This window comes from Pecten maximus, chromosome 3, assembly GCF_902652985.1.
Source record: "Pecten maximus chromosome 3, xPecMax1.1, whole genome shotgun sequence".
Classification (NCBI taxonomy): Eukaryota; Metazoa; Mollusca; class Bivalvia; order Pectinida; family Pectinidae; genus Pecten; species Pecten maximus.
Window position 1 is genome coordinate 17,992,662 of NC_047017.1, and position 50,831 is coordinate 18,043,492.

The following is a 50,831-nucleotide window of genomic DNA, read 5'->3' on the forward strand; positions in this document are numbered from 1 at the left end:
GGCAAAAATCGAATTTTGCCAAGACAAAATAATTTTTGCTTAGGCAGAAATATTTTTGCCTAGTTAAAAATCGAATTTTGCCTAGGCACAATTATCTTTGCCTAGGCTATATTTTATTTTTGCCTAGGCAAAATTCGATTTCTAAAAAAGATTTAATTATGACATCCTTTCCGCGCCATATGTACAGCATTTAGAATGATAATTTGTGTTGACTTTACTTTATTTTGCACGCTTGGAACACGTTTACATAATGTCTGAATATGTGTTCGATAACCATACATAACCATAGTCCATTGGGCAAAGCAATACCTTTCCTGTGGGAAGGGTTATAAAAGAAAGAAATCAAGACCAAAAACGGCCTGAGATCAACCTTATATTTAAGTCGCGTTACCATAACACGACGTTTTGGGATGATCATTGCGACAATGGGCGATGTTTTCATGACGGTATGTGTAGGTAAAATACATTTATATATAAAAATACAGTTGTAGTTATAGGGAACAATCAACCAAAGTTGAGCCAAGGATAAAATGTCTGGCAGCCACTGATTGGCCAGTATGTTATGAAGTAAGAAAATAGATATGTAGCCTGATAGGTAACTATCCATAAGAAATGTTGATATAAATTTCGTAAGTCCGATTGATTTTTTCTCTCCAAAAGTTCAGGTAATAATAATTAACAGGTAAACATTTAAGATTTTTGAGAATTTTTACTGCGATTTTTTGTTATTATATGTTATATGAGACCCTAAACTTTTGGTATAAACCATAATTGTCATATTGAATTCAAGAATTTGAATGAAATACTCCAAAACACTAAAGTCTATGGAAAAACAATTGGTTGGTTGGTCCCTATAAAAGTTCCAGGAAAGTCGAATTGAATTTAATATAAATGAATCTTTCAACTGTACCGGTGGTCATAACATAGCTCGACATGTGTTCTAGAGTTAAGTTAAAAGTTGGAATTATAACGATTATCATTATACTCAGATAGAGGTTGATTGATGAGGATTAATGTCCTTGTTCCGGTTAAAACGTCTAAAAAAAGATAATCTGAATTGTATAAAATAAATATGTATTGTAAAAGGGAATGGTAGTAGAGATAAACAGAAGAAAATTAGGAGAATTTAGAAAATAATTTGCTCTATTTTGGAGGTACAATACCAAATAGACTGATTGATCAAGACAACAGAGGTGGAGGACGCCAAACCGGAATCAAGTTAATAATCATTTAGTACAGTAAAGTTTTCAAAAAAATGTTATTGAATTATTCTATTTTTTTCTTTGTCATAGATATGATTAGATATCAAATCAATATGTAAAGGCTTGTAAGATTTGTCTCCCTTGGGAGCTGGTTACCGGGCACGGCTGCGCTGTATTAATTATACCTCCCTGCATTTTTAGTTCTCTGGCTTGATTTTAAAAAATGAATAAAATATATTCAAAAAATAGTTCTTAAAAAAAAAATTTTTAATTTTTTTTTTTAATTTAAAGTTGTTGTGCACCAAGTCACACGCATTGTTAAAACTTGTCAAATACACAAAATACTCTACGTGTTATAGTTGTGCTGGAAAAGATGCGCTCGCAAAATAAAGCCGCTTTACAGTATAGTTGACCAGAGACCTGCCTCTTGTTTTTTTCTGAAACCATGCAGATACATATACATTTATTTGTACATGCATATTTTTTTAACGGAGCAATAGGATGAAGGTGTCGTTTAAAAAAAAACCGATTTCAATTAAAATTTATATACGGGACCACAGGGACTTGGCATAAATTGTCAACTTATATTCGAGTCCGTGGGTTCGGAATACTTTCTATATGTGTCGGGTCCCTGTGCAGTGTACGCACTCTAGAGTAAATTAAGTTTTGAGACGACCCCAGAGAGAACATAAAGTTCGAGCTATGTATCTCCTTTGAATAATGCTATTGATATTAATGACTTAATGACTTATGTAGAAATCGGCCTGACCAGAACATTAATGAGAACTTTTACCTATAATGTATGCATAATGTCAAATCCTCTAAAGAAAATTCGGTTTTAAGACGATCCAAGGAAGAAATTAATAGGTGTAGCAGGTAGATATCGGCCCTACAAGAAGGTTAACGAGAACCGACTTGTCCAGCGAAAGGAAAATATACTGAAAATATTATGTGTCACATGAGTGAATCGGATGTGGTTTTATTTCCTGTTTTAGCAAGCTTTTTAACCTCCCCCTCGTGTTTAGATTTCTTTGTCATACCCCAAGGCAGGGAAAGATTCTATTTAAGGATTAAACTGTCTTTTTTTGGTGCCTATGGTCGATATAGATGTCAGAGCTTTGCAAACAAACGTCAAGCCCTGGCATCTATATCGACCATAGACACCAAAAAAGACAGTTTAATGCTTATATTTACATTATCGACATAATTTTTGTTATTTTTGAAAATTAAAATCGAGTTAGCATGAAAAAATACCAATATTCAGCGACTTCGTCAATGGGTTCGACAAATGGAACAGCCTATTTATTCAAAATTCATTTGTCACGTGCAGATTGGCAAACAAAAAGGTGCATTGAAATAATACGAAACAACAAACGTTTAAATGATAACTTTATCCAAATTTGGATGAGTTTGCTGAAGGTTCATCAAGATGTTATTTGTATCTCTATATCCATCTTAAACTGATCCCTATATTTCGATTAGCAAATAGAGAGATATCGTAATATTTTAAGAGAGTATAGATTATGCATTTATTGTAGCCAGAATTTGGTAGAAGAGTTCCAAATTGTCCAATTTATGTAATTTTACATAAAAAAAGGTTAATTAAAAACGATACTTTTGACATCGACCCTCGTCACGTTAACTGTAATGTTCACTTGATAAAGATGCTACAGGGGTATCAAATGTTTGTTTGAAAAAAAAAAAAAAAAAAAAGGATGCTACAGCGCCGACAAAGAGTAATTATGACGATTTGAAATAAGAAAAGCCTGTAATGGCATGTTCTTAATATTGCTTATATCATATGCTATTGCTATCTTCAAAGATTGTAATATTATAAAATATTTACTGTAAAACTAGTATATGACAAAACGCCTGAAAATGTGCTATACACACTAGAGGGGAGATCCAAATACATGTAGACTGTAACAGATTCTCAGGTCCCTGTGCTATACACACAAGGGGAAGCCCAAATACATGTAGACTGTAACTAATTCTCAAGTCCCTGTGATACACACTAGGGGAGATCCAAACACATGTAGACTGTAACAGATTCTCAGGTCCCTGTGCTATACACACTAGGGGAGGTCCAAATACATGTAGACTGTAACTAATTCTGAAGTCCCTGTGCTATACACACCAGGGGAGGTCCAAATACATGTAGACTGTAACAGATTCTCAAGTCCCTGTGATACACACTAGGGGAGGTCCAAATACATGTAGACTGTAACTAATTCTCAAGCCCTTTCGGTTTCCAGTATATATCGAAAGCATTTCATTCCATAGTAAAACATTAGACATAACTATCGTTCCATTGTTCTTTGGACGTGAACATCAAGAGATTTAGGTATGGTCCAGGGCGACAATTAGAACTACGATGTAGACCAACACTGGTATTTTCAATAAGATTTTAGGACGAGAAAGCCTTATTGGATTCCAGATTAGGTGGCTTAATGTGTAAACTAACATAACATTATCATGTATCGTTCTTGTCAGAAAAAAAAATCTATTCAGCAGTTGTAAGGAAGCCACCCAACACATTGACTTGATTGTAATGAGAGGTCAAAATAGTGGAGGGAGTGATCTACTTTGATGTACAATGTACAGTACTCTATATTTAACCAAATACTGTGTTTGAATTATAAGAAGATACAGATATCTAGATGGATCGAGACAGGCAGAACAGATTTGAATGATCACCAGACAAATGCTACAGGAAAGTGTGTATATTTTGTTAAAAAAAATTAAAGAAATAATTGAGTACAGTATGAAAATATACAGAGAAAATGAGATCCAACGTCCGGTGTAGGTACATGTAGTTCTATATGTCCGGTAGTCTCCCTAGGATGGATTCCTCATGGAATACATGAGTCCGGTACATAAAAAGTGTGTAAACAATAAGTAAAGATGACCAGACAACATCCGCAGGAAGATCTTCAACTGAAAATATGTTTTATTTCCGATTACATATAATCAATTACTTAATGATGATATTCATAACTTCCTAGTTAATTGAATTAATAATGAAATAAAATATGCAGATGATTAATTAAAATCAGAAGCAAGTCTTTTTTTTTATATATATTTTTTTATTTTTAAAGACATTTAAATGCATAAATACATAAGAACCACACACACAAACACACATCAATTCCAATATTTATGGTTTACAATTATTATCATAATCATAATATCATCTTCACCATCATCATCATGACCTAGATCTTTCATCATCATACTCGTTAATATCATCATCAATTAGACAAGAATGATAAGTACATATAAAATCATAAATATTCTTATACATGATTGTGTAAATATTCCGATAAACATACATATACCCTCTCACACACATACATATTCAGTTTCCTGGTAGCCTGATATATCCTGTCGAGGACTCAGTTTCTGTGTATCAACTCTTGCCACGTCAACTGAGCCATCGGCAAGTCTTCATGTCACAGAAACAACATGGAAATTCATCTAATAATGAGCTGACTTGCAGTGTACACATTTAATTTACAAAAACAGAACAGAGTATCATATTCTAGTTGTTCATTACATCTTATTACACCGTCAGAGAAGATCAGGATATAGAGAAAACTTTCCCCTCCATTTTAAATGATTTTCCTGATTCACTGTTCTCTGGAAGACGGGATACCAGTACCTAGAAAAGAGACATTTTATAAATTCTGTAACTTTTCAGTATGTTTTTGGATTTTAGATTGATCTATAAACTGATAGTTCATTATAAAAATGACCATATTCATATTGTCTCCATTCACTTATTTTAAGAATTATACATTTTTTGGGCAGGGGATATTTTAATGATCTTGATCCATTCAACTCCATCTTCATCAATTCTGTGTCTTGTGTCTATGTGAACATTTGATAAAAATTGAACAAAATTCTATCTAAAAATCACAAAAGTTATTAACCAGAAATTGACATTATCACTGTGATATCCTACCTTTGGTCTGTGTATCACTGTGATATCCTACCTTTGGTCTGTGTGTATCACTGTGATATCCTACCTTTGGTCTGTGTATCACTGTGATATCCTACCTTTGGTCTGTGTGTGTCACTGTGATATCCTACCTTTGGTCTGTGTGTGTCACTGTGATATCCTACCTTTGGTCTGTGTGTATCACTGTGATATCCTACCTTTAGTCTGTGTGTATCACTGTGATATCCTGTGTATCATTGTGATATCCTACCTTTGGTCTGTGTATCACTGTGATATCCTACCTTTAGTCTGTGTGTATCACTGTGATATCCTACCTTTGGTCTGTGTATCACTGTGATATCCTACCTTTGGTTTGTGTGTATCACTGTGATATCCTGTGTATCATTGTGATATCCTACCTTTGGTCTGTGTGTATCACTGTGATATCCTACCTTTGGTCTGTGTGTATCACTGTGATATCCTGTGTATCACTGTGATATCCTACCTCTGGTCTGTGTGTATCACTGTGATATCCTACCTTTGGTCTGTGTGTATCACTGTGATATCCTGTGTATCATTGTGATATCCTACCTTTGGTCTGTGTGTATCACTGTGATATCCTACCTCTGGTCTGTGTGTATCACTGTGATATCCTACCTTTGGTCTGTGTGTATCACTGTGATATCCTACCTTTGGTCTGTGTGTATCACTGTGATATCCTACCTTTAGTCTGTGTGTATCACTGTGATATCCTACCTTTGGTCTGTGTATATCACTGTGATATCCTACCTTTGGTTTGTGTGTATCACTGTGATATCCTACCTTTGGTTTGTTTGTATCACTGTGATATCCTACCTTTGGTTTGTTTGTATCACTGTGATATCCTACCTTTGGTCTGTGTGTATCACTGTGATATCCTACCTTTGGTTTGTGTGTATCCCCGCTCCAGTACCCAATACACATACTTTCTGTTGTATGACCCAAATCACCTCCACTGGAAGTTAAAACATTTCCTTTGATGACATACAATTTTGTGAAGAGAAATTATATTATCTTTCAATTTTGTTATTGTATTAAACCCAAATAAGTATATTCTTTAGAAGGTAGAGACAAGAGATAAACAATTAACATCAGAGAAATAACATATCATAGCTTAAGACAAGGTGAGCTTTCATTTCCATTGGATGGTTGGACATTTTTACCACCTTAGGTATAAATTAAACTTTTTTTTTAAATTTTTGCAATCATTAGTATGCTACAACTGTCTTGTTAATCTAGATGGTATTCAGGATTTTAATGTGGATCAATGTATGACTATCTGATGGATACGGTTGGGGTAGATGAATCATTGATGGATACGGTTGGGGCAGATGAATCATTGATGGATATGGTTGGGGTAGATGAATCATTGATGGATACGGTTGGGGTAGATGAATCATCGACGGATATGGTTGGGGTAGATGAATCATTGATGGATATGGTTGGGGTAGATGAATCATTGATGGATACGGTTGGGGTAGATGAATCATTGATAGATATGGTTGGTTGGGGTAGATGAATCATTGATGGATACGGTTGGGGTAGATGAATCATTGATAGAAACGGTTGGGGTAGATTTATCATTGATGGATATGGTTGGGGTAGATGAATCATTGATGGATACGGTTGGGGTAGATGAATCATTGATGGATACGGTTGGGGTAGATTTATCATTGATGGATATGGTTGGGGTAGATGAATCATTGATGGATACGGTTGGGGTAGATGAATCATTGATGGATACGGTCGGGGTAGATGAATCATTGATGGATACGGTTGGGGTAGATGAATCATTGATGGATATGGTTGGGGTAGATGAATCATTGATGGATACGGTTGGGGTAGATGAATCATTGATGGATACAGTTGGGGTAGATGAATCATTGATGGATACGGTTGGGGTAGATTTATCATTGATGGATATGGTTGGGGTAGATGAATCATTGATGGATAAGGTTGGGGTAGATGAATCATTGATGGATACAGTTGGGGTAGATGAATCATTGATGGATACGGTTGGGGTAGATTTATCATTGATGGCTATGGTTGGGGTAGATTTATCATTGATGGATATGGTTGGGGTAGATGAATCATTGATGGATACGGTTGGGGTAGATGAATCATTGATGGATACAGTTGGGGTAGATGAATCATTGATGGATACGGTTGGGGTAGATGAATTATTGATGGATATGGTTGGGGTAGATGAATCATTGATGGATATGGTTAGGGTAGATGAATCATTGATGGATACGGTTGGGGTTAATGAATCATTGATGGATACGGTTGGGGTAGATGAATCATTGATGGATACGGTTGGGGTAGATGAATCATTGATGGATACGGTTGGGGTAGATGAATCATTGATGGATATGGTTGGGGTACATGAATCATTGATGGATACGGTCGGGGTAGATGAATCATTGATGGATATGGTTGGGGTAGATGAATCATTGATGGATATGGTTGGGGTAGATGAATCATTGATGGATACGGTCGGGGTAGATGAATCATTGATGGATATGGTTGGGGTACATGAATCATTGATGGATATGGTTGGGGTACATGAATCATTGATGGATATGGTTGGGGTACATGAATCATGACAGAAGAAGGTGACTCATGGTTTGGGTAGGTTATATTACTTGTGGCTGGGTTAGGTGACTCATGGTTTGGGTATGTGACTCGTGGCTGGGTAAGGTGACTCATGGTTTGGGTATGTGACTCATGGCTGGGTAAGGTGACTCATGGTTTGGGTATGTGACTCATGGCTGGGTAAGGTGACTCATGGTTTGGGTATGTGACTCGTGGCTGGGTAAGGTGACTCATGGTTTGGGTATGTGACTCGTGGCTGGGTAAGGTGACTCATGGCTGGGTAAGGTGACTCATGGCTGGGTTAGGTGTCAGACTCGTGGTTTGGGTAGGTGACTCGTGGTTGGAGTAGATGACTGGAGGTTAGGGTAGGTGACTTGTGGCTTGGTTAGGTGACTCATGGTTTGGGTATGCGACTCGTGGCTGGGTAAGGTGACTCATGGCTGGGTTTGGGTATGTGACTCGTGGCTGGGTAAGGTGACTCATGGCTGGGTTTGGGTATGTGACTCGTGGCTGGGTAAGGTGACTAATGGCTGGGTTAGGTGTCAGACTCATGGTTTGGGTAGTTGACACGTGGTTGGAGTAGATGACTGGAGGTTGGGGTAGGTGATCATGACTTGTGGCTTGGTTAGGTGACTCATGGCTGGGTTAGGTGACTCATGGTTTAGGTATGTGAGTCATGGCTGGGTTAGGTGACTTGTGGCTGGGTTAGGTGTCAGACTCATCGTTTGGGTAGGTGAATCGTGGTTGGGGTAAATGACTGGAGGTTGGGGTAGGTAACTTCCCAGGTCTGATAATGTAATCAGCCCATAGTCATTTTTAAAGCTCTTCACTATGTCACCCAACCATTAAAATTATACCTACACATCATGGCCGATTCATCATCCTTGTCCAGTCTCAGAGCCAGCACCCCTCCTAGCTTCTGTGTGATTCCGGATAGATAGTCAGACTCTACAATACACAACAGAGAGTGCTACCGTACCACATTGTTTATATTTACATTGTACTTTCACATTCATTTGCATTCAGCATCAACATACATTGGCTGTGATCCATGAAGACAGTGCTGACTCCTAAACTATATATAGGTAACTGGCTATCTATGATAAAAGGAAAGTTAGCAGGGGCTCACATACAACCCATTCCCGCTTAAAAGTATTAAGTGTGACCTTTGACCTTTAACCTTCATCAATGTTTACAAAAATCTATTCAGGTGTAGAACTTGATTGTATGATATAATGGTGAATATGAACTAAATCTGTCCAAGGGTTCAAAAGATATCTTGTGCACAAGACAGACAGATGCAAGGATGCACACATACATATCCATCCTTTACTAAGTGGTAAGGTATAATTATGAAAGTATCCCAGAAGACATTGTTGAACTTTCCACTACCTGGTAGCTACAGTCTGTATCTTCTTTGAATTCAGTCAGTCCTGACTTCCAGGCTATAAAACTTCCTACCAGCAGAACCTAATGCTATTGCCTAAATTATCTATCATCATACCTATATACCTAGGAAATTATGAAATCATCACTGTGAGCATTTCCGACTCTCAAAACCTCTAGTCTACCTTATAACTGGTTCTGAGTGTTTTTCTGACTCTCAAATCCTCTAGTCTACCTTATAACTGGTTCTGAGTGTGTTTCTGACTCTCAAAACCTCTAGTCTACCTTATAACTGGTTCTGAGTGTGTTTTTGACTCTCAAAACCTCTAGTCTACCTTATAACTGGTTCTGAGTGTGTTTCTGACTCTCAAAACCTCTAGTCTACCTTATAACTGGTTCTGAGTGTGTTTCTGACTCTCAAAACCTCTAGTCTACCTTATAACTGGTTCTGAGTGTGTTTCTGACTCTCAAAACCTCTAGTCTACCTTATAACTGGTTCTGAGTGTGTTTCTGACTCTCAAAACCTCTAGTCTACCTTATAACTGGTTCTGAGTGTGTTTCTGACTCTCAAAACCTCTAGTCTACCTTATAACTGGTTCTGAGTGTGTTTCTGACTCTCAAAACCTCTAGCCTACCTTATAACTGGTTCTGAGTGTGTTTCTGACTCTCAAAACCTCTAGTCTACCTTATAACTGGTTCTGAGTGTGTTTCTGACTCTCAAAACCTCTAGTCTACCTTATAACTGGTTCTGAGTGTGTTTCTGACATACCTAAAAAGTGATCCCTGAAGGCCAAACTGACTCCCAGGCTTCCACTGTCTTGAGTCTGTACACACTCGGCACACTTCTGAGCAAACAGGGTCCGCATCAGGTGCTCTCCACTTCCTGTTATCAAGTGCACCATAAATATCATTGATTCCAGTATAGGAAATAAGTGTAGTGATAAATAGGCAAAATGATAATAAGCAGTATGATAATAAGTGGTATATGGTAAGTATTGTGATATTGATAATAAGTCGTAGGATAAAAGTGGTGTAAAAACTAGAGTCTAATGTAATAAAGTTGTCTTTCTAACAAATATTGGCTTATATCGATATATACTACTGTATGTGTTTAAAAATTATTCTTCTTGAAACCTCACTATTTAATTTATTTACAATTTATCTCGTTATTTGTAAGTGTTACCTGATGTTGTTATGGCTACTCCTGCCTTTTTGTCAGATTTCCAATTATGAGCCCAACATCCTGCACCATACATGGCTGCCTACAAAAATGCATGTACCTAAGGTAATAAAAACTTTTTTTTTAATTCACAATATGCAAATCAGCATGAATTATATCTAATAGTTAATTAGCTTATTTCACTACTGTTTACATTCACACCTTGCTTTCACACTATTTTACATGTGTAAAAGTTGAGGAAATTTATAAACTTTATTGAGTAGATTACATGGTGACTGTCTACTTACAAGTTACCACTCTGTTGTTCGATATACCGGCTGTTTATACTATTCGGAACTCCTTAGTCATTTGACAGCAGAAGTGTTCTGAGTACAGGTAATTTGGCGCGAATATTGCACGTGCGGATTGCCGCGGTTGTCTATATAAACCTGTACACCTGTGTAGTTCGTCGGTCAGATGGAAAGTCTCGATTGGACTGCCTGGCTCAGCTCTCCCTGACTCACGTAGTCAGAATGAAAGTCTTTATAAGACTGTTATGGTAACACTCACTGTCAGTAGTTTTGTGTACTATCATTTATAGTAGAGCCATGTAGCCGCTAGTTTACTAAACTACTGTCATGTTGTCATATAGTATATGTGTGGAGTGTGTGACAGAGTTGTATAATTTGTCCCTATGTCTGTATATTTTACACAGTGTTGTCTTAATAAAACTATCTGAACTTTATATATCTTGAGTTTGTGTTTATTTGCCAGACTTCACTTACAAATGATGACTCGGAATGTAAGACCGTGACGGACCCAAGATCAGCGAACCTGGGTATAAATATTTCAAAGGTGTCGGTTTGAGGTGAAAAGCCGCTCCTTTTACACATGTATTGTCTTTGATGAAATAAATGCATGATTTCTACAAATTTTCTGTTGATTAGTTACTACTATTTCATCTATACAATTTCATGTTCTACTTTCTTTCCTTTAACTGATGACAGTCATTGTCTTGTCGGCTAGTTATCAGAGGTCTATTGGTAGGAATACCTTCACACAATTAATGACATATGTGCACAACTAGGTTAATTGCCATATATAAAAAGACCAAGATAAAGGCATGAATAAGCCTTCAACAATGTCTACTCAGTAATTCAGTGACTCTATCAACGGTAGACAAGAAACTGTGTCTGATATTATAAGACACTGCAGACAGGTGTTACACTTACAGGGCCAAGTCTACCGGAATGTTTCAGGGAGATGCCTCCACTTGACACAGCAGCAGACACATTTCCATCGGAATCCATGGCAACAGCTCCTACAGTATCCTGGACACCTTGAATGATACAAGGAAGAGGCTCATCCTCCTCGTTCCTAGCCTGTGAATTAAAGTTAGTTTACTAATCACCAAATTTCATAAATGTGCTCATTTATACTTGAGTAAGTGTAAATATACAGCAGTCAACCTCACAGATCAAATCAAAGATCAAATAATTTTGATAATCAAGGAAATAATTGCTATTCACAGAGCAACCCAAGTATAAACACAGTCAATTGTAAAAAGCAATATGGGTAAATGTGTCCTTTCTATAGAAACTGAATATTAGCCAAAAACTTGACTATTATGAATGGAAATATTTATACCATATATATTTATCCTTTAATAAATCCCCTCCCAGGTGTAAAATTTTAGCATTAAAGTTTGGGGAGGGCTTATTTGTTTGTATTCCATTATAACAGACTCAAAAGTGTCTGTAAACTGTTACTGACCTTAGGTGAATTTCCTGTCTGCCATTTTGTTCTTTTTTTCTTCATTCTTTCCTCATGTTGATCTAGTTTCCTTTTGTGGGATTCATAAGTTTTCAATGAGGAATCTGTTTAAACAACAATAACATGTCAGACAACTCATGTATATAATAGGAAAGTAATGAAAAATATCTTCCCCGTGCCGGTTTCGAACAAGCAACCTTTTGCTCTCAAGGCAAACATCCTACCACTAGGCTAAAGAGAAATTCCTGATAGTCTGAGCTAATAAGGTGACCTTATACTCTCTACTTTCAGGTGTGTTTAGATGTAATTTGTATTTACTCTCTAATATGTTATGTATGATGAAGTACAATCTTAAAATTAAGTTGTACACCTAAACATCTTAATACATCAAGATATACACATCTTCCACAAATCCAAGGCCTCGGCTCTGGACTTCCATAACAGCACCCTTGAAATATAAACTACATGTAGCACTAACTGATCTAACAGTACCTGTTTTCAGTAGCTTCTTGTCCACCAGCTCCACTCCATTATCCTGAGCCCATATACTTGCTCCCTCACCAACTAACACACTGTTAAGTAACAAATACAACAATCTGGTTGGATTACATCATAAATAACTCTTAGAACTTTGAGTACTTATATATATATAATGCATATTTTTTTATACTAAAAATGTTTTTAATGTCCTGTTGATTTTCAAACATTATCACTTTATTATAGAAATACATGTACATTGTGTAATATTGGCCATCAAATTAAAATTACTGTATACAATTTTATTGTATCCTCTTAGGGAGATCAAGAGTGTATATGTGTGTGCCCGCATAATTATGAGCATCAGCAACTGTATAAATAATTATTACCACAATTAATTCCTAACTCTAACTTCCAGCAATGATGCTTGAGCTGCCTATAATAACTATTACTCACCTGAAGCAGTCCCAATACCAAATTTGATCCCTATATATTATACCTTTTTCTAAGTATTTTTCCTCTAAAACAACACCAAGTTCAATTGTATCTGCTCACACCTGGCTCTACAGCCCAGATGAGTTTTGTCCCTTTTTGGAAAATAGTAAGAGACCTACTTCAATACTATGATACTCATATTGAAAACCCTTGGCTAGCGAAATTGGTAAGGGACTGATAGCAATATTTACAGTGTAAAATGATCAGATGTAATACCATTACATCACCTGGAGTAGTACTGACCAACCAAATCAAACTACATGTACTAAGTGTCTGTGGTAATACATATGCATGAAGCATAGAAAAAAGGTGTCCAATTCGTTATAATTTTAAATACCTTAATTACACTCATTTCTTTAATACACAAAAAGTTATCTTATTTCACCTTGGGGGTAACCTTCCTAGAGACAGACATCCTTTCTTTTGTTCATCAAGTAAAGATCTGGCCACTAGAATGGGATTTTTCACACCTGAAATAATTAACGCATCATTAAGGTATCACACAGGTATCTACTGAATCGGTGTCATTTTGGACAGTGGCCGAAAAAAGCTTGTAAGCTTTGAAATAAAAAGAAAGTTGTGAGTAGTAGGTTAAATCTAATCTATTCACTTATGCACATCATTTGATATGGTTTACATTTCAATCAAAATGTGTAAGACATGAAATATCTGGGCAGTATGTGCCATCTTTATATATCTCATTTATTACCTGTAACACAACCGACCCCTCCATACACCAGAGACCTGCCCTCCATTATACTGGCATCACATTCCACATCCCCATCTAAAGTTAGGCTGGACCCAGTGCCTGCGTTAGTTAGAGGACAATTCTGAAAATAGTGGGACCAACATATATCATTTACAGCTAATTGACTTAGCTAGATATATAGATTACAACATGTTGAAGATATTTCAAATTAATTTGATGACAAAAAATTATAACTGTTAAGGAAAAATACAAATTATAAGCATCATGGGAACACTAAAATTGATGATTCAGTATCTTGCTTAATCTCGGATCCTATACTATAAAGTTTGACAAGCCTCTCATGAATAATATTAAATCACATATGAACCATTGATATCATTGTTTTAGTCAATAAGCAACAAATGAAAACTCACATTATAGTGCAATCATTTTTTTTTTATAGTTTTCCTCATTTTCAAGATTTCAGAATAGTTTTCTACCAATGTTTTAGCAATTTTTAACAAGTTTTTATATAGAGAGATATGATTTGCTGCATTTAATATGTTAAGAAACATTAGTGCATTTGTATAAAAGTATCATAGTTAGTTTAATTTAGTTTTTCACAGTGATCTCATGGTTTCATATTCATTGTGTACAATCCCAACCCTTAATGGATTGCTGAAGTGTAATTAGCACCAGGAACTGCAAGTTGAAGCGCTTGAAAACAAGTTCATGCATATAAGAAAATGTTTCCAAATCGTTTCCTGAATGATTTTGTTCCACTTTTCATATAGAACATGGACACCATTGATTTTTTAGATTATTTCACGACTAACCAATGACAAAATACTGCATGGCCATATTTCAAAACTTCAGTATATTGTTTCCCCAGTCAAAGCAAATTCTGACATTTCAGTTTAGAAATGTGTATAATTTGTGTTATAGCAATGCACATTCATAAATTGATGTTGGGCATACTGACTTTTTAACAAAAAATTCATATGTTGTATTCATTTTTACATTTACTATATTGTACATATGAAAAATATTTGTCCACAAACCTCAAGGGAAATAACTGCAGCTGTAACTGCCTCCAAGGATGAGGCTCCAGTTGCTAATAATCCATGTGCCTTCATGTACAGGTGAAATAAGATATACAGAATTATATCAAACATAAATAAATAAAAGCTGTTCTGTGTAGTATGTATGCATATACATATACTTCAGGACCAAGTAAACTTAAAGATAACTTTGATCATGATTTTAATCCAATATTTTTTCAAAAAATAAATCATCAGTAAAAATGTTTATATCTTAATCTAGTAATAATTTCACCCTAAAAATGCTAACTAATTCCACCAGAAAATAACGAAGCTTATTTTTTTTTTTTAAGAAATTAGTTTTTCAAAAAGTCTATAAATTAATGCACAAAGTTATGGACTGCTATTCACTCGAACCTTGGAACCTTGGTCAATTATTGGAGGAAGAAGAAAAAGAAAGAAAAAATGAAAATAGATAGCAATGATCATGAATTACCAGTGAACATGCTTCAGCACAGGCTTTCTTGTACTCAGATTCCCGGTCCTTTGAATGGTATCCAGCGCCTGATGATTACATTACATCAATGATAAAAACTGCTTGATTTCCAAAGAGGGACAAATGTAAGCCCCTATTCCTACTACAATGTATATGTATGATATAATAGATGTGTACGTTTAGTGCCTATAATATTTTAGCCGATTTTTTATACACCCCTACTATGATGCATATAATCAGAGACATATCTCGAGCTCTGATATAATGGACAATTGCATATTTTTCAAACCTAGAGTGTGAATTTAAAAATGTGAATAAAGAGTAAAGCGTAAATTAACTGTTTTGTGACAAAGGCATCACGTCATAAAATGATGCGTTAATTATAAGTTTTCATTAGACACTTCGTCACTTTCTTTGATTTTTTATACAATGCATATAAAATTATGTATGTATATATATATCTCTATCATCTATATGTACATGTGTATGGGGCACCGTTTTACTATTTATTCCCATTTGGTAATATCACCTATTCGAATAGGTGATATCACCAATTCATTTTTCAAATAAGTGATATCACCCATTCGAATAGGTGATATCACTTAATGAAACGAATAGGTGATATCACTTATTCGAATAGGTGATATCACTCATTCGAATAGGTGATATCACCAATTGGAATAGGTGATATCACTTAAAAATATTCTTAAGTGATATCACCTATTCGAATAGGTGATATCACTTATAAAATTCTTAAGTGATATCACCTATTCGAATAGGTGATATCACCTATTCGAATGAGTGATATCACTATGGGGCGCCTTTTACTATTTATTCCCATTTGGTGATATCACCTATTCGAATAGGTGATATCACCTATTCAATCAGTGATATCACCTATTCGAATAGGTGATATCACCCATTCGAATAGGTGATATCACTTAATGAAACGAATAGGTGATATCACTTATTCGAATAGGTGATATCACTCATTCGAATAGGTGATATCACCAATTGGAATAGGTGATATCACTTAAAAATATTCTTAAGTGATATCACCTATTCGAATAGGTGATATCACTTATAAAATTCTTAAGTGATATCACCTATACGAATAGGAGATATCACTTATGAAATTTTATAAGTGATATCACCTATTCCAATTGGTGATATCACCTATTCGAATGAATGATATCACCTATTCTAATAGGTGATATCACCAATTCATTTTTCAAATAAGTGATATCACCTATTCGAATTGGTGATATCACCTATTCGTTTCATTAAGTGATATCACCTATTCGAATTGGTGATATCACCTATTCGTTTCAATAAATGATATCACCAATTCGAATGAGTGATATCACCTATTCGAATGGGTGATATCACTTAATGAAACGAATAGGTGATATCACTTATTCGAATAGGTGATATCACTCATTCGAATAGGTGATATAACCTATTCAAATAGGTGATATCACTTAAAAAAGTTCTTAAGTGATATCACCTTTTCGAATAGGTGATATCACTCATTTGAATAGGTGATATCACCAAATGGGAATAAATAGTAAAACGGTGCCCCATATACATGTGGGTGATCAGGAACAATTCGTTTATTTTTTGCCATGTTAACTTATCATTCAACATCTTAATTCATTTATCGTTTATGAAAGAAGCATAATAATGTCATTGTATCATGCTCACCTGCGTGAACAGCTATGAAAGTCCCAGTCATGTTTTCAGCATTTATAAATAAATACACGTGTGTTGTAAAAGGTCACTACATTGAACCGGAAGGGAATTCCCCATCATGAATGACGTCAATGACAGTGCATTGTGGGAAACTTACGTGGCATTTACTTCGTTTGTCAAAACAGCACGTTTACATCAACGTCAAATTAACACTGCTGGAAGTAAGTATATCATTGTGAATTATTACTTTTCATTACTTACGAAGTGTTCTTATATATCGACATAACTTGGAAGCATATATTGTGTAGTAGTCGTCCGATAACGCCGAGAATCCACACCGGCTCTACGACATATGATCAGTTGTCAAACTCTGAAACTGGTAAAACAAGAGTGAATCGGTGATTTATTGCTGCATTAATTGTTCACGTGTGATTGATTGTCATCTATATACAAATACCACAATGAGAGCTGATACGTATATAAAGTAAGTAACAGTATATATTTACTACAAGCAAACAACGAGTGTGACGAAGGAAAAAAAAAGGGGGGGGGGGGGGGGGGGGTGTCACTGATAACTCAACCACAATATACACTGTAGATAGGGGCATGTCTTATGTTATTGTTAATTATTTTTTAATTATTTGTTGTAACAGCGCTCAAAGTGGATATTTTTACCAGGTGACCTATTTGGCTAGAAAATTAAGGGATTATAAGCCCTATATCAGAGACATATATACAGAGAGATTAGTAACATCGCTATTTCCCCGTACACATAGTGGCTCCCTTTATTCGTGACCACTCAAGCATATCCCTTATCGAGAGCGTCCTGTCTCCTATCAAACACATGGGAGCGCAGGTAAATCGGGCTATGCGCATGTGTGTATCGTAGTATTGGAACTTATTCGACATGTTCTGGTTAATCCGCCATTATGTCAGACCAAAACATCGTCATTTTAAATACACACAGAAAGCACATCGTTTTATTTTGGCCACTACAAAAGTTACCACATTAACCAAAAACTATCAAACTTATGGGATATAGTCTTATTGATCATGCATATTGTTGTCATTTATCCGTATTTTCGAAAATCCATTGGGTCCTATTCGACATGTCCAAGTTTGTAATTAAGCCGCCATTACGTCCGACCAAAACATCGTCAATTTTAAACGCACACAAAAAGCACATCGTTTTATTTTGGCCACTACAAAAGTTACCACATTAACCAAAAACTATCAAACTTATGGGATGTAGTCTTATTGATCATGCATATTGTTGTCATTTATCCGTATTTTCGAAAATCCATTGGGTCCTATTCGACATGTCCAAGTTTGTAATTAAGCCGCCATTACGTCAGACCAAAACATCGTCAATTTTAAACGCACACAAAAAAAGCACATCGTTTTATTTAGGCCACTACAAAAGTTACCACATTAACCAAAAACTATCATACTTATGGGATATAGTCTTATTGATCATGCACATTGTTGCCATTTATCCGTATTTTCTAAAATCCATTGGGTCCTATTCGACATGTCCAAGTTTTGTAATTAAGCAGCCATTACGTCCGACCAAAACATCGTCAATTTTAAATGCACACAAAAAGCACATTGTTTTATCTAGGCCACTACAAAAGTTACCACATTAACCAAAAACTATCATACTTATGGAATGTGGTCTTGATTATCATGCACATTGTTGTCATTTATCCGTATTCTCGAAAACCCCATAGGGACTTTTCGAAAATTGAAGATTCCCGCCGATCTTTCCTGCGTTGTGCTTGACTTTCATACTCAAAATACAAACACTTGGACAGCAAATTGTGATATATTTCATATTGATGACACTTCTGCACTTTGATATTAATAAAATTAAAGCACATAATTGGATCTTGGTGATGATTTCAAATAGAAATTATCGATAATTATGTGTCTGGTTTTCAAGTTTTCTCCAATATGGCGTCTAGTGAAGACTGAACCGAGCGACCGCAAAGGATTGTGGGAAGGTCAGGGGCCACTATGTAAACACAAGGGCAAATAGAGAGCTGCCAATCTCTCTGTATATATGTCTCTGCCTATATGTATATCTGCTTGGTAAAAACTTCATCAGGACAGATTTGGCTACCTGTCAATCTAAGTGTCGCACTCCATAAGTCACAACATTAAGATAAACTTGAGAAACAAGTACGAATCACACACATATATGTATATCTTTAAAAAGTGCATCCAATGTATATATTAGAATACAACTGAATCATCATACAGAATAAGCAAATCCACTCTTCCCCATATAGATGTCCGGAACATCAAAGGACAGAATTATATATTTTGGAAAGTCCTACAGATGGACAGAATATACTTTATGTTTTAAGATTAAGCACTATATGCCTATTCTACATAAACAATTCCAGTGCATGAAGTTTAAACATCAGTTTTGAAGACTTAAAAGAATATAAACTATATGGTACTTAATGAAATTTGAAATGTTTGTTTAATATAACTTTCAATTTCTTATCCAGCGCCAAAATGGCGACATATCAAGAGTTCATACAGCAGAATGAAGACAGGGATGGAGTGCGCTTCAGCTGGAATGTTTATATGCATATAGATATCTATCATCTATGTACATGTGCTGTTGGTGATCAGGAACAATTCGTTTATTTTTTGCCATGTTAACTTATCATTCAACATCTTAATTCATTTATCGTTTATGAAAGAAGCATAATAATGTCATTGTATCATTCTCACCTGCGTGAACAGCTATGAAAGTCCCAGTCATGTTTTCAGCATAAACATACACACGTGTGTTGTAAAAGGTCACTACATTGAACCGGAAGGGAATTCCCCATCATGAATGACGTCAGTGACAGTGCATTGTGGGAAACTTACGTGGCATTTACTTCGTTTGTCAAAACAGCACGTTTACATCAACGTCAAATTAACACTGCTGGAAGTAAGTATATCATTGTGTATTATTACTTTTCATTACTTACGAAGTGTTCTTATATATCGACATAACTTAGAAGTATATATGGTGTAGTAGTCGTCCGATAACGCCGAGAATCCACACCGGCTCTACGACATATGATCAGTTGTCAAACTGTGAAACTGGTAAAACAAGAGTGAATCGGTGATTTATTACTGCATTAATTGTTCACCTGTGATTGATTGTCATCTATATACAAATACCGCAATGAGAGCTGATACGTATATAAAGTAAGTAGCTGTATATATTTACTACAAGCAAACAACGAGTGTGACGAAGGGAAAAAAAAGGGGGGGGGGGGGGGGGGGGGGAGGTCACTGATAACTCAACTACAATATAGATTGGGCATGTCTTATGTTAGTCCGAATTTTCTGACGATCTTACTATGTATCAGCTTTTGCCGATATTAACATCAGAACCCTTCGGATTAGTCTTATGTAGGCCTATATAATGTTATTGTTAATTATTTGTAGTAACAGGGTTCAAAGTGGATATTTTTACCAGGTGGCCTATATTTTGGCTACAAAATTAAGGGATTATATGCTCTATATATAATTATAAATCTGCTTGGAAAAAAACTTTATCAGGACAGATTTGGCTACCTGTCGATCTTAGTCTAAGACTCCATAAGTCACAACATTAAGATAAACTTGAGAAACAAGTACGGATCACACAAATATATGTATACCTTTAAAAAGTGCATCCAATATATATATTGCAATACATTGGATCATCGTACAGAATAAGCAAATTAAATCCACTCTTCCCCTATAGCTAGTAGAACCAGTATTCATACCCTGCCTATACACTGCTCTCTGGCAGGGTACGGTCATCTGTCAGAAATTTTCCGTCTATCGTCCAGAGCTTTGTTATCGCAGCTATTCCCCTAGATGTCCGGAACATCAAATGGGCGGAATTATATATTTTGGAAAAGCCTTGGATGAACAGAATATACTTTTTATTTTGAAATTAACCATGAGGCGGCTGGCCTATTCTACATAAACAATTTCAGTGCATGATGTTTAAACATCAGTTTTGAAGACTTAAAAAAGAATATAAACCCATGTATGATACTTATTGAAATTTGAAATGTTCAATTATAATACTTTCAATTTCTTATCCAGCGCCAAAATGGCGACATATCAAGAGTTCATACAGCAGAATGAAGACAGGGATGGAGTGCGCTTCAGCTGGAATGTTTGGCCATCTAGCAGGCTGGAGGCCACAAGAATGGTAGCTCCCTTGGGATGTCTCTATACACCCATCAAGGAGCGAGCAGAGCTCCCTCCTGTTTTGTACGACCCAGTACTCTGTACCAGACCCACATGCCGGGCAGTTCTCAATCCTTTCTGGTAAGCAAGTAGAGATTTTAATTACTTGTACCATTAAAAGTCAATGCTTATATTAATATCAAATAGTAAGCTCGAAGAGTATATATACTTTTCTTTAGATAAGATTCCAAGTTAGTCACTAAGATGATATATGTATAAGTTACATATAAATGGATGTTTTACTCTTGATGAGGAAATATCTACTACAAATAAAACACCAAGTTAGTTATTGCTTAAATTATTGCAGTTCCATATATGTTTTGATTTATAATATTTTAATTTTTCTTTTTGACAGTCAAGTGGATTACAGAGCTAAAATATGGGCTTGTAACTTTTGTTACCAGAGGAACCCTGTAAGTATCCAAAGTTCTCAAAGGGAGAATCTCTGTTTTGACCAAATTTGTTTGCTGTCTGAAATAATGAATTCTAGGCTACTTCCAATGATTATTTTCTACATTAGCCTACATTGAATTATTAATTTTAAACTCTACATGTATAATGTAACAGGGCTTTAATTACTGTAATATAATACCAATATAAACCAAGGTGATGTATGTGGTATTGTGCTTAATTAAAAGTAACATACATTTGTAATACTGTAGATATATAATTACATTTACTAGACATTGGACAGTAAACCTACATGAAATTTATGTTTTTGTTGTTAGGCTGCATAAGTGTTGCTTCAGTAAGAGATCATAATGAAAATTCAATTAGATACAAAAATTGATTTCAATTAATCTTAATTCTGATTATTATTGATATGAATGGTCTTGTTATTGGTGATACAAAAGATAATTCCTTTAATCTTGTTAAAGTGATTAATTCCTTTTGTTTGTGTAGTTTCCACCCCAGTATGCTGCTATCTCTGAACAACATCAGCCAGCTGAGATTATACCTCAGTTTTCATCGATAGAATACACTATCACAGTAAGTAATACTATTGTTTTCCTCTGTGTTAGAATACACTATCACAGTAAGTAATACTATTGTTTTCCTCTGTGTTAGAATACACTATCACAGTAAGTAATACTATTGTTTTCCTCTGTGTTAGAATACACTATCACAGTAAGTAATACTATTGTTTTCCTCTGTGTTAGAATACACTATCACAGTAAGTAATACTATTGTTTTCCTCTGTGTTAGAATACACTATCACAGTAAGTAATACTATTGTTTTCCTCTGTGTTAGAATACACTATCACAGTAAGTAAAACTATTGTTTTCCTCTGTGTTAGAATATACTATCACAGTAAGTAAAACTATTGTTTTCCTCTGTGTTAGAATACACTATCACAGTAAGTAAAACTATTGTTTTCCTCTGTGTTAGAATACACTATCACAGTAAGTAATACTATTGTTTTCCTCTGTGTTAGAATACACTATCACAGTAAGTAATACTATTGTTTTCCTCTGTGATAGAATACACTATCAGAGTAAGTAATACTATTGTTTTCCTCTGTGTTAGAATACACTATCACAGTAAGTAAAACTATTGTTTTCCTCTGTGTTAGAATACACTATCACAGTAAGTAATACTATTGTTTTCCTTTGTAATGAATTAGAAAATACTCAAATTTAAACCATCAAAACATTACTACAATATTAAGAAATTGACCCAGTTCTTTTGCTCTTGGAGTGTCTACATTTGCATGAGCATATGTTATTATTTAAAGAGTGCCAATAATGTTTTCATCGGTATACTATTGTAGTAGCCCACACCTTTGTAAGATGGGTATATCCGGATACATAAATTCTGTACAAATTGTATTACAGAGGGCGACATGCCACCCACCAGTCTATCTGATTGTACTAGACACATGCATGGACGAAGAAGACCTTCAGGCAGTCAAGGTATGATGTGTTTAGTTTGCATAGTCTGGCTACAATACACAAGATATTCCAGCATCAATTATACATTTTATATATTTTATGTATTTTTGAGTGCATTGTGTGGATTGTGTGGTTATTAACCTTTTCCCGTAGTTGTTTGATTTCTTGAATACATGAATACATGTAGTATGTTTTATGTGAATTTTGATTATGCAGTAAAGATTTTTTTTGGATTGACAAGAAATTTGCAAGTACTTTAAGTCTTCAAGTAATATATACAATTTATTTTAAGGAATAAGTAATGTAAACATAACCTGTTGTGAGTGATTATCTTGTTGGATGGCCGTCCTTAAATGATGTTAACTGTGTAAATGGGACATAAGAAAATACCAAACCAGGTAGCATAGGGTGATGATTCTATTCATGATCTACTGACAGCCATTTCTTATTTTACTAGGAATCCCTTCAAATGTCTCTGAGTTTGCTGCCCCCTAATGCACTGATTGGTCTAATCACGTTTGGGAAAATGGTCCAGGTTCATGAGTTAGGCTGTGAAGGATGTTCTAAAAGCTACGTGTTCAGAGGAACAAAAGACCTTTCTGCAAAACAGATACAGGTAAAATCATAATTTTTGCATCCTGTAGATATTGTTTACATTTTGTATATTCACCATGTCTATGCTAAGTGAGGTGATTTATTAAATAAGATATCAGAGATAAACAGTAAAGTATTAAAGTTTGTTTTAATGAATTTATGTAAGAATCTTAATTAAGCATTGATTGAGTTTGTATGATGAATCAGGTGAGTGAAGAAATATTTCAATACAGTAGATTTGGTAAAAAAAATGGTATTGTGCATATATATATCTGATGAAAACAGGGAAAGTGATATAAAAGTAATATGTCATGGAATATACACTGTATTATGATATTGTAAAGAGTTTAATTAGTAGAATTGTTGTTTATCCACAGGAAATGCTGGGTATAGGTAAAGGACATGCACCACAGCAGCCAAAGGGTCCACAAAATCCACAGCAGCAGCAGCAACAACTGCCTTCAAATAGGTAATAGTGGCACCCCACTGGGTATCCTTACAAAGCTAGATTGTTCTTTTAAACTGCATTCTGACAAGGAAGTTTGAATTTCTTTAATAAACTGGAATGGATAAAGTTGAAAGTTTTATAGCTAGCGCTGGAGTTTCATTTGTAAAATCCCTGTATGGAGGCCGATGTCCCCATACAATGTAATTCTAGATAATTATGTTAACTAATCAGTTATTAGGAATATTTTCTACGTTACTAGATTTCTACAACCAGTACACAAATGTGACATGAGTTTGACAGACCTGCTTGGAGAATTACAGAGGGACCCTTGGCCAGTAGCTCAAGGGAAACGTCCTCTCCGATCAACAGGAGTCGCCCTGTCCATAGCTGTTGGCTTACTGGAGGTTGGTAAACCAATGTTTTCTATTGTCTCATTTTCAGTTTCAGTTGTCTCATCTTCATTTTCAAAATCTTAACCGTTGGAATTATTAGGATACTTTCCAAAATTTTCTAAGATGTGTATTGGGAAAATCTGTTTATTTCATTCACCAGATACATTAATGTAATTTTTATGATGATAAATCAATAAGATATTTTAGGTTATTTTAGACATGTATTGTTTGACATGTGTTGTCCTGTGTGTTACAGTGTACATTCCCAAACACGGGAGCAAGAATCATGCTGTTTTTAGGGGGTCCCTGTACCCAGGGGCCAGGAATGGTGGTTGGGGATGAGCTCAAGTTCCCCATTAGGTCTCACCACGTTATTGAGAAGGACAACTGCAAGTACATGAAGAAGGCAATGAAGGTAGGAAATGCTGCATGTAAAGAATGATCTCTTAGTAGTAAATAGTGATTTTCACTAAGAAATAATCAATTTGAATAAGGAATTTCATATCATACTTCATTTGGAAATTTCTTCCGATTTTGAGTAAATATATGGTACTTAAATTTCACATTGTATTTAACTGGTGTATAGAAATAAATGTCTGACAATTATGTATCTGTTTTTTAGCACTACGAAGCACTGGCCAACAGGGCGGCTAACAATGGCCATGTGATAGATATATTCTCCTGCGCCTTGGACCAGACAGGGTTGTACGAAATCAAGTTCTGTCCCCGATATACATGGTAAGGATCTAAATTGTCCTGTGAGACCAATCTCTGACATAACCTCTAGTGTTGCCATAGGTAATGCTTCATAAAACATTGTCCTGCGAGACCAATCTCTGTCATAACCTCTAGTGATGTCATAGGTAATGCTTCATAAAACAATCAGAAAATGAAAAATACTCTATGTAGTTATTAATTATGGTAATCTTCATTAGTCACCTAAATTCATGCTTCATAGTACTACATGAAGTAGTTAAAAATTTCATACCAAGAACTTTTATGGAAGGGAAATGTTTTCTTTAAAATCACTGAGATTAAGGTCATTATCTTACTTCCTATTTATAATTGGAATTTGAAAATGTATGCCAATTTCTTTCAAGTAAGACCATAATAATTTAAATCCAGCGTTGTGATTGATTGAGATCCTTACCTTTTCTAGTGGTCATATGGTGATGGGAGATTCTTTCAACACGTCCCTCTTCAAACAAACCTTCCAACGAGTGTTTTCTAAAGATGGCCAAGGAGAGTTCAAAATGGCATTTGGTGCAACAGTGGAGGTTAAGGTAAGGAACTTGATTAGTTGTCCATGTAAGCAATAATATACAAGAAAGAAGGAGAACAAAAAGAACAGATATTTTGAATGATTTATTAAAAAATTGAAATTAAATGCAATTTTCTTTACTCATCAAAGTTACAGAAAAGTTGTTTACTTTGTTCTCTGCAGACTTCAAGGGAGCTCAAGGTGTCGGGTGCAATTGGTCCATGTGTATCTTTGGGTGTGAAAGGTCCAGCAGTGTCGGATACTGAGCTGGGTCTGGGTGGTACATGTCAGTGGAAGTTGTGTGGACTTTACCCCAGCTCCACTCTGGCCTTCTTCTTTGAGGTCGTCAACCAGGTAATTTTGAATGTACATTTATAGATCAGAATCATGATCTGAAATTGAAATAAGTTAACTATCAGAATAAATATATTGAAATACTACTGCTATATGAAATTCTATAGGAAATGTAAAAAATAATCATCAATGTATCTTGCTATTAATCTTTCAATACTGTATTACCAAACATGATGCTATTTAAAAGTATGAAAGACATTATAAAAAGGAATTTCCTTGATATGTGTATTTGATATAATTATAAGTGTTTCGGTTGTTTTACAGCACAATGCCCCTATACCACAGGGCGGACGAGGCTACATACAGTTTATCACACAGTACCAACACTCAAGTGGTCAGCGCAGGGTCAGAGTGACCACTCTGGCTAGGAAGTAAGTACAGTCTCGACCTGGTATAATAAGAATGTTGATTGTCGTAACTTTGTCACCTTTTTATGATCCCAGATAAATGAAAACTAAACATATTGAATATGGCTTTGATGTAGTGGTAATACAAAATGGCTGAGAGTATCTGATTTTAACACTACTTTAACCCTGAACTTACTCGTCCACAGTTGGGCCGACGCCAGTACAAACATCCAGCACATATCTGCCGGGTTTGACCAGGAGGCTGCAGCAGTCCTGATGGCCAGGATAGCCGTGTTCCGGGCGGAAACTGATGATGGTCCAGATGTTTTAAGATGGCTGGACAGAATGCTTATTAGGCTGGTAAGGAACCCATAGTAGAAGGGTCACCATATGAGAGTACATATTTCATTGGAAAAACTTGACTGATTGTAGAAGTAAAAGACTATTCTTTGTTAGTTCTGATATTGACCTATTTTAGGCATTCCATGCAAGCGGTCGATATACAGCAAGGTATTTGAAGGCTAGGGACAGTATTATCATGATTATCATGACTTACCAAAGTCTTTTAACAGAAAGTGCAAATGTATCACGTTCTCATGTTCAGCAAATTATGTTAATATTGGTGTCTTCTTGTCACTTTCACTACTTTACTCATGTTTCTATCTTTTTTTTTTTTCAGTGTCAGAAGTTTGGTGATTACCACAAAGACGATCCCAATTCCTTCCGGTTCTCCGAAAACTTTTCTCTGTACCCCCAATTTATGTTCCATTTACGAAGATCACAATTTTTACAAGTATTCAACAACAGTCCAGATGAAACATCCTATTATAGGTAAGTTGTATATAAATTGATCATTGATTACAGTACACATGTTGCCTTTCTTGTTCAGTATAATTTTAATTATTGAGAAGATTTAAAATCTGGTTACCATATTTATTCTGGCAGTAACTCCATGTTTGCTAAATAACCATACCAAGAAAAAATCCAACATATACTATTCTCAGGGGTTTACAACAGGGTAGTTACAATTGTAAGAATTTTTAAACATTTCCTGAATGGTTTTACTCTGTAATATACTCTGAAACTTTGAGACATTAATCTTTAATTTGTTTTCAGACACATGTTGAATACAGAAGACTTGACGCAATCTCTGATCATGATACAGCCTATCCTATATGCTTACTCCTTCAATGGAACTCCTGAGGTTTGTACTTGACTACATTTCATAAATATAATCATCATATACAACAGAACTGTAATAATTTGGACAGTGATCATGATATTTGCCAGATTAACTGTATTGGAGCTGTATAGTCTCTAAAAAAAAGAGAATTATTGTTCTGAATGAGTCATCATTCCATAGTTTTTTTACTAAAATTGAAAGTGTAGATTTCAGACTATATCAATACACTCATGTTTCTTGTACATGTAAATTATCTAGATTGTGGTATTATAATATTGATTAATTTTATGATTTTGAACTTGACAAATATACAATTTTTGAGTGTTAAGTGTTTTTTATGTTTGTAGCATATGTGTTAAATTATACACTTTCAGCCAGTACTACTAGACACAAGTAGTATACAGACCGACAGAATACTACTGATGGACACATTCTTCCACATAGTTATATATCATGGAGAGGTGAGTACTATATTGACAAGCCAAGGAAACAAAACCAATGTTGTACAATAAATAAAATAGTATTCCCTATGTTATAATGTTTTTATTAAGCTAAAACACAAGGAATGGGTGTTTGAGGTTGGGTGTCACCTGAAAGGTGGACAACAGGGGACAAGAACTAAATTTTGGTGTGGGGATATCAAAAAGAATGTCAAGAAAAAACAACATAAAATCTAAGTAATTCATTATATGCATGAATTGTCATGAAGTACATGTACATTTCAAATAATATTTGATATAAAACTGATTTGCCCTATGTTTCATATTAAATTATATATTTGTCTAACCTAACCTGTCTAACCTCTCTATGATAGACAATAGCACTATGGCGGGAACAGAAGTACCAGGATCAACCCGAGTATGAAAACTTCAAACAACTACTACAAGCTCCCGTAGACGATGCTCAGGAAATCCTGCAGACGCGGTTCCCAATGCCTCGATATATCGACACTAAACACGAAGGCTCTCAGGTATTACACCAGAAATGGTTGCAGTGAGATGATTGTGCAACAAATATTTTAATATAAATAATTTTATTGTCAATAAGAATGATTTTGAAAATGTGTTTTTCAATTTGATAATATATGAATTGTTAAGCATAATTTTTTACCTTTAGAAATGCTAATGAAATTTTAAAAAAAAAAAGAAGAAAAAAAAGAGAAAAACATGAAGCAATATTGTAACACAAAATTAAAAGGTAGTACTAGTATTAAGTTTTTAAAGGTATTAAATCAATGTTAACTTCTGTTTTGCAGTCTCGTTTCCTGCTGTCTCGAGTGAATCCATCTCAAACACACAATAATGCCTTTGGATGGGGACAGGTAAGAGGCGATTCATTTGAGTTCTGGAACAATATTTCTTGTCTAACAATGATAATAATTTGGCTATTACACAACTTACTCACTTTTTTTTTATCACTGAACCAGATATTGTTTGGCATATACTACAATGGCCTTGATTTATTTCCTTGGTAATTTTCCTATGTGTCATTCTATTAACACACTCTAGATCTTAATATGATATGGCTTTCACAAATTTATTTCTCACAGTCAGTACACTGTAATAGCATGTTTGAGATTTTTGCATTTATTTGATTTTGAAATTTTAAAAATATTCAGAGTTTTACTTACACGAATCATGAATGTGTGCACTGTTCTCAAATAACCTAGTGTAGAAACAGCCTGATATGAATGCTTAAGCTATTATGTAATGACAAAAAGTTTAAATTGACAAAAAAATTGTGTTACTGTACATGTAATGAAAATGCTATGTTTATAAACCCTGTACACTGGATAACTGATCACTTACCATTTTAAAGGTGGCCACATCGGTTTGTATTCTATTTTTGACGCCGAGTCCATTTGTCATTGTGATAGGGTGATGGTGCATGACTGTAACTATTATAAGACTTTTATATTAGACTCTTGTTATTGTGCGGTAAACTCTCGGTGAGATTTTCTATGTAGGGGTCAAGTTCATGTGTCAGAGTTCAGGGGTCAGAGGGCCTGTGTAGCGGTTGAAGTTTAACCAATTCTAGAATTAAGCTGTTCTGTGACAGATAATGCATGATCATTGATTTGAATTGTACTTGTCTTTTTTGGTAAAATTAATGCACTTCAAAAGTCTTCCTTTCTATGGAATATTTGTCTTTCATTTTAGAAATATTTTCTTTGATGTTGTCTGTCTCTAATACAAGTATTTTTCAAAATTTTCGGTATTCTGCATTTTAACACTGTATAATTACCTATATACTATTAATTACATCACTTACATTTTACAAATTTTAAAGCTATCATAATTATGCTGTTATTTGGAAATACATTTTGTATGATTATCTTTAACACAAACAGCATTTGAAAACTGTGTTTTCTGTTTTCAATTGCTGTTCATTCTAAAAATTGTCATATCTTTTCAAATAATATTTATGCAAAACTGATGAATCTCATGTTGGTTAATTTTCTGTATTAAACGAATTGAGAAAAATTCATGATTTTGCTAGTGTAAAATTTCCCACCAGAGTTTGTAAGATGTAAGTGTAGTGTAGGTAGACTTGTATGTATAGGCACTAACCAAGCTTCCTTATCACACAGATCATTAGCACTGGTGGGCCTACCTCCGAGGTTTGTGTTAGGGTTATCTACGGTGGTGGCCATGGTTTTATATGGTTAATGCATGTTGGTCTTTCTGTAGAAATATCCAAAACATTATTTTTGCAAACAGGATTGAACTGTCAAGGTGACATTCACACAATTTCCTGTGAAATTCAGTCTGTATAGTTCACAAGATTGTGACCACAATTTCTCAGTTTTGTCTTGACTGGTTGATTACGGTTACTTGGTATGTGGGACAGGGTCTTGGGTGTCTGGACAAAAAAAATATCAGGAAAACAGAAATTGGATGGTAGAAGCTGGCATTACTCCAACAATGTTAGAGGTTTTACACGGCGAGATACTTTTGACAGGCGTCGTATACGGCAAAATCATATCCGATAGAAAAAGAGCCGACTAGCGGCCTCTTATGTTATAGGAGTAAAGCTGGCATGTACTTTATCACAACTGTATATTAGATGGTGCATGGAATATTTTGAAAATATTTTTGCATGTTTGTATGGTTATGAGTCTTTGCTTGAATTTATGTGATTACCATAGAACTATACAACCACACAAAGTCGTGTTTTAGTTGTCAGGTGAATTATGAAGGATCAGCCAATTCCTAGTCAATAACTGGAGTTTTTCTCTGTAATGTATTTTATAGCTATAAAGCACCATGTCTAACTGGATGGAATATAATCTATATCATAATCTTCATACACTTATTAAATATTGTATAGTCATACTAAAGTCATGAAATACATTAAATATTGTATAGTCATACTAAAATCATGTAATGCATTGACAGTATACTCCAATTCCTACATTTCTATTAATTTGTATGATGCTTAATTATAATATATACCTGGCGGTTAATTCTTGGTCTTTTGGATTCTTGTGATGCACCATAAAAAGTGTATGTAGCATTTAATGATTACTGAACTGTTGTTTCATCTATCACTTTTTTTTCTACAGGATGGAAGTGGAGCAGCCGTTCTGACAGACGATGTCAGTTTACAAGTATTCATGGAACATCTCAAGAAACTAGCAGTTTCGAGCTCCTCCTGATCAGGGGTAGCCACAAACTAGGACAAAAGACTTTGTTTTAAATTAACCAGTGTGTGAAAAAAACCCACAAACCATTGTATGAACACAAGGAATTTGTGCCTACCAGAACACATTCTCTTTACTTGAGGAACAAGCTCATCAGGGTATCGGGGAAATATTGAAACCACGAGTGTCAGTAGAACCAAGTGTGATGAGGAACAAGCTCATCAGGGCATTGGGGAAATATTGAAACCACGAGTGTCAGTAGAACCAAGTGTGATGAGGAACAAGCTCATCAGGGCATCGGGGAAATATTGAAACCACAAGTGTCAGTAGAACCAAGTGTGATGAGGAACAAGCTCATCAGGGCATCGGGGAAATATTGAAACCACAAGTGTCGGTAAAACCAAGTGTGATACTTTGTGTTGGTACTGACAGTATCTTTTTATCCTGTTTTCGCAATCACCAAAGTTTACCTGTAATTGTCATGCATGCAATTTATTCCATATAAGTACTCTGTATAAGTGATAGTTATTAGTGTAAGGTCTTCAGGTATGCCGGTGGTATTATCACTGAATATTCGGTAGCCCTGGCCCGGTGTGTTAGCGGTCTGTGATTGGACAAGTCATTATATATTACCCATCCGAAATGGGGTAAACTAATTAACAAAAGTTCATATTCCTCATTTGAAGTAACATACATGTTCATTTAAATGAACTCCATGGAATTTATAAAAATAATGTGGTGATGCTGTTATTCATGTGTAATTTGTTGTAGATGTTAATGATCCCAGCAGGTCCTTGCTATAGGCCAGTGATGTCTGTTTCAAGCAAAAATTCACAAACGGGATCCAGTTCTCTGGTGAATTTAAAGTATATATTAAATTGTTTCTTACAAAAGAAATTTACAGTGTAATAGCTGGTCAGTGGTTGTATATGTTGTATAAATGAAGTGTGACTGTTGTATACAACGTGAGTGAGGTATGTTTGAGAAGCCTAGTTTAGCAATGTGCTCAGCATTACTTTTAAACCAAAATATTAGGTTTACGATGTTGAATCAAATTTGATTGTTCAGCTATCCATGCCTGAAGATAATTGATTACAGCTTCAAATTTAGTAAACAAATTATCATTGGTGCAGATTTGTATTTTAAAGGAAATCTCAAGTGTTGAAAGTATTTAACATGTTTCTGAATGATTTTAATGAATTTTGAATTTCAAATTCTATGTATATCTAGTGTAAATGAGAAAAATCTGTAGACACTTAAAATAGTTAAAAATGATTTTGAATTTAAATTTAGAAATTAAAAGAAAAAATATCAAATTCAATTTTATTTGATAATTAATTAAGGTGCCAGATGTGTTTTCATTTTATAGTGATTCTCATGATCATCTGTAATGTGAAAACCGATTGATAAATTTATCTTGGCAGAACATGAAAATATCAAAATGTATAAATGTTGCTTTAACTTTTTTTTTTCAATGGTGCAAATTCTGAATAGACAATGTGATTGAACCCCAAATACGAAAAGGCGAAATAATTGTATGTTAATCAGTAAATACTGATATTGCAGTTATAACAGCTAGCTGTGGGGTGACACACAACATACTCAATATTAACGAAGGATGCATATTGTGCTTGTTTTATTTTTTGTTGACTAATTTTAGCATTTGTTTTCATGTTTTGTTGACAAAATATTATCATAAATATCTAGTATTTTTACTATAAATTATGACTGTCAACTGTGGATGTATTTATTACTTGAAAAGAAATGAATGAATGAAATTTTCAAAAAATGAAATATTTTGTATTTGTCTTTTCTATCTGGTAATTAATGTTAGTATATATTAGTATGAGATGTTTTGTCCAACACCATTCATGATGACCCAGGCAAGAGGTGCATCAGGTTGATTAACATCAGCTTACCATCCAACATGTTAAGTTCAATTCCTACCTAGGCCCAGTTATTCAACAGGTGATTAGGCTAATCACAGTTTAACAACAATTTTAAATTCCTGATGAAATAATTTCTGGAAAAACTAACTTGACAACATTTTATTAAACTATAATGCTCGCCCAAATTTTTCTACCTACCGATTTGAAGACACATATTTTTAAGTAAAGGAGAAATGAGATTCCACTAATCAAGTGTTTAGATCTAATCACCTTTTGAACAACTGGGCCCTAGAGTGGTTGAAGTTTCACAGGAAGCTTAGATCAGAGATTGTCCAAGACACTTTACCACACTTATTGCTCTGTATAGCATCAACAGGCCTCCTGCAGTTTGTTCAATGAGTTAGTCACAATCTACTACAAATTAAACCATTTCACCTTGAAATGACCCTGGCTGTTCATGGCACAATACACCCAGCAAACAAACTGACATCATCACAGAAATTTAATCAAAATAAACAGTATTACTGTACATACGAGACCGATGTAAAAGGTATTGAGTCAAGTTCCAGGTTAATAGAAAGATATATTATACGGGTACTGAAAGGTAGGTCATTGTTGATCTGTAGGTATTGTCCCTCACCTTTGTTTTTAACTCGCCTGGTCCTAAGGACTGGTGATCTTCAGCCATGGCATAACGTCTGTCGTCTGTCAAATTTACACTACTAGTCATGAACTAGTGAATGTATGCAATCTTCGAAAAAGTCAGAAATTCCTGTCTGGAACTTGAATCGATGAATCTCCACTCCACATTAAAGTACTGTGCCCTTGTGCAGAGTGATTAGAATATTTCACTAGCCCAGCTTCCAATAGGTATCAACAATGACAACAACAGAATGAAATACAATGTATTTATTTATCTATAAATGCAAGTACAATGTCCTACATTGATATAAAGTGAATATAGCAATTGTATTATTTTACAAACATTGGAATTTTCCTGCTGAGAAATTCAGATTATACAGAAGTAAAGAACATTAAATGGCTGTCAACATAAGTTGCATGGACACTTAACAAAATGTCTAAATTTCATTGTAAACTTATTAGCACCTTTAAATACACAACATTTCAATGTCCTCTATCTCTTCATTGTTACACAACACTTCACCCTTCCCTTGTAAAGCAGCTACTACAATATTTGATGATCGCATTTTGTTCAGCCAAAGTCTACTCAAGATTTCTTCATAAAAACTGAAATCAATCAAATCAATTAAATTTCAAAGTATTTGGAACAGTATTTGATAAAAATAATTCTTGAATTTCTTTTAAACTTCCAATATTATAGGTAGAAGTAAATACTATCAACATTATACATAAAACTCTAGCTTGCAGATCTCCCTCAAAGGACAGCATATCAAAATTCTGATTGGTTTTATATACACTAGTTTTCTATCACCAATTACTGAAACCCACAAACAAAACTGTTTTCTATCCCACAATAAGCCCATGGGGACAAACACAGAACCTCTTGGGATCTCTGCAGAACAATGAAATTACTGTAACATTTGTTGGTAATTCTGATGAACAGCAATATATATGGACAGACTTATTACTGGGCACGGACTGACCGCTGGATAAATATGGTAACCGAAAATCAGGAAATTGTAGAGAAGTGAAATAGTTTGGACCACATTCTCACAATGTGTAGCCCTAAGGCATCAAAATTGTGCACTGCAGCGATACATCAGGGTAGGAGAGACAGAAAGGAATTGAAGACTAGGGGAGAAAGAAACGGATCAGTGAGATCTGAAAAGTGAGAAAAGCTTGAAACAAGATCACCTCTGAAAATCAAAAACTAAACGCATCTACAGATCCATTAATCACAGAAAAAGACAATAAACATTTACATTCTTGAATGTCAAAGAAGTCATTTAGACATCAGTAAATGCATTTAAAAATTTCAAATGAATTTCTCTTCTGGATATTTTTTTCAGGTCAATATTAACAGGATATTGATTTATTTATCATAATTGGACGATATATCTTTGAACTGATAATACATACATATATATATATACTTACAGAAAATACCGGTAAAAGGGTGAGACATTAGTCGGGTATGATTGTATGAGCCATAACTTATTATGTTGGTGCTGTAGTACCATGGTAGATTATGTATATACAGTTTATTTTGTATATCAAACATCTACCTTTCTGTTCTAATTCATAAGGTAGCTAGTCACAATAAACATCTCATTATGTCTGACATATTCAATAGCTGGCATATGTTGTTCATGATCAATTTTTGGAACTCAAAAACTAGTGTTGTATTAAACAAAAGTCACCAACAGTACAGTGTCTACATTCATGTACCTGTACAAGGTCATCCAAAGTATATATTAAATCTATACAAAATGTTCATCCATGTACAGTGGAACCTCGTTATCTAAACGTCTGTTGGAAGTCATGAAAAAACTTCAAAATATCTCGAGTATTCCAGGTAACGGAGAATATTTTACATCGATATTTTACTGTCAGAACTTAATTTTCACTTTGAGTTCAGCACACACGGTCTTTAAGTTGTCAGAGCTTGAGATAACAGAATTTGCCTTTATATACATGATGTACAAAATGCATAACAACAATAATATCACTCTAACATCAAATATAACTCTCCTTTAAATAAACTCAATTACTATTCCAGGTATCGTTTTTTTTGGCTGCATTATATGTTCCTTTAAAATTGCTTAATCATCTTCAAAGTATGTTGTTTTCATCACATAATGAAAATATTTATTTAGTAATTTTTTCAATGTTTTTTTTTTATAGTTCAGAATTTTGTGACTTTATCCTAATCGATACATTTATGATTGGAAGCTACAAGGTCACTCCCTGCATTAAAACATAAATACATAAAATAAAACAGAATATATATAAAACGATACATCAACATATAGCAGAGCTTTGGATTTACTTGACAAAAAAAAATCCCCAAAAAACAAATATGTAGTACATCTTGTGCAAGTTAGGAATGATATTCATGGCAATTTCATGGCCACTTTATGTAGAATTCAAATTAAGATGTAGAAAATTAAATACAATAAGTATGATTATACAAAGATGCTACAGCGCCAACAAAAGAATAAATATTATTGACTGAAAACAAGAATACCTGTTGTATATCAGTGTATTGTACCAAAAAGGTAAAATAATCTAAGATATTATTAAAAAATTTTTTAGCTTCTCTTTTAAATTTGAAGTGAATAAATAATTATTACCATCCAGAAGAAGTTTTTCATACTATGCCTATCTATTTTAGTAATGTCACTTTCAGTCTTTTTTGTGATCATTTTTAGAATGCTGTTATTAAGATTTTTTTTATCTGTCGATGTAATTACAAAATATACAGATATTTCTATATTTAGTGGGTGTCACTTTGAGACATTTTGTAGCAAGCACTTTATACACTGTCTGTGCTGTAGCATCTTTTAAGATATTTTTACTTTAAAAAGTAACATCAATTGCATACTTGCAATTTTTCAAATGTGATATTTTTCAGAATTCATTTGTTTATTTTCTCATAACAAAAACAAAATTCAACCTTAAAAGCAATTATCTCAGCAAACTCAAATATCAACAACAAATTGAACTATAATGACAACAAGCGTAATAAACATGTGCTATAACATATGTAAAAGAAATTAGCGAGAAGTCACATTCACATATACTAAAACATTAACTCAGCAGAGATGTCCAAAATTACCCTTGGTCTTGACAAAAGCAATTATTGTAATGACAGAATTTTGAGTATAAAGAAGACATTTATCACCTACATGTATATGTATAACAATAACGGGACTTGTGCAAGTCTAAAAGACTTTTCTGCTGAAGCCAACACAGGCAAGATTTCTCTCTCTCTTTTGTAATTGCACACATCTGGTCACTGCTCCACAGTTCCAAGCTTTTATTCTCTCCGTGTCTCTATTATAGCATTGCGTTCAAATTAATGTAGAAATCGTATACTCATTTTCTGCTCAACATCCATTCGTTCCATTGCCTGGAAATTACAAAATAACAATGTTTTATCATACATGGACATTGTAGGCATAATATGTGTCCAAGAGAAGCAAGATTAAAACAGCAAATCTTGCTCAATAAGCATATTGGATATTGCTAAAGTAATACAGTACATATACACTACAGGCCCAGCTAAAAAGTGACCTTTGACATTGACCCAAAATCCCTGAAACTCGAACTTGTCTGAGATATTACGATCCTTCATCATTGTGTAAACTTTGATCAAAATCATTCAAGGAATGAAGCAGCAAGAGCGCTGACAAACTTTGGTGTTAAATACATACAAGACGAATGAAGAGGAAACCTATAGTCCCCTCAGTTTCTCCACTAGTGAACTAATAATATGAACTTATTGGAGCTGATTAACATATTTTGCCTCAAAGGTACATTGTCATCAGATGAATTGCTGTGTTATCTGTTGGCTTTGTTCCTACGCCGCTGGGACAGAGGTGGCCGAGTGGTTAAGGTGTCCCGACACTTTATCACTAGCCCTCCACCTCTGGGTTACTAGTTCGAAACCCACGTGGGGCACTCACCTGGTACTGATAATAGGCCAGTGGTTTTTTCTCTGGGTACTCCGGCTTTCCTCCACCTCCAAAACCTGGCACGTCCTTAAATAACCCTGGCTGTTAAATGGACGTTCAACAAACTAAACCCAAAACCCATTCTACACTTCTTCTATACTATTGTATACTTAGTGTATCAAGGATGAATCATACAGCAATTTTTCACACATCTACCTATGAGAGGGACATTATATCTCCACACTTCCCTCCCCCCTCTCCACCCCGCCATTACCATTACAAATGAGAATCCATACAAACAATGATATTATATTTACCGTTACAAACAATGATATTATAATATTTACCGTTACAAACTCCTCAAAAGAGATCTGGTTATCTCCATCACTGTCAGCTTCACTGATGGTCTTGTCCGCTATACTGCCCAGCTGAAACACAAACAATTACTATACTACCCACTTATCTCAGACATAGACATTGCCTCTTAAACACCCAAAATCAATTGTAGGACAGTCCGGTCTAAAGACTACACCCTCACACCAATAGATCACCGACAGTAGACGGTAATACGAAACCTAGCAACAGACTGATTTATGTAGGCATCAAGCCAGCAACTGACTACATTTCATGCTCACTAAACCATACATATCAAACATTATATTTTGTATCATATTGCACCATAATAGCATATTTTGTTTCTGATCAATAACATACTATTAATTTTATCAGACCACAGGGATTTCCATCTAGTAATTAACCTTTAGGGTAAAAATCCAATATCCTCAATATGTACTATATCTATGTATAGTACATATCAGGGATATTGAATTTTAACTCTAGGTGTTAATTATACCAGATACAAGTTGCTATGATCAGACCTGTTTTGCTGGTCCATGTTTAATCTAAGTACAATGTATATGAGTACTTTTATGCTATTGCTATATTTTGAGTATATATCAGTTAGATTTTGTATCAGATCTACATTTCCTTTGCCTGTTTTGGTGTGTAGATTTTGTATCAGATCTACATTTCCTTTGTCTGTTTTGCCCAAACCCTAACTCTATATCATCAGCTACGAGAATGTACCTGTTCCTCTGTGATATTGTCACCAACCATCATGTGAAGAACTGCTAAGAGTTCATCTCGTGAAATCTTGTCATCCCCATCCAGGTCATACATCTTGAAAGCAACTGAAAAGGATGAAATTATGATGTTTATAAATATTTCCAGCATATTGACATCAAAGTTTCTCAGTGAAAATGTTTTGATGCGTTCTGAATACGTTTCAACAAGTAGATGTTAATCACGCTTTAATTTGATTTACTATTTTTGAGTACGTGAAAAAAAAATCATTTCTGATGTTGAAGGTCCCCAATTAACGTATTTATCCTCAAATTAACCCCCTCCCCTAGTGTAAAAGTTGATATTAAAGTTTGGGGAGGGCTTATTTGTAAACCAATTTTAGCTTACAACTGAAGAAAGGAGCACATTTGTGGGTAGGGGATTATTTGTGGACAAGCGTTTATTTGTGAACAGGGGATTTTTTTGTGGGCAGAGGCTCATAATGTTGGCAAGAGATTATTTGCAGATAAATACGATACTGAACTGTCCAAGAAAACTTTAAAAAAAAAAAAAAAAAAATTCTAAGTTGAAACTTATACAATTGAATATAAAATCTATTAAATATAGATTTACAAGCAGTTATTTGAAAAAGTATATTAAAAGTATTAAAGAAGGTTAAGAATCATCTACTTCATCAACTACTGGATCAAATCTGGGTAATTCTCACATCCTCAAAATGAGAACCAGATCAAGTTGTGACCATTGTTTTTTGTTGTAATATACTGTACCAGTAGTTAGATCACCAGAAAACTTTTGACAGTAAACATTTCTGTGTCAGTCCGACGGGGAGTGTTACTTACATTTCAGCTTTTCTTCTCTGGTATTCAATTTGTTTTTGGTCTGGTTTGATTTCGTTGGTCTAAACCTTGCCAGTACTCTCATAAACTGTCTAAAGTTCACTGTCTCATCGTTACTAAAATAAACAAATATAACATTATTAAATATCAAGTAAGATTAATTCTTGTATCTCTTTATTACTAGTAATAACTGCAACTGTGTTGTGAAAAGAGTTTAGATATTCAGGATATAATTTTTGCAGCAATAACAAACCCATGCTTTGTCTTTTGTTCAAATGTACTTAAATAACACAAATTAATTTGTGACTGACTATATATTCAATTGATTCATAAAAAGGTTCCTACACTGTAAATACTTATCATTTATCATGAATAAAGAGAGTTATCACATTTTTGATAAATTCTTATTCAAATGGGAGTAAATCAAGACATTTGTATGGTTTGTTTACATTAATCTAGTGTTCTTAAACTGATTTTAGTTAACAGTCTGAAACCTTTTTCTTTTTCTGTAGTTTGGTTTACCTTTCCTGGAAAAATGCATGTACAATCCGGTCCCCAAGTGGATTTATTGCAAGTTCTGGAATGCGAAGAAAATCTTCTCGACTGGAAAAAGAGGGGAGATCAGGTCAATTTAGTAAACCATAACTCACAGTAAATAGCAAATGTAACTATAATACAGATACTGTATACAATTTATACATGTAGTTGTTAAATTTGACAGGGCTTATATTTCGTAGTTGTCCTAGTAGTATATAGTCGAACCTTATGGGAATATTCATGGATATTAAATTTCAGGCAATCATGCCTAATAAGCATTTTGCAGTAAACATTTCTAAACATTTGTTTATATACATGTATATAGATTAAGATATTGGCTGAGTATATTGTTAGTGCTGGTATCTAGAGATTACTAATGAAGCGAAATTAAACCCCCTGTGAATATTTCCAAGTGTACACTACTTATACCAATACTGAATAGTTACATCATTTCATCATCAACAGACAAAATGTATGACAAACATTATGTATTGAATGAGTGATATCACCGTGACTGGCGGGTATAGATATGGCATACTGTGTGAATAGTCAGGATATGCACAAATGTAAGAAGTTACATCAAATAATGGCAGGTTTTACTCAGGCCTTTTTCTCACTGGTTTGGGAAGGGTCTTTTTTGTTTCATTTTTGGTAGAAAATTGATGAATTGGGAAAGATTTTTTTCAGGAGCAAATGACAAATTTTGGAAATTTAGCTTAAATATGAAATAATTTCAATTGGGAATGGGACCTATTAACGACCCCAGAAAGCCCTCAGAAGAAGCCCTGTTACGGCAAACTTTGGAATGACAACACATTTCATTAAATGTGACATTGACCTTTTGCGTGGTTGACAAAGCCATTGTTAACATGATAAGCATCAGAACTGTCTTAATCTGTACATTTCATTTTCTGCATAAAATGTCTGTATCTTGAAATCAGACAAATTAAACTTCCAGCTAATGACACTGACCCTGGCATACAGAAATGTTTGTGTGGTATATTGTGTAATGTAGTCAGCAACTATGGAACAGGCAAATCGATAAATACATATACAGTCACACCGGTCTGTAACGCCAATGCAAGAGGTTTGACAGAAATAGTCACTACAGACTGGTTACCTTTATAGACATATTTTCGCTCCAACCATTTGACAACTACTACGACTGTATATATAAATTTCAAGGTATTTTTTAAGCACTTAATTACCTTAAAACTCCATTGCTGCTCTTGTCTAGACTTGTGAATCGGCTGTAAAGACGTACAATTTGATTGTGTGAAACTGGAAAAAAAGTGATTGAAATTTGTAATTTCCAAGAATTAAGCAAAATATGGTACATTTGTATATGAAATAATGAATTGTGGACAATTCTACTAAAACAGTATTTTTCCAATACCTAAAAGTTAAAAAAAAAAAATCATCTACCAACATGAAGTAAACTAATTAATATGTATGTGTAATGTATAATAATGTATATGTTTAAATTTATTATACATGTTATATAATAGAACAATATTTTCATATTAGACATGTGATAAAAAACGTCATCTCAATTCCTGCAATGCCACTGAGTTTATTATTTTCTCATTTTAATAAGAATTTGGCATTTACAGCTTATTGTTGGATATTGCATGGCTTATCTTTAAGGTTTTTTTTCGCTGCAGGCCAATAATATAATATTGATTTTTATTTTTTGAAGGAAAGTTTCAATTGATTTAAATTAATGCAACTACATAATAATACATCTACAAAATATCATTTCATTTAAAAACAAATGTCCATTCATAATCACATGTAATTATATTTGTCATGTGATATGAAAAGCTTTGTAGTTGGTATATATATATTGTTATTGGAGAGGTTGTTACAACAACCAAATCTAGACCAGGACTCAAACCCATGGAGGATCTCTGAACTCTAGACGGATTCTCTAACATTTTGAGATACCAGGCCAACAGCATTCAGCCCAGTCCACTACAGAATTAAATATATTGTACAAATCTACAAACCATACAAACAGTACATGTACAATATATACTGTAGGGATGTACTGACAACACGAAGTACTGTACGGTAAAAGCCGAAAAGTGTTGAAAAGTACCAGATTAGCTGCCAAAAACGATTTGAAAAATGTTGGAAAGTAATTGAATTAGATTTCTTATGGTATGTTACATTTCAAACCCTAAACATGTATGGCTTACATTCCACAGGCGTCTGCACAGTTTATATTGATAGAAACAGTATCTTTATGATATTATCTTCAACTTGTTTAAACTAGTAGTGCACTACGTCCAGTCACGTGTGACCACAAATCCCCCTATACAGGTAATGGACAGTGCCACTGGACACCTGTATTAGATACCTGTAGTTTTTACATATAAAGAGCTGTGTAAATTGACTGCCTTATATCTGTCATCCTTACTTTACCAGGCATATTTAAATGTTGATAAAATTTTATCTAAAATTAACTCAAAATAAAATTTGCTGCTGTTCTTAAATGATATATTGCACAAGAGGAATTAAAACTCTATCAATTGGGTTTGCAGTGTTTTTTTTTATCATTATTTCATTATAGCAGGAACATATAATAAGATTATTATATGTCCCTGATTATAGTGTAAAATTAAGGTTTATCTTCATGATTTCAAATTTTTTATGCTTTTCATTTATTTTTTTAGATGTAATTATAAACATTTTATATTAATTATTAATTCTACCTTAGGCCTTGATGACAGTTTCTTGATTTTTTTTCTCAAGTACACTGTATATGTACATATATTTTAATATTTATTATATCATCAGAGAAAAATATTTTCAAATTCAATTTATTGTTATATTTAGCTCACTAATATCTGTTACTTCAACCATGAAATCATTTCATAATACATAATCAAAAATCAGAAGTTTCTTATATTCTCATTTATGTTCTGTAAGAGACAATATTTACACAACAGTTGAGTGTAAGCTAACCTGTACACCCTAGTGCACTCCTAGTGCACTACGTTTAAACTAGTAGTGCACTACGTCCAGTCAGTTGTGACCACAAATCCCCCTATACAGGTAATGGACAGTGCCACTGGACACCTGTATTAGATACCTGTAGTTTTTACATATAAAGAGCTGTGTAAATTGACTGCCTTATATCTGTCATCCTTACTTTACCAGGCATATTTAAATGTTGATAAAGTTTTATCTAAAATTAACTCAAAATAAAATTTGCTGCTGTTCTTAAATGATATATTGCACAAGAGGAATTAAAACTCTATCAATTGGGTTTGCACTGTATGTATAATTGTACCAATTATACATACAGGTACATGTACATAACTTGTGCAGGACATGCCTGTTGTCATGGCCACCTGGCCCCCAGGGCCCAAACCCTACCTCACCATCACCTTATGGACCTCCATAACACCTCTACCTATACATGTATATATGTATCAGATGAGGATCCAGGTAACCTGTTTTAACACACTTGGCTATTGAGTTTTGTCAAGTCCCCAAATACCCCCAGGGGTCCATTTATAGCATGCTGTAAGCTAGCTGTAGCAGGCTCCTCTACCTTACCTACCTGTAATCAGCATCTAACACTACCCATATATAATGTCTACCTGTGGATGTTTTTTTGTTTGTTTTTTTAAATAGAGTTTTTTTATGCAAATCATCAAAAAATAATTGATTTTTATATACATTTTTCTTCACAATAAAGATATTCAATGAATATAGTTTATATGCTGATTTTCTTTAATTACAAGAAGAGGTAAAATCCCCACCAGTTATACATTTTAAGGTAAAAATTATTTAATCATTTTCTTAATGCAATAGGGAAACACTTAAATGCTGATCAAAATGTATCCCAAAATTTTGTTTTTAAACAATATTGCAAAAAAACATGTTAGCGTGAACTGTAGAAAAAAAACCCTTTGGCTTAAGGTCCACATGTGTTTATAGAAGAAAATTATGAAATTATGAACTATTATGATCACTTAGTTACCAATATATTCAAAGAATCTCTTTCTTTACATGTTAAATCAAGGATTTAATAATTTCTTAAATGTGTTAAGGTTTCTGACTTTAAGCATTGGATTTATACACATATTATGAACAACATATATCATGCCATAATGGGCTAAATTAGATTTTAATAAGCATGATATCACATCGAAAATAAAATTATGAATATGCCGCTTAATTTAATCTGAAATTAATCTTCAATATTAATTAAATGTATCAAATTGAAAATGTTCCAAGTAACGATGATTGTTTTCAAATGTTTTATTATATACTTTCATGTGATGAAAAAAAAGGGAATTAAATATGTGAAATATATAACTGATCAATCGGTACAAAATATAATTATAAAGGACCAAAAGATAAATGAAACTTGGCTTTAACAATTTAACTAATAGTTAAAGGATTTATAAAGTAAATTTGTCTTAACTTAGTTACAGTGTATAATTAACAAGAATAGAAAGGTTGAAATATAACATCAAACTAAGCTTCCAAAACCTTTTAAATAACTCTTTGAATATAGCTGTTAGATAGTCTTATATATACAGTACAGGTAAAAATCACAGGTAGCCTTGGGTATTGCCCATTACCTGTATGGGGGTTTTGCCGTTCATCACCCCTTTGGGTGTAGTGCACTACTAGTTTACCTGTAGTTTAAATGTAGTGCACTACTAGTTTACCTGTAGTTTAAATGTAGTGCACTACTAGTTTACCGGTAGTGCACTAACAGTTAGGTGTAAAGGTTAGCTTACACTCAACTGTAAATATATATTAGCCCCTACTCTAGTCTAGTGGAGTATGTGCTAATATTACTTAACCATCAATGCTAGCTAGATCTATGCAGACGCCTGATCGTACTTTATTGTAGTAGGGCCTATACTGTACAGTAACGGTTTGCATGGGTGTGGGTAGATCTACAGTATTGTATGTACAGTATCAGAGGCGCTTAGCCTATCGACATATACGAGACCAAGCATATTTACTTACATCCAGTCTCGTTTTGTATTTCATTAAGCTCATTTTCTTGTAGTTGAATGGAAGCCCGAGTCCCCATAATGTATGTTGTGTTTGATCATAAGCGAATTCGCTGAAACGTAAGGCTACAACCAGATGGTGTGCGGACGTCAGGACATCGATTGCCTTCCTGTGTTGTCAAACACGAAAAGGTGAAGGTCACAAAGTAAGTCAAAGACATGATGTAGCAGGCAAAAATTAATTCATATATAAATAAAACAAAAATATTTTGTAGTTGATATTTCATGCAAAAATCATTATATTTTTGGGATGTCATATCGGAGTGATACGAACTGTATTTCATAAAGAGTAAACTTTATATGTTTCCATCATTATAAAATTATTCCCGAGGTTATCACAGTGACTCCCACGCATGGCATGCTATACTCGTTATTTGGTAAACGCCGTGTCAGTTATGTAGGTGAGAAATAGAGGTATGTATGATATTTAACTGTTACATAACAAATGTCATAATAACACGAGCTTATAAACAATTAGATTTGCACCAAGTCCGTTTCTACATTCACACATGATTTGCAGTAATATAGCTAGCATAAAAATATTTAAGCTTACATAGATTCTACTTAGAATAATAATTCTAACTACTTTCAATGTCACCGTAGTTAAATGGCTATGTCTATGATAATATTTCCTATAATTAATTTGGTCCTGAATGGCACATTTTCATGATTACAATATTAGACATGTAACAATGACTGAAGAGAAAGGATGTGAATTCAGGGCCTTTTCTGTGGGCTTTTGGGGCTGTTAATGGGCCCCATTCTCAAATTAATTATTTCATATTTATAATAATTTAAGCCAAATTTTGCAGTTTACTCATGAAAAAATATCTTTCCCAATCCACCAATTTTCTTCCCACAATGAGACAAAACGCCCTTTCCTAAACCAATGAGAAAAAGGCCTGGAATTTCACATACACATGGAATAAATCTTCCAACATAGTCTTTAAAAAATATTAATCTGCATAAAGGTGAGCAATACAGGACCAATGTGGCCATATATTTCAGTTTAATTTCACTGTTGGTATCTCCAGTAGCAGTTGCAGCCACCTCCACACTGCCATAGTTTCCCAACAATTCCATAATCTTCTCTCCAGGAGTCCCTCCCAACTTCCCCATTTTATGATTACCTCCCCTTATTGACTTCTTACATTTCCAATTACCTTACCACCCCCACCCCCCTACACTTCCACTAATCACTGTCGCCTTCCTTCTAAAATTCTCCTTATTTCCACTTGTTTTCAAACCTTTCAGTTGCATCCTCTCCCTTTTCACCTGTTTATATTCACAGTTATCTCCGCTCTCGTCTCAACTCCACGTTGCTTGCAGTAATACAATCATTCCACAATCATCCCTTACCTCATCATCCCCTCTTATGTTATCATTTCCTCCTCTTTCCTCTTCCCTTGTTCTCTCAACTTCCACACACTTCCAGATACGATGCATCCCTCTGTTCTCATCTCCCCTTGCTTCTCATGATCACTTTGCTCACACTTCCCATAACCCTCTGCCTCCCTTCCCGAACTCTTGTGTTTTTAGAAACCATGTTTTACAGCATCCCCTCCTCTCTCCCATCTCAACTTCACATTTGAAACAGTTTCCTTCCCCACTGGATTAAGTATGCATGTTTCAGAATTCCAAATCAAGGGTACAAATTAAAGGTCTCTTCATGACTTTTTTCCAAACTGAAATATGAAAACAACGGCCATATAGGCCAACTTGGCTATCAATATGAGTCTTTATTCATTTTAGTGACATCACAAACCAAAGCTAGAGATCTAGTGTAACTAGTATAATAAGGCTAGTATAATAATTTAACTGTTTCTTTTACAGACTTTAACACCATGGCTGCCCTCAAAGTGGCAAAAAGCTTTCAGCAATTTCTTCAGCCAAAATATCACCCCCTTGTGATTCAAACTGCCACAGTTGTTAACTTGTTTGATGTTGACAAAAAGAGTGGTTACAGCAATGATTTGAAAGAAAATAAAAAGAAGCATTTAATTGACACAATTAAGTCCTTCCCAGATGAATTAAAGCTATATAAAGAGGAATGGAAAGATCACTTAAGGTTTCGTCACTACGACAGGTGGAATCTTGACCACGGTACGTACGATTACTTGTGGAAGTTTGGTGGACAGCAGAGTATTGCTGACTGGACATTAACAACAGACAGGGATAATCTAGAGGGACAGAGTACAGCTAACCTGACTGTCAGTAAGGCAAATAATGCTTTGTTTCACGGATACCTTTCACAGGAAGTACCCAAGGACGGTATCTCAAAGAGTGCTGGCTATTGCAACATGAGGTCTCCTTCTAAATATGTAAGTATTGTAAAGTTGTCATTCTCTCATGTTGTGCCAGGCAATAAGCCAAGTTTGTAGTAACAAGTCCACAAATGTTTATTGTCGTTCTGTATAGATGGTAAGAAGTGCTCTTTATATATACCAGATACATGTTACATTGTATATTGATCTGTTTGTACATTATACAATAATTAGTCCTCTGCCGTTTGAAAAACGGGGGGACTATAGGTTTACCATCTGTCTGTCCGTCCGTCCGTCTGTCTGTCTGTCACGCAATAGTTGTCCGGACAACTCCTCCTAAAGTACTACTCTGATTTTAACAAAACTTGGTATACATGATCAGTATAACATGAAGTTGTGCATCCCTTATTTGTTTTGTTTTTTTTCGAAAAAAACATTTAAAAAAAAAAAATGGGAAATGAATAGGTGCACTTCTAGCTCAGGCAGGGGACTTTGTATTGCTGTTGGAATACTATCCATCCTTGTTATTAATATCTCTTGGTAGATTTGAATATTCTGCAGCTGTCACATGTACTGTTATTGACAATTACCAGTGCTGCAGATATTTGCAGATGATTAATTAGAAGTTACACAGAATTCATGTTGATACTAGGTCTCCCGAGTTGTGAATGTGTGTACTTGTTGTTTAGATCAAGCTGTATATGGTACAAATGACAAAGGAGTGTTTTTGCTAACCTCATTTTGCTAATATTCCCCTTGGTAAGTCATCTGACCCGAGGGGTCAAGATGACCTATGACCATTGTGTTTTGTTCATTTTCATCTACTGTGCATAAACTTTTAACATTTCAAACTTATACTTATGTTCCACCAGTGGATTCACAGATTAAGCTGTAACTTGCCTGAAATGATCCTGAGATGGTCCAGATCAAGTATTGTTATCATTTGGGTTGGTCAGAGATGGAGATGGCCACCTTGTCTAACATACAGTAGTACACAATTGTTCTGGGTACCAATATACTGCTACTGAGTATGTAATCTTAGCAGTACTGGGTCTTTAAAGTCATGATTGTTAAGGTCCTTGGGCCTCTTGCAAAATTTCATAATTTTTTTCATTATTTTATGAAATCTTCATTCACAGATATCATTCAAGAGAAAACGAGCTATCGAAGATATAGGAATATACAGTCACCTAGTGTTGCGTGTACGAGGGGACGGAAGACCATACTATATCAACCTTCATATGAAACGGACATTTGATATAATGTGGTCTGACCAGTTCAACTACACATTATATACTAGAGGAGGACCCTACTGGCAGATAGCTAAGGTAAATATTATAGTTCTAGAGGGGGACCCTACTGGCAGATAGCTAAGGTAAATATTATAGTTCTAGAGGAGGACCCTACTGGCAGATAGCTAAGGTAAATATTATAGTTCTAGAGGAGGACCCTACTGGCAGATAGCTAAGGTAAATATTATAGTTCTAGAGGAGGACCCTACTGGCAGATAGCTAAGGTAAATATTATAGTTCTAGAGGGCAACTCTCCTGTCAGTAAGGCAAGGTAGATTGTAACTATTATATACTAGAGTATAACCCTTCTTACAGATAGCCCAGGTAAATATTATAGATTTAGAGGGCAACTCTACTGTCAGTAAGACAAGGTACATTGTAACTATTATATACTAGAGGGGGACTCTACTGTCAGAAAGACAAGGTAGATTGTAACTATCATATACTAGAGTATAACCCTTCTTACAGATAGCCCAGGTAAATATTATAGATTTAGAGGGCAACTCTACTGTCAGTAAGACAAGGTACATTGTAACTATTATATACTAGAGGGGGACTCTACTGTCAGAAAGACAAGGTAGATTGTAACTATTATATACTAGAGTATAACCCTTCTTACAGATAGCCCAGGTAAATATTATAGATTTAGAGGGCAACTCTCCTGTCAGTAAGGCAAGGTACATTGTAACTATTATACACTAGAGGGGGACTCTACTGTCAGGCAAGGTACAATGTAACTATTACAGGTATACACTAGATCTGTAACTATTACAGGTATACACTAGATCTGTAACTATTACAGGTATACACTAGATCTGTAACTATTACAGGTATACACTAGATCTTTAGCTTTAGTTCATCGTAACTTCTATATATTAATGGCAGACAGCGGAGATTGAAAATCCATGAAATTGATAATACACTGTAAGTTCAACATAGAAAACCAAGGTAACATTATTTTTTGTTTATTATTGCAGATTCCATTCTCCAAATTTTACTTCACCCATAAAGGCCGTAACCAGGATCACCAGTATCCCCCCGACCTTCACAACATAGAAAACATCGGAATCACCATGGCTGACAGTGTGGAAGGGCCATTCCAGCTGGAGATAGACTATATAGCTGTTTTAAATGATGCAAATCACCAAGAGGAAACTGCTTATGAGCAATACCCTGATACCTTCTGAATTTATTTTGATGTTTTAACAATGTCGGGGCATCCAGTAGACCCTTCAGAGTATGTTTTTGACTCCGAAAATGAGATTTGAATCTTGTGATTGAACAGACATGTCTAAATGACATATGTTTCAACCCTTCAGAATTCTGAGAAATTGTGATTCGACTTCTAAAATTGCTAAAAATCTGCATGTAGTTTGATAATGTCTAGGTCACGGATGGAACTGTTTCTGCTGGCATCAAAGTTTTAGAAGATGTACAAGTGGTGGTGACCTATAAACTTTGTGATCATTAAATGCCAATTACATATATGTGAAATCAATTTATAACGTGATTGATGTGTTATGTAGTGGAATAAACCATTAACAGGAATCAGTTTGATGAGTTTTTGTTGTGACAACAAACAACTGTCTGTTACAAAACAATGCAAATCCATTGATAGAGCTTTAACAGAGTGTATTAGGTAAGTGTTGGGGAGGAGTGGCTATAGCTCAGTCGGTAGAGTGGGGGAGGAGGGGCTAGAGCTCAGTCGGTAGAGTGGGGGAGGAGGGGCTATAGCTCAGTCGGTAGAGTGGGGGAGGAGGGGCTATAGCTCAGTTGGTAGAGTGGGGGAGGAGGGGCTATAGCTCAGTCAGTAGAGTGGGGGAGAAGGGGCTATAGCTCAGTCAGTAGAGTGGGGGAGGAGGGGCTATAGCTCAGTCGGTAGAGTGGGGGAGAAGGGGCTATAGCTCAGTCGGTAGAGTGGGGGAGGAGGGGCTAG

General features: G+C 34.7%; 4 protein-coding genes and 1 non-coding gene across 10 annotated transcripts; 2 read left to right on the forward strand and 3 right to left on the reverse strand.

Moving 5' to 3' along the window:
- Positions 1-4,314: 4,314 nt before the first annotated feature.
- On the reverse strand, positions 4,315-19,794 carry LOC117323422 (threonine aspartase 1-like). Of its 2 annotated transcripts, none has more exons than XM_033878642.1 (13): positions 19,728-19,794; positions 15,291-15,358; positions 14,816-14,884; positions 13,776-13,896; positions 13,452-13,536; positions 12,587-12,666; positions 12,095-12,198; positions 11,554-11,703; positions 10,346-10,424; positions 9,932-10,045; positions 8,638-8,724; positions 6,064-6,136; positions 4,315-4,863 (listed from the first exon to the last, which is right to left on the reverse strand). In XM_033878642.1, exons 1-13 carry the CDS (start codon positions 19,756-19,758, stop codon positions 4,773-4,775), a joined length of 1,152 nt encoding a protein of 383 aa, XP_033734533.1. In that variant the 5' UTR covers positions 19,759-19,794; the 3' UTR covers positions 4,315-4,772. The 2 variants fall into 2 exon arrangements, with proteins under 2 accessions (XP_033734533.1, XP_033734532.1); XM_033878641.1 differs by lacking the exon at positions 19,728-19,794 and adding an exon at positions 16,995-17,134.
- Positions 12,264-12,335, reverse strand: Trnas-uga. Its single transcript has one exon. It is a non-coding gene; the product is annotated as a tRNA-Ser (tRNA).
- Positions 19,767-33,145, forward strand: LOC117323421 (protein transport protein Sec23A-like). 4 transcript variants are annotated; one of them, XM_033878637.1, is made up of 22 exons: positions 19,767-19,932; positions 21,090-21,317; positions 21,592-21,649; positions 22,140-22,226; positions 23,073-23,150; positions 23,587-23,745; positions 24,101-24,192; positions 24,431-24,575; positions 24,820-24,978; positions 25,186-25,301; positions 25,723-25,846; positions 26,008-26,178; positions 26,443-26,549; positions 26,732-26,885; positions 27,205-27,356; positions 27,642-27,729; positions 28,083-28,169; positions 28,523-28,678; positions 28,964-29,029; positions 29,527-29,538; positions 30,299-30,328; positions 31,274-33,145. In XM_033878637.1, the coding sequence occupies exons 2-22, from the start codon at positions 21,097-21,099 to the stop codon at positions 31,364-31,366; spliced, it is 2,355 nt and encodes a 784-aa protein (XP_033734528.1). In that variant the 5' UTR covers positions 19,767-19,932; positions 21,090-21,096; the 3' UTR covers positions 31,367-33,145. The 4 variants fall into 4 exon arrangements, with proteins under 4 accessions (XP_033734528.1, XP_033734530.1, XP_033734529.1 ...); XM_033878639.1 differs by lacking the exons at positions 19,767-19,932; positions 30,299-30,328 and having other exon boundaries at positions 21,097-21,317; XM_033878638.1 differs by lacking the exons at positions 19,767-19,932; positions 29,527-29,538 and having other exon boundaries at positions 21,097-21,317.
- Positions 33,146-34,134: 989 nt separating this feature from the next.
- LOC117323425 (calcineurin B homologous protein 1-like) lies at positions 34,135-45,471 on the reverse strand. The gene is made up of 7 exons (XM_033878645.1): positions 45,293-45,471; positions 41,503-41,575; positions 40,280-40,360; positions 39,761-39,873; positions 38,925-39,028; positions 38,186-38,266; positions 34,135-37,294 (listed from the first exon to the last, which is right to left on the reverse strand). Exons 1-7 carry the CDS (start codon positions 45,357-45,359, stop codon positions 37,241-37,243), a joined length of 573 nt encoding a protein of 190 aa, XP_033734536.1. The 5' UTR covers positions 45,360-45,471; the 3' UTR covers positions 34,135-37,240.
- Positions 45,375-50,447, forward strand: LOC117323424 (complex I intermediate-associated protein 30, mitochondrial-like). Of its 2 annotated transcripts, none has more exons than XM_033878643.1 (4): positions 45,375-45,485; positions 47,173-47,660; positions 48,743-48,931; positions 49,873-50,436. In XM_033878643.1, the coding sequence occupies exons 2-4, from the start codon at positions 47,184-47,186 to the stop codon at positions 50,080-50,082; spliced, it is 876 nt and encodes a 291-aa protein (XP_033734534.1). In that variant the 5' UTR covers positions 45,375-45,485; positions 47,173-47,183; the 3' UTR covers positions 50,083-50,436. The 2 variants fall into 2 exon arrangements, with proteins under 2 accessions (XP_033734534.1, XP_033734535.1); XM_033878644.1 differs by lacking the exon at positions 45,375-45,485 and adding an exon at positions 45,673-45,753 and having other exon boundaries at positions 49,873-50,447.
- The last annotated feature ends 384 nt before the right edge of the window (positions 50,448-50,831 follow it).

Bases quoted from the DNA above. Each gene is read 5' to 3' on its own strand.
- LOC117323425 (XM_033878645.1), bottom strand. From the start codon at position 45,359: ATGGGGACTCGGGCTTCCATTCAACTACAAGAAAATGAGCTTAATGAA. The intron at 40,361-41,502 runs GTAATTAAGTGC...CTCTTTTTCCAG, and splicing joins AGCAGCAATGGAGTTTTAAG to TCGAGAAGATTTTCTTCGCA. The intron at 39,029-39,760 runs GTAAGTAACACT...CATCCTTTTCAG, and splicing joins CAGAGAAGAAAAGCTGAAAT to TTGCTTTCAAGATGTATGAC.
- LOC117323424 (XM_033878643.1), top strand. From the start codon at position 47,184: ATGGCTGCCCTCAAAGTGGCAAAAAGCTTTCAGCAATTTCTTCAGCCA. The intron at 47,661-48,742 runs GTAAGTATTGTA...CTTCATTCACAG, and splicing joins TGAGGTCTCCTTCTAAATAT to ATATCATTCAAGAGAAAACG. The intron at 48,932-49,872 runs GTAAATATTATA...TTATTATTGCAG, and splicing joins CCTACTGGCAGATAGCTAAG to ATTCCATTCTCCAAATTTTA.
- LOC117323421 (XM_033878637.1), top strand. From the start codon at position 21,097: ATGGCGACATATCAAGAGTTCATACAGCAGAATGAAGACAGGGATGGA. The intron at 23,151-23,586 runs GTATGATGTGTT...TTATTTTACTAG, and splicing joins AAGACCTTCAGGCAGTCAAG to GAATCCCTTCAAATGTCTCT. The intron at 24,979-25,185 runs GTAGGAAATGCT...TCTGTTTTTTAG, and splicing joins ACATGAAGAAGGCAATGAAG to CACTACGAAGCACTGGCCAA.
- LOC117323422 (XM_033878642.1), bottom strand. From the start codon at position 19,758: ATGACTGGGACTTTCATAGCTGTTCACGCAG. The intron at 12,199-12,586 runs GTACTGTTAGAT...TTGTTTAAACAG, and splicing joins CAAGAAGCTACTGAAAACAG to ATTCCTCATTGAAAACTTAT. The intron at 8,725-9,931 runs GTATGTCAGAAA...TGTGTATTGTAG, and splicing joins CTTCAGGGATCACTTTTTAG to AGTCTGACTATCTATCCGGA.